The 71,184-nt window shown below is 47.0% G+C and overlaps 4 protein-coding genes across 8 annotated transcripts in view; 1 reads left to right on the top strand and 3 right to left on the bottom strand.

The window, feature by feature from the left end:
- Nucleotides 1–4,254: 4,254 nt before the first annotated feature.
- Nucleotides 4,255–5,607, bottom strand: LOC144153170 (organic cation/carnitine transporter 2-like). Its single transcript, XM_077684819.1, has one exon. It carries the CDS (start codon nucleotides 5,605–5,607, stop codon nucleotides 4,255–4,257), a length of 1,353 nt encoding a protein of 450 aa, XP_077540945.1.
- Nucleotides 5,608–14,553: 8,946 nt separating this feature from the next.
- On the bottom strand, nucleotides 14,554–60,642 carry LOC144152774 (uncharacterized). 2 transcript variants are annotated; one of them, XM_077684216.1, is made up of 5 exons: nucleotides 60,338–60,642; nucleotides 59,009–59,149; nucleotides 35,045–35,147; nucleotides 33,552–33,684; nucleotides 14,554–17,290 (listed from the first exon to the last, which is right to left on the bottom strand). In XM_077684216.1, the coding sequence occupies exons 1-5, from the start codon at nucleotides 60,477–60,479 to the stop codon at nucleotides 17,057–17,059; spliced, it is 753 nt and encodes a 250-aa protein (XP_077540342.1). In that variant the 5' UTR covers nucleotides 60,480–60,642; the 3' UTR covers nucleotides 14,554–17,056. The 2 variants fall into 2 exon arrangements, with proteins under 2 accessions (XP_077540342.1, XP_077540343.1); XM_077684217.1 differs by lacking the exons at nucleotides 59,009–59,149; nucleotides 60,338–60,642 and adding an exon at nucleotides 38,866–39,021 and having other exon boundaries at nucleotides 16,674–17,290.
- On the top strand, nucleotides 18,567–26,780 carry LOC144152775 (uncharacterized). Its single transcript, XM_077684218.1, has 3 exons — nucleotides 18,567–18,775; nucleotides 24,421–24,658; nucleotides 25,994–26,780. The coding sequence occupies exons 1-3, from the start codon at nucleotides 18,772–18,774 to the stop codon at nucleotides 26,265–26,267; spliced, it is 516 nt and encodes a 171-aa protein (XP_077540344.1). The 5' UTR covers nucleotides 18,567–18,771; the 3' UTR covers nucleotides 26,268–26,780.
- Nucleotides 60,643–65,181: 4,539 nt separating the features above from the next.
- LOC144152773 (tetraspanin-33-like) overlaps nucleotides 65,182–71,184 on the bottom strand; it is a 149,145-nt gene continuing 143,142 nt past the window's right edge. For 3 of the 4 annotated variants that reach the window (XM_077684212.1, XM_077684214.1, XM_077684213.1), the window contains 2 exons: nucleotides 68,078–68,234; nucleotides 65,182–65,540 (listed from right to left, as the gene is read on the bottom strand). In XM_077684212.1, the coding sequence (XP_077540338.1) occupies nucleotides 65,198–65,540; nucleotides 68,078–68,234 (500 nt within the window). In that variant the 3' untranslated portion in view covers nucleotides 65,182–65,197. The remainder of the gene's footprint in view (nucleotides 65,541–68,077; nucleotides 68,235–71,184) is intronic. The other variant, XM_077684215.1, reaches the window with a different exon arrangement.

Genomic DNA, 71,184 nt, shown 5'->3' with positions numbered 1-71,184 from the left:
TTTGTGCACAGTATAGGGAACTAAAATGGAAGCGTGCATATGGTTTAACCCAATTAAAAAAAATGCCACGTAGGAATGACCAGCACCCAAATTTCGTAAAAGACTGAGCACTCCCACTCTAGGTCCCTCCAAACTTATGTACATCGCAAAAAAAATCACACCATCTCCACGCCGTGAACGATACCGAGGGACGCAAGCACTGGGGCGCAAGTTGCGTCTATTGTGTGGATTAGTGTTATCGTCCGTGCACGATGATGCACTTAAAGCTTATTAAATGATTTGGGGTGCATCAAGCGCACTGTAAATGACAAACGCCACACGCGAGACAAGTCACGTCCCAGTGCTTCACACCCTCGTTATTGTTCACGGCATGGAGATGGTGCGATTTATTGGCCCGAAATGAAACTAAGTGAAACGACGGCTTGCGTGTTTTGAATGTGACCTCGTGTTTGCGCGTAGCGCCTTCTCGTGTAGATCGCTGTAGTCACTGCGCACGGACAACGGGGAACTTGGTGAGACACCGTCGGACGGCGGACAGACATTGCGAGGTCTTAAGGTGCTTCGCACCTAAAAGGCGACAAGAGCCATGCGATATCGGACAACGTAAAAAAAAAAAACATTCACAAAAATCACCAATATTTCGGACAGATTTTTCTATTAAAAAACAGACAGGTCTAATGCTTACCCTTTTAAGAAGATTAATCCATCCGGTGCACAAGGTTCACCTTAATTGCGTAAGCCTCGAAAAGGGTAAAAACTGCGGAGGGTAATAACTTTCAATAAAAATCATTGACGAGAATCTCAAACCTCCGGGATCTATATCTCTTTAGAATTGTATGCGGACGTAGCGTTTCATTTTCTTTACAAGGGAATCTAATATGTACACATCAATTCAGTATACAGAATTCACCTAAATTAGATTGCAAAGAGTAGCAACTGCCAAACCATATCCAGCGCCGTCAATAAAAAATAAGGTGCCCTTTAGCAAAGTGAACCCGCATTTGATGTAAACATGCTTTCTGCAGTACCTGCCGTAACTGTGGGTCTAACTGTTCATTGTGCTAACCGTTCACGAGGTCCACCTTAAAATCTTCGAAAAGGGTAAAAACAGCGGAGAGTAGTAACGTTAATAAAAATCACTGACAAGCATCCCAGACATTTGGGATCTACATTTCTGTATAGTTGCATGCAGATGTAGCGTTTCCTCTACTTTACAAGCTTATCTACTGTGTACACATCAATCAAGCGTAGAGAATTCACCTAAATTAAGGTAAACTTTGCAAAGAAGCAACTTCCAAACCATATCCAGCGCCGTCAATAAAAAATAAGGTGCCCTTTAGCAAAGTGAACCCGCATTTGATGTAAACATGCTTTCTGCAGTACCTACCGTAACTGTGGGTCTAACTGTTCACTGTGCTAACCGCTCACGAGGTCCACCTTAAAATCTTCGAAAAGGGTAAAAACAGCGGAGAGTAGTAACGTTAATAAAAATCACTGACAAGCATCCCAGACATTTGGGATCTAATTTCTGTATAGTTGCATGCAGATGTAGCGCTACTTTACAAGCTTATCTACTGTGTACACATCAATCAAGCGTAGAGAATTCACCTAAATTAAGGTAAACTTTGCAAAGAAGCAACTGCCAAACCATATCCAGCGCCGTCAATAAAAAAAATAAGGTGCCCTTTAGCAAAGTGAACCCGCATTTGATGTAAACATGCTTTCTGCAGTACCTGCCGTAACTGTGGGTCTAACTGTTCATTGTGCTAACCGTTCACGAGGTCCACCTTAAAATCTTCGAAAAGGGTAAAAACAGCGGAGAGTAGTAACATTAATAAAAATCACTGACAAGCATCCCAGACATTTGGGATCTACATTTCTGTATAGTTGCATGCAGATGTAGCGCTTCCTCTACTTTACAAGCTTATCTACTGTGTACACATCAATCAAGCGTAGAGAATTCACCTAAATTAAGGTAAACTTTGCAAAGAAGCCACTGCCAAACCATATCCAGCGCCGTCAATAAAAAATAAGGTGCCCTTTAGCAAAGTGAACCCGCATTTGATGTAAACATGCTTTCTGCAGTACCTGCCGTAACTGTGGGTCTAACTGTTCATTGTGCTAACCGTTCACGAGGTCCACCTTAAAATCTTCGAAAAGGGTAAAAACAGCGGAGAGTAGTAACGTTAATAAAAATCACTGACAAGCATCCCAGACATTTGGGATCTACATTTCTGTATAGTTGCATGCAGATGTAGCGTTTCCTCTACTTTACAAGCTTATCTACTGTGTACACATCAATCAAGCGTAGAGAATTCACCTAAATTAAGGTAAACTTTGCAAAGAAGCAACTGCCAAACCATATCCAGCGCCGTCAATAAAAAATAAGGTGCCCTTTAGCAAAGTGAACCCGCATTTGATGTAAACATGCTTTCTGCAGTACCTGCCGTAACTGTGGGTCTAACTGTTCATTGTGCTAACCGTTCACGAGGTCCACCTTAAAATCTTCGAAAAGGGTAAAAACAGCGGAGAGTAGTAACATTAATAAAAATCACTGACAAGCATCCCAGACATTTGGGATCTACATTTCTGTATAGTTGCATGCAGATGTAGCGTTTCCTCTACTTTACAAGCTTATCTACTGTGTACACATCAATCAAGCGTAGAGAATTCACCTAAATTAAGGTAAACTTTGCAAAGAAGCCACTGCCAAACCATATCCAGCGCCGTCAATAAAAAATAAGGTGCCCTTTAGCAAAGTGAACCCGCATTTGATGTAAACATGCTTTCTGCAGTACCTGCCGTAACTGTGGGTCTAACTGTTCATTGTGCTAACCGTTCACGAGGTCCACCTTAAAATCTTCGAAAAGGGTAAAAACAGCGGAGAGTAGTAACGTTAATAAAAATCACTGACAAGCATCCCAGACATTTGGGATCTACATTTCTGTATAGTTGCATGCAGATGTAGCGTTTCCTCTACTTTACAAGCTTATCTACTGTGTACACATCAATCAAGCGTAGAGAATTCACCTAAATTAAGGTAAACTTTGCAAAGAAGCCACTGCCAAACCATATCCATCGCCGTCAATAAAAAATAAGGTGCCCTTTAGCAAAGTGAACCCGCATTTGATGTAAACATGCTTTCTGCAGTACCTGCCGTAACTGTGGGTCTAACTGTTCATTGTGCTAACCGTTCACGAGGTCCACCTTAAAATCTTCGAAAAGGGTAAAAACAGCGGAGAGTAGTAACGTTAATAAAAATCACTGACAAGCATCCCAGACATTTGGGATCTACATTTCTGTATAGTTGCATGCAGATGTAGCGTTTCCTCTACTTTACAAGCTTATCTACTGTGTACACATCAATCAAGCGTAGAGAATTCACCTAAATTAAGGTAAACTTTGCAAAGAAGCAACTGCCAAACCATATCCAGCACTGGCAATAAAAAATAGGTGGGCCGTTCGGCAAACCGAACCTGTATTTTGTGTAAACAGACTTTTTCCAGTTTCTGCCGTAAGTGTGTATCTGAATGTTCTTGTTTCCTAATTCACATTATTTCTTAGCCCACCTAAAAGCAGCACCACTGCGTACATTAATACATGACTGATTTTACATATAATTCACTACAGGATCCGCTGCTGTTATGTATTGTTGAGCACTTCGGGGCTCCGCGGTTAGCGAAGACTTCGGAAGCGCTTGACTCCCTTTGTTCTTAACGGCGCTTCTGTTACACCCAGGTCATCCTGGCACCAGCCTTCTCCTCATTTCTCTTCTGTTATGAATGCCTGTGCTCATACACCACGGCACTATTCCTCAATGTGGAGGCCTAATATACTTTCAGGCGTAAAACAGTTCGAAACTACAGCCCAGCTTTCGCTTGTGGGGACAAGGGAGGGCTTTAAGCAAAAATGATGCGTAGTAAGGTGAAGTAAAGATGAAGTAAAAAAAGTGGTAGCGCCAGCTGTATATTACAGTAATTTGCGGTTAACAATCGATGGTTGCGAAACGCATGGTAAATAACAATACGTCCAGGCATCTCTTTCAATAATCAAGACACATTACAGAAGTACGCTCGTTACAGGTGGTGCTCTTTGTCTACAATGCTGTGGGCTTACGACTTTATGGTCAATAAATGGGAGACTTGTGCCGGGTTGCTCTTTAGGTATTTTTGTATACAGACATCTGGGATCACCTCAAGCCACGAGGAGTGTCAAAGTTAAGATAGTCTCCAGGGAGGAAGGTTCAACACGCACTCAAGTCCCTTGCATAGTTGCCTTCGTCTTAGAGGCACAGTCTGAAGGAAGACAGCTGAAGGTGATTGCGACAAGCGCCATTAGCACGGTCGTCACGGGAAGCGCAACTTCTTCTCGTTCAATTGTCGGGGGTGTGAACGCAAACGCATCTACGAAGTCTGCAATCATAGAGAGCTGGATACCCACGCACACGCTCAAGCCGCGCACCTCGACTGGGTACAGGCTCACCGTGACAAACAGCACGAAAACTATGCTAAGCGTTGCCGACGCACGCTGTATGACGAAGAGCACGGCACGAAGGACAGTCTCGCCTCCCTCAATGCCCACAACGAAGAGGAGGGCCGACGATGCGCTGAAGACGATACAAGAGGTGGCGGCTGCATTTATGACTCGACGCCAGCTTCCAAGGAATGGCAGTAGCGTCACGTATGCAGCGCAAACGCATATGTAGCTGCCTATAACGACGGAGTCGCTTGCAGGAATGCCACGGTCCAGAGCATAGTGGCCATGTGCCCAGCCAAGGGTCATCCATATATACGCCAACATAATGGAGCGCTTGCGGAGCTCGCCATAGAGACGGGATTTATCGGCCTGCAGAGAATGTGGCTCCCTCGCCTTTATGCGCAGTTCTTTCCGAACAAGTGCTCTACCGGAGGAAGGTGAAAGGCCGTTCACGGTTGCCACTCTCAGCACCACCAGTTCAGCCTCGTCCTCTTTGTGTGCAGCGACGAGCCATATCGGGGACTCTTCTAGCACGTAGAAGGATCCGACCAGGGCTAGCGCCATCACTGCCAACACGAAGTGCGACGTCAAGGGGTTCAAGCGTAGGAGCTGCACGGTGAAAAAGAAGGGGGGCTCCAGGAGGGCGGATAATGACATGGCCAGCGTGCAGTAGAGTAAGCGCCGGGGTGGCGTCGTCACCTCGTAGAGCAGCACCAGCAGGATCACCTGGTTGTAAGACGACGCCAGCGCCACGGCGCGAGTTATGGTGAACTGCAGGAAGTTGGCTCCAATGCTGCTCGCCACGAGCGCCATGAGGAGACTCGTGAGGGACACAAAGCAGATGGTCTTACGGCCAATGCGGTCGGCCAGAGCGCCGGCTAGGGGCATTTCCACCATCACGGTTGTGATGTGTAGGCCGTCCGATAACGTTTTCAGCCAACGGCGCTCGCACACGAGGTTCCACGCACTGACCATGTTCTCGCCGGACTCGCTCAGATCGAATTCCCATTCCGTGCAGGGTACTACTCTTGCCCGTATGCCTCCGTCTGGCGGTTCGCGAACTGTGCACTGGCTGTAGTTTCCGCTGGGGTCAACAGGAATGGCCAGAGCCTTCCACTCGGCCAGGCTCATATTGGAGAAACGTTCTGGCCGCCGGCACCAGTGGTCCATGACATGCGTGGCCAGGTAGAAGTTCTTTATCTGGATGAAATATACCCCTCCACATAGCATTCCAATCAACAGTACCCTTATCTGGAAAGGACCTTCTACAAATGGGCAAATCTCACGCTCATCGATGTGGTTTTCTTCAGGCTCGTCAGGATCAATTTTCGAGGGAGTTGCGGGAGTTTTTTGACCGTCTTCCTGCCGGGAGATCATCTTCTTCTTCCTCTTCTACTTTCTTACCTAGGTGGTGGTTACGTTGTTCTCGTCCTTCTCGTTACCCCGCAATCTTATTCTAATGATAATTATTCTCAGTATTGTGGACATGATGGTAGTGCGGATTTATTGAATTTGTGGGGATTAGGGCGCCAGGATTGCTCCCTTAGGACACCCCAATTGCAAAGAGCCCGTGTTCTGTGGAGGGCGCAAATTTTCGATGCATGCATTTCAATCTAGATATAAGCGGCCTCTGCCCCTTGGCCCTTAAGAATGCAAGCAGAGTTTCATTACATGCACTTCACGTTGGCCTAGTGTACACTGTCTAAGACGCTGTGCGGCTGACTCCAAGACGGTGTCAGCCGCACAGCTGCGGCGGACCCTGGCTGCGGTGGGCGTCTTATTTGTTGGTGGGAGAGAAATAACGACACAGTTCGCCTGTCAAGATTCCGGTGGGCTTTAGGCATCTCGAGGCTAATCGTATAGCGCAAAAAAAGAAAGTTGGTGACTCTCCAGGGGCCGTCCCGAATTCGCCCCACGATGCTCCCCTCTTTATGGCCTCCACTGTCAAAACTAAGTGTGGAAAGAAACGCGTGCCATCTCTGAATGGCTTCGCTAAAAGCCCCACAATTGTTTAACTTTAGAATGCAACAGATCTGCCTTCCTATTTTTCGAGAGCGTTGAGTGTTGAGTTGTGCAGTTAGCAATAACCTATGACCTATGGTAACGAATATCAAGGTTTAATTGGGTGGAATTCGCACTGAGGCTAGAACTGAACTTGAGCTACACTGGCCGAGGTTGAGCAGTTTCGCGTGGCTCTTGCAGAGCTGTGCCGCGCATGCGCGAGGAGCAGCAACGTCACACGGCGCACAGAACGTTGCTCGTTTTCCCGGAGTCTCTCACACACCCCACGCGCCCAGCGTCTTCGCCGCCCTCCGCTCCGCACATGGGGGCCCGGTCCTCTTGATGATCATGCGAGGGGTGGCCGGGTGTGGAACCGATGGCTCGTGCGGCGCAGCAACACTGGCGTGCGCCTGTGGAACCAGTTTAGCTCTGGGGCAATTGGTAACGCTGCGCCGGAGTCGCTTTATATATATACTGTGAGCATATGGACGTTATTGCCGGACATTATGGCCGAACACATCATCACCATCTTCACTTTCACTGTGGACACCAAGGGGTGTGTTTCCCGGTTAGTCATATCCGTGCACCCATCGTCATTATTATTTGTGAAGGATCATCATCATCCCCTCGCTTCGACTGCGGACGAAGGTAGAGTGTACTAGAAAACTTCTAGTACCCTCTAACGAAGGTCTGGGCTCGGCGACCGAATAAAGGTCTTCCTGCGAAACGCCGTCTCTCAATACATGTGTCACATAATGCGTATACCGTATGTGTGTCATTGACGAAGCAGCAAGCATGATAACCAAGCTAATCTTAGACAACCAGGGAAGCTAAGAATAACCAGCTGAAGCTTAGCTCACGCGACGTATCTCCTGGCATAGCCGAGCTAAGCCACTGCTAATTATTTTTCTGCAGGTTTAAGGAGGAATAAGCCAATGTTCGTGGTAATATACAGGCGTCTGCATATGGCCCACGCCTTTGGACACGGGATCTGAAAACTTTCTGCACGGGACGGGTTTGGCTGCTCAAGCCTCAAGTATACACCATATGATAGTGAAGGAAGGGGGTCATTTTACATCCTCCGGTTGAAAAGCAAATTCCTCTGGGAAATGTCAACAAGGTTGTCTGCCCCCTCCCCCCCCCAAAAAAAAAAAAAAAAACAGTAGGGATTTATGAACCACCTAATCTATAAAATGAAGCAAATTTTTAAGTTGTCTACCAAGTATGTTCAAAGAGATCCGATACGCCGCGCCTCACAGGCTTCTCATAACTGCGACACGATAAATCCTCCCAAAAGGAATACGGGACCACCCACAGGGTCACAGAGTGCGCCGCCTCAGTCCGTAATTTTGTGTGAAGGCGTTTTTGGTGCTGCCACGCACGCGCGTCCATAAATCATTTACGTGACTCCGGAGTCCGGAAGTACGGCAAGTCACACTGAAATTACTACCTATTACCGCTTCCCCCGCCGTGCATACCTTCCTTCCCATACCCAACTCACGCGTTCCCAAGAACTCACATGTCATCTTCTCCAAGCAAACACCATCTCCAATCGCACAAAATTCCAACTTATCCGCCCCTCACTATACCCCTCCCCGGAATGCCCTGCAAGCGCTGCCCTTTCCACCCTTCCTCAGATAGGTCGTCGGGGATGCCCCGAAGGCCGCTTTCCTTAAATTTCCTGGAAAAGCAGTGAAATTCATTCACTAGTTCAATAAATAAATAAATAAATAAAAAACAAAGAAATCACCTTTATGAAATTTTTGTGCTAGTCTGACTTTTTGTTCGCATGTCTTCCCAGTTTGTTCCCCGCTCTTTTCCCACCAACAATAACCTTCACCAACAAACTAACCTTCTTTTACTAACCTCAACTGCTGTCCAATTCACTTTTCCGCTAACCTTAAAGCCAAGGGCTTCCGGAAGCTGGATGGCTCCCTCACTGAGGGCTAGAGGGATACTTTTGCACTCCGTCACAATATCTCGCATGGTTTCTGGCTCCCTGCCGCAACCTGCGCACAATGCTTCCTGTACCGGCTCGCGGATAAGCGTTTTTGTCCGCAAGCAGCCCGCCCGTGCTGCAAAAAACAATGCACTCCCTTTGGTATTATCGGAGAATTTTCCCCTTGGGATCTCCTACTTCCCGATCCTGTAGATATCTAAGGACTTCTTGGCGTCCATCCTCTTTTTCCAGGTCGTTATCTCTGATTCTTTCACTTCATTTTTCATTGCCTTGGTTATTTCTCCGGCACTTCGAGGTTTTATATAGTTTGTCCTGAGCCTTCTGGTTCTTTTCCTTCACCGTGTGTCCACGCTTTTCACGTAAAGATGCCGTAACACTTTGGCCGCTCATCTGTGGTCGTCAATATTTGCAAGTTTCTTCAAAACATAATTTTCTCTGTTTTTCTATCACATCAAAGGAGGCCCATTTTATGTCTTCCTGCACTGCCTCATTTGTTGTTTTACTGTGTGCTCCTAATGCCAATCGACGTACCGCCCTCTGTTTTACTTCTAGCCCTGATTGAATCTCTTATTTGACACACACTACTGCGTTTGAAAAGGTGAGCGCTGGTACCATCACTCCCTTCCAGATTCTTCTGACTACTTCATATCTGTTATATCCCCACAGTGTTCTATGCTTCATGATAGAGGCGTTTCTTTTGCCTTTATTCTTAAATGCTCCTCATGAGTTTTTAGATACGCCTGACCTTCGTTTATCCAAATGCCCGGGTGTTTGCATTCCGTTACCCACGGTATTTCTGCTTGTTGAACGAATACCAATTCGTTACGGGCGTCGTCATTGAAAACCAGAACTCCCGACTTCGCTGTGCTAAACTCTAATCCCAGTTGAACCAGTGGTTTCTTCCCCGCATATATCTGTGAGCTTTTGCAGACACTGTTTGCTAACTGCTAGTAAGTACTATGTCATATGCATTATCAGTCCCAGTATTTGTTGTTCCACTTCCTGCCCTTTGCGGCTATAACACAGACTGAAACCTATTTTACTGCCTTCTAGCTTTCTTTATAGTCTTGCCTTGTACAGCATTAACAGCAATGGCGACATAGGACAACTCTGTCGCCGGCACCCCTTGGGGTATGCAGAGCGAAACGCACGTTTGAGATTGTGGCCTCCGCGATGTTATGTTAGGGTTCACGGTAGGAAAGAGCCAAATGGGTAGCAGACGATCAGAAATCTCGTTCGCTCCTAGTTTACGATGATCACAAATACTTGCATAACAGGTGATACTAATCATAATAAAATATTCCCATTGTTCATCGTCGCAAATAAACGTTGGATTTGTTTCCTCATCTGCTTTCACATTTTGTGACCGTCTGCTAGCTCGTTTGGCTCCTTCGTCTGCTGTCCCATTGAGCTTTTTCCTGCCGTGGAAGCAGCCAAATGAGGTAGCAGACGATGAGAAAACCCGCTTTCACATTTCCTTATCGTCTGCTACCCCAATTCTGTACAGCGTAAAGCACAACAGCCGTCAGTTCATTTTAGCGTTAAATGACTATTAGCCTTTCAAGCGAAAAAAATAATTACGCAGAATTAATACAGGGTGGTGCGACGATAATTGGAACACTTTAAAACTTTTTTTTTTGAGCGAACCGCCGCTCTGTACACACTCAAACATCACACGAAGGTCGAATTCAGTGGTATATTTTGTTTGACACCGGGAACAACGGCAGTAGATACCTGTTTATTCTGAGAAGAAATAAAAACGATCTACCGCCCATGGGGAAATGGCGGCCGATTTGGACGTGCGAGCCAGTGCAAGTTGATCTTGGAACGACGGCGCCACCTGGGGTATGCAGAGCGAAACGGACGGTGTGGATTCACGCTCCTTCCACGGCAGGAAGAAGCCAGAGAGAGAGAGCGACATTTTAAATGGATTGGCAATGGTTGAACGCAAATGTAGTTATCAGGTTCAATTCCTTAATTGAAGTGCAATCTCATTCGAATCGGTTTAGTGATTACCGGTAAGTTCCACTTCTGGAGCTAAAGCTTTCAATTTGAGAGTTGCAGTAAAGCTATATAGTCTGCTTCACTGTCGTATAGCTGGGCACCACAAGGCAAAATGCAAATTTAGTTTAGTAAACAGACTGCGTTGTCCAAATAGCAATGATACCATCTTCAACGCAGACTCCAAACAAATAACCTGGATATGAAAAAAGCAGATGAAGCAGTGGCGACTCACCAGCCATTTTCTCACAGGACTTTATGACGTCACAAGGGCCTGGTTGTGCAATTGGCGGCCGCCGATAGTAAAAAAACATTAGCGTTATTGAGGATGATAGTAATAACTTTATTTTACCCAAAACTTGGTGAAAGGAGGAAGGGGGAGTGGGAGTCTTCCTGAATTATTTCCTCCCGCTCGGATGGCGTCCTGCAGCATGCCCATGGGAGCGAGCCAGTTGGACGACCTTGCACGACCTTGGCCTGTTGGACGACCTTGATCTCTATTTCGTGGTCGGAGCTAAGCGAGAAGGTCTCGCTCTGCACCGCAGTGGTAATGCGTAAGTGTGCTCGTAGAGTTCGTGGCTGAGCATCACAAGTCCAAATCAAGTGAGCAATTGTGACTCGCTGGGTGCACCTCTTGTACTGATCATTATAAAGTTCGGGATATATTATGTGGCTGGATATTTCAAGATTGGGGAATGTATTATAGCCTGTATCTGACGCCCGGCGACTGATTGAGGTCTGTTGTGCGTGGGATGCGCTGCGGGATATTTCTGGCGCCTAGGTGTTGAGTAACGTCACGGTAGGCCACCAGCCTGTCCCTAGCCCCCTGGTACGAGCCAGCAGCATCGTCGGGGAAATCCCCGTAGCTGTAATTTCGGGCCGCCTTGTGTGCTAGAGTGTGATTGTAGTGGGGCTTCTACTTCCGTTTGATCGTACCACTTAAGTGTAACTCTCTTGTTGTAACTCTCTTGTGTAACTCTCTTGTTGTTACGTGACGTGTTGACGTCACGTAACAAGGGGAATTGAAGTTTGAAATCTTTTTAAAGTTTCTTACCTAATTTTGTTTAAAGAAGCGTCTTTTAGGGCTGGATTGAAGTTGAGAGACTTACCAAAACTCTTTCTTTTAAAGTAACCATGGTTGTATTGTGTCTTCATTGCCCCTTTAAAGGAGCCATGAAGACAAAATATAAGTTGGGTTTATTAGAAAGACTGCTTAGTCCTGATAACAATGATACCAATATCATCACAATTTTCGAACAAATAACGGAGATATTAACGAAAACGTGTAAAGCAGTCGCGACCCCCTAGCCAATTTCCCGCAACTTTTCTATGACGTCACGGAACCTTGTTTGTGCGATTGGCGGCCGCCTAACTGACCTGTCGCGACGACACATGACTGGACGTCTGTAATGGGGCCTCTAGTTCCATTTGACCGCATCACTTGAATGCTAACGGGCAGTTAACGCACTGAAAATTATGTTTTATTGTTGGCCCGTGTGACGTCATTCTTGCTCATAACACGTCACTGTGGCGCAAAATTTGAAAGTTTTTAAATACTTCTGGCTTTTTTTTTCGTTAAAAAACATCTTTTGTGGCTGTAATGGAGCTGAGTGAGATACTGAATCCCAGTTCTTTCAAATTAAATGAAGTATTTTCTCTTCATGGCTCCTTTAAGTCCACAAAATCTTTAAGGTGTGTCACCACCTTTGAAATGACTATTTTTAATACAATTATTTTCGTCTGACATTTTGAGAGCATTCTAAACATTCTAGAATCTTCTGCAGAAAGAATCATGTTCTTACCTTGTTTAGTTCAAACGTTATAGCCAATTTTCTAACAGCTGGTGGATAGTTCTGAAAGCGAAACTGAAGCGGTAACAGAAGCTGATAACGGAGTGAATACCAGCAGCGTACATTAAAACGTTTCTGGTATCATTTATTCTGATATGTAAAAGAATATTGAAAGACATTTTTTGCGTCTTTCTTTTTATAAACTTTGCTTTAAATTTCTGTAAGGGGGCGTCACCCCACAAGCGTCCCTGTTGTTTACTTTACGCGCGCTTTATGCTACTGTTGTGAATGTTAGCAGGCGCGTCATTTTTATAGGCATTATTCTTAGCAGAAACAGTAATAACATAGACTGGACGTTTTAATAAAAAGGCATAGACAAGTCCAGGATAAGAGGCGGCAAAAAAAGTTTTATGACAATCGGTACAGGGTAAATGCTCCAATCAAAGACCATGTGGACGTGAATGTATCGGTTAGTGCTGCAAAGCTTGGGAACTTATAGAACAATTGTGAAGTGCCGCTGTGAGAGTCTTTACTGATATGTAATAGGGTTATAGGCATGCGGCCCCTATCATTTGTTTTGGCACAACTGACTTAGGTTGCCTAAGACGTCCACGTGGCCTGCCCATCCTAGCTTTTGGTATATATGGGCCTGTGGGACACTCTAATGATGGAAAAAATTCACGCATCTCCACGAAGTGAATCATGACGAGTGGGCGAAGCACTGGGGATCGTTCTTACTGTGAATACTGTACTCGCGCATGTAAATGAGTGACAACGCGTGTGTACGGTATATACAATTCCAATGCAATCCAACCCAATACAATTCAATTTAATTCAATCCAGTCCAACCCAAATCCAATCCAATCCATTTCAATCCCCTCCAATCCAATCCAATTCAAGGCTTCTCGTGCATGCGCAACACTGTACACGGACGCCAAGCCCCGAAAAGAGCGAGGTCCTAAGGTGCTCCGCCCCCTAAAAGAAGTAGAGCAGATGTTTTGAGGGAAGCGGGCATCGAACCTGGGTATCACACTCCCGTAGCATATTGTACGAGTGACCAGTATCGAGTGAAGCAGGGTAAGCGCCAATCGATGGGTGCGATAAAACCCCCCCTCAAGAAAATACAGGCAGCGACAAAAGCCAAACAAGAACTCGTCGCAGCTAAGGAGAGCCCCAGCTATGAACCTGGTGAAGTTTGACGTTCTAGGGCAAGATTATCTAGTTTAAGCACGGATCGCAAAACTTTATTGTCTTGTTTTTCTCAAAACTTGATTTTTTACACTTTCTTCTTGCGCGAACAGTTGAAACTTCGAAATGAATGAATCTTTTTCAATTAAACTCCGGCAGCTTTTTTTACTATACTGTGCAATGGACTAGGTTTTTTAAAAACGGATGGTAAGTTTTGATGTAATGATGGTTTATTTCAAGGAATGCATACAAAAATGACACGTTTTTCTGTTTTTGGTATTTTCACTATAACTTGATTCGGTATTATCGGATCTTAAAGATTCTAGTTCATTGCACAGCATGGCTAGTTGGATACCTGTGTACCAAACATTGTGCAATTCCTGCTGTCCATTCAAGAGTTACGAATGTACACGTAACGGCCAAGTTTGGGGTATTTTTTGTCACTAACAAGCACCAGTTATGCAATTCTCACTATTTTTAACTTTTAAATATCGTAAAATACAGTCCCTTATAAGGCCCATAGGAAATAAAAATTTACCGGTAGAAATTTTCAAAAAATTTCAGAAAGGTGGTGACATACCGTCAAGGGGCCATGAAGACAAAATACAACATTGTTCTAGTTGAACGGTCTAGACTTTTCTAGCTCACTCGGCACCATTCCAGCAGCGAAAAACGCTTTTATGGCCGAAAAAACACAAGAAGTATTGAACCGCTTTCAAATTTCGCGCCACAGTGCCGTAATACGGGCAGGAGTAACGTGTTGTGAACCGGCACTAAAAGCACTCTTATAGTGTGTTAACGGCGCGTTACTATTCAAGTGACACTAGCAAATGAAAGTACAAGCCTCACTAGTCTCCCAGTCATGTTTTTGGGCGGTGGCTAAGGTCGGCGGCGCTAATCGCACAAACAAAATTCTGTGACGTCATAGAAAAGTTGCCGGAAAATGGCTACTGGCCAGGAAGGCGCCACTGCTGAGTATGCTTTCTTTAATATCTCGGTTATTTGTTTGAAGTTGGCGCTAGAATTGGTATTATCACGACAAAACACCCTTCTACTGAACCAAGCTTGTATTTTGTCTTCATGGTGCCTTACCAATAAAGCCCGTTATTAAGAAATACAATGAAATGAAAGCCATGGTCAAGTTTTACTAACATTTTATTGCCTCACATGGTTTTTCTTTCTTTCCGGAGGGGAATCTTATTAGTTCGGTTCAAGCAAAAAATTTAGCATGTTGGTGGAATCAATGGGGGAAGGGGGGGGTGTATAACTTGCATGTAATTAACAGTGAAAAATGCAGCCGTGTCACGGAAAACGTTTTTGCAAAAAAACGGTGGTGTAAAGCGACTTACCACTTATACTGGTAGTGGTATAAGTGATATAAGTACGGACCGAAATAAAGTTTTATTTTCCTCAAAGAAAATATCCAGCCTCTCTGTTGGCTTTCGGTAGGTCCTCGTCAAGCCACTAATATTTCTTTTTATTTTAAATATTCCTGTTTTTTCTGCTTGCAGCTTTTCAAGGCGCAGAACGCATCTTGTTGATTTCCGAGTTCGGATGGACGCGCAGAGTAAAGTCTCGAAGGCCATAGTGCTAAATAATCAAGGGGACCTTAAAACATCGAGGCGAATCAGTCAAGCCAGCGCACTAACTCAAATCAGCTTTGAATCTTCCCGAGAAAAGACAGGAATAAGCGGTGCAGGCACCGAACAGCGGCAGTCGGCCCCACTAAAGTAGACTCCGCTAACGATTCACGCTTCGCCGCTGTTGCCTTTCGGTGCCATCGAATGGCAACAGCGGCGGAAGCTAAATACATCTTGTGCCTCCTGGTAGGCCGTAGAATGGCGCAACAGATTTCCCAGGAAACTTGCTGGTTAATCCAACCCCGCCCTTTCTCCGAAAATTAGCATGGCTGCATCAGAGGCCCCGTGAGTTTGGACAGTCCGGGCTGACTGTATTCGAACAAAATGAGGGAGAAGTTCAGAAGCACGGGCGAGAAGACTGCCACGGTGAAAGGGTGCGCACATCATGGAGCGCATTACGATGCGGTTGCCAAAGGCCCTGAACGGACGGCAACGGTCCGGGGCAACTGTAGCTGGAGCAGCTGTGTTCACCGAGGCTTCATAGGGAGGCTGATTTTATCGGGGCACATCCACTCCACGTCGCTGAAATCTTGCCTACTTCACCATGTCTCTGTCGTTCTCCCGTTTCGTTTCGAAGGCAGCACTTCGCCGGTCTTCAAAATAGGGTAGCACTCTGCAAACGCCCGCGTTCTTAGGACATCGAGTGTTCTGCCAAGTTCCCTTGTACTTGTCCTTGGTTTGCGTCTACTAACAAATTTAGGACATGGTTTATAACAGGGTTCGACCATGTTACGCGCCATCGAACGCAACTCTATGAACAGCACAATTTGACGACTAAGTGATGTGGTTACGTTACAAGGATTCGAGGTAAAGGCTCTGCGTATTGAAAAATATTGACTTTCTTAAGGTCTACTGGGTTGAGAAACAACGAAGAACACACATCGGAGCCCCAGCCGAAGGCAATGAAAGCGGATGGAGTTACATTCTTTGTTCTAACTCTGAATTCGTCAAATGAGACTCACGCTGGAGAATCTTTTAGAGAGACAGAGAGAAGCTCTTTATTAAAGAAGGAAAGGCAGAGAGGTTGGCCAACATGCGTACGCCGACATGCTACTCTGCAGGAAGGGGAAAAGACAGATGATTAATAAAAAGAGGAGTAGTAGAGGAAAGGAGATAAAAAAAGAGATAGCGTCTAGGACTCACCCAGCGCCTGTAGACGGCAGTCTGCTGTCCGCGCCATTGCTGCTGCTTCGCCTAGCTTTACGTATAGGCTCCACACTGTTCTTTTTTTTTTTCTAGCTTACTTATCTCTTTTATCACCCCCTTTCTCCTCTCTACTCTTTCATCCCCCCTCCTCCCCCTCCCCCCAACATTGGGTTGTATGCAGGTGAGCCCCCAGTTGGGCTCAATAATATCCCCAGTGCATTTACTGTCCTTTTACTTTCATTTACTTTCATTTACTTTCCTTTCCGAATCACCTAGTAGTAGTAGTAGTAGGACGTGAGAGGTAGCGAGGACTGTCCGCATAAGGGTGGCTATAAAGTCTCAGTGACGCTAATATCGCCAAGATAGCCAAATAACGCATCCGCTGAGGACTTTCTGCTGAGATGATGGAGAATGCCACGGTCCGAGTTTCAGGCTCACTATAATTGGTCCAGGGTGAAGACATGTCAGAGACTCGTTTAACCCTTATATTTCACCCATAAGACGCACAAAACACGTCGAGATTGTGAGCAGTTTAGCGCGCAAATCAGTGTTTCCCAAATAACTGGGCGTGCTTATATAACGACCGCAATGCCTTTGCGGTTGCACAACTGCTGTAGAAGTTCACAATGCACGGGAGAGGTGATTTACAGCGTCACAAGACTAGGAAGAACATGAGCGCAGTCAAAGCCGCACTTAATTGTGATCACTCGTATCTATCACAAACCGTTTCTAGCGGATCTCAAATGTCCACCGCTAAGCGACACTTCTGCCAGGAACCCTGCCACAGACTTGGAATGGAAACGGTACATGTTGATGGGCTTGAGCCCAGCCGGGCTGGTGAGCACATTCCTGTATCATGGGACGAAAGGTGGTGCGGTGGGCGCAGAGTTTGCGAATGCTCGCAACATCTGCCACCTCGGCTGGGTACGACGTGGTGACGGGGGGCCGTGTGACGGTCTCGCAGCGGACGCTTGCAAGGCGACCGCCGACAATGGTACGCTGAGCTCTGGAAGCGAGCTTGCTGTCTGCGTTTCCGTCTCCGCCACAGCACCGACTGCCGAGTATTCCGGCGGTGGGACGCCGTAAATCTGCAAAAGTAGTATACGAAAAGAAGATGTAACTATGGATTTAACTACCACAGGAAGTTGCACACTGAGTGGTCCATCGAGTAAAGAATTTTAATGAACCACCATGCACCTGCTTGTCGAGATGCAAGTTTGTTGCTAACATGTTCCCTTAATTGCCTTGGCAGCGAACATTTTCGACGAGGACAAGTCCTGGGTGCCGTGCTCCTTGCCCTTGACAAACAGTCTTGCAGAACCACGAAGCAAAACACGTTTTCGCTAGCGCACATCTGCTCACATTTGACTACGATATATTTGGGCTCTCTCTCTCTCTCTCTCTCTCTCTCTCTCTCTCTCTCTCTCTCTCTCTCTCTCTCTCTCTCTCTCTCTCTCTCTCTCTCTCTCTCTCTCTCTCTCTCTCTCTCTCTCTCTCTCTCTCTCTCTCTCTCTCTCTCTCTCTCTCTCTCTTGCTGAGAGCAGTTCTGAGCCTCTCCAGACAGCCCGTATTTTATTTGCCCACAGAACGTCCACGGCGGGAGCAGCTCTGGGCTGCTTGGAGCTGCTCATTACTGCTCTGAGCAGGCAAAAAAAAAGAAAAGGTAGAGAGAGAGACCAAATGTAACTTTGCTAACTGGTGTAGCCCATCATGACGGAGCCGAGATGTATACGAAATTATGAGTCGACATTTCAAGCGTTGACACACAACCGTAGTCCCATTCCCGTGAAAAATTATTTTATTCAAGTGCCCAGATTGTGATTTCAGTTTCAAGCCTAACTTAATAGAGACTAACTGAACGTAACTATACAGCTACCCTTGTAGGTGAAATACAGTGCACTATATATACGCTTTGGCCAGGGCTTCGTTTTTGCGGCGTAGTCAATAGGCTTACAAACCTGAAGAAAATGTTAAAATGGGTATAGTGCGACTAACGAAAACGGGAAGCGAATCCGACAATCATGCCGTGGGATACAGGCACGTCGGCATAAACATGAAATCAACACGGTGAAAGACAGTTACTCGTTTTAGCCGTGATTGCTACCTGTCTTTCATTCTACCCGCCTTCGCGCTGTGTTGATGAATATGCACAGGGTACGAGATAATGCGTTGCGAATGTTGCGTTTTACATCCATCGAAACAATTGCCCTTTTCTTTCTAGCCTTCCGCTGAAGCCGAACACAAACGCAAGAAGCGAAAAATTTTCCATCCGCACCGCGCACGACAAGTCTATTGCCTCGACTGACCAATAGAAGGCCGGTGCAAGCTTGCAGCTACATAAAAGCTGCGGCTGTTCGCCCATCATTCAAAACGATTCGCGACAGCAGACAACAGCAGGCCGGAGCTTGCGTGCATCCTTGCATTGTGCGACTAAGTTTAGAGCGGCGCGACGCGTAACAATATGCTGCCTCGACTGAGGGTGCTCCGGCTGGGCATTGGAGCGGTCGCCTTGGACGCGAAGGGCGCGTCACTGCTGCTAATGTTACTCTTGGATACTGCCTAGATTAGCATGGGTGAGTGAAACCTCGGTTCGTTCATCAATCATTAGTTGTGCATTCACCTGCTAGGCTTGAAAGGAAGCTTCAATATTGAGCACACACCGCGAAAACCCGACCTATACACTCCGATGGTTGGAGTCACGTTTTCATGTGATAGCACTGCTGCGCTGATCATCTTACGGGATTTCTCTTTGACTGTAAGCGACGTCATGGAAGAAGTGGAGAGCTGGTTTGTCCTCCTCCGCAAGCGTCGGAGCATGCGCGGAAGGGACGGAGGGATAGCGGTAATTTCCTCCCGTCAACTAAACCCCAGAAACCAATTATCCACACAGTTCTTCATCTTCCGAGTCCGCTGCAACGAATAAGAACTGGGAGTTGCGAACTATTTCCATGAATACAGACGCAGCTGTCAAAGAGCGCGACGTATGCTTTTATAGTAGTATTGCTGATTTTTTTTTTGCCACCACACGAATTACTTTACAGGGCTAAAATGGACGGGCTTGGGTTCCAGGTTGTTTAACGTCACCTTGGTTTACACCGAAAAACTCAGAGTACGCCTAAGCATTTCTTATACGTTGTGAATTCGGAATCAGTGTTATTAACGGCAACGCCACTTGAGTGCTTATTCGGGAGTGAATGTTGGTGTTACAGCCAGTGGGGAATTGGCGTATAGGCGGTGATCCTCACACGGCAAGTGTCATCATCACTGGCCCGTCCCACTAAGGGGTATGTGAGAATTTTGCTTCGTTTTGCTGACGTTGCAGCCAAATGGCGAATCGACCGGGATCTTATACCGACAGCTGTCAGCGTCGTTGGCCAATCTCCTTGAGTGGGTGTGAGAGAATCGCGGATGGGTGAGTTGACGTCGCAGTCAAACGGGGATTGGTAAAACGGCGGTGAGCCTTCTGACGGCAGCTACCATCAACGTCACCAGCCAATGACTCCTTCAGTAGTTGTGTTGATGTCTCAGGCAATGGGATTTTTGGGACCACCGCAGGAACGTCGACTACGCAGACGCGAGATTTTCGCAGAGCGGGTCATGTAAGGCTGTTGCAATAATTTCGCGATTCGCCGTTTTCATTGAATTTCATACTTGTTCTTAGCGCAACCTTTCCTGAACGCGGCTTGCCCTTTAGGTCATTTCAGGTGTCGTTTTGGGGACAACTATTACCTTAGTCAGCAGTTTGTATATATACAACAGCGAGTGGGCTGGTGGGTCTGTAATTCTTAAACTCTTCAACATCATCCTTCTTGTAGAATAAATTGAGGTTGACATTGTTACAGAGTATACTTTCGAAGTTATCTTTGAGTCAGAATAATTTTGCAAGCTTTTTCAGTACAGTATTTCCTCCATCCTATACATCCGAGGTTATTCCGTTTTTTTTTCTATAGGTTTCCATCTATGCACATCCTAGAGCACCTTTTCAGATAGGTTATGGCTACGGTTTGAACATCTCAAACCAAGGTAGGCCACCCAGTACTGTTTCCCGGTCTACCATTAACAAATCTGCACATAACATTTCCACTATTTGTGCCAACATGGTTTGTTGCTATGTTGGATAGCAACTTTCATCTCCGAGTGCATACGTTCTGTCTGTGCCAATAGTAAACTTCTTCGTTCCCCTTAAGCTTCCTCTTGTTGCAATGTTTCTTTAAAATATTTGCCACATTGTGTACAAGAATGTCAGTAACTTCGCTTGCGTTAATCTAATTTTACAAACCCGCCTATTTTATTTGCTCCGTCGTTCTTCACACATTTATGCCCCTGGCGGCTAATCGCTGAAGCCTTTCGTTTCTTAAAGGAGTAGTGACGCGAAATTTCATAGCTCAGAGAAGTATGTGAAAAGCTTCCTTTGTGTATGGAGATACCCGCTCGGAAGTTTAAGCCGTAACCGTTCAGTAGAACATATTTTAAATCAATTTTTAAGCTTGCGCACACGAGAAAGCTCATCGGCGCCATCGAGCAAGCTCATGATGTCATCTGCGCTTCCACCAAAACGACCGACGTCTGGGCTCCCGTGACGTATCGAGGCGGCCGCGGTGCTGTTGGCGCGAGCTTTTCCGCCTTGTACATCACGTCACAGTTTTTGTCACTGACGTCACGTGCGACTACGGCCGGTCGGGCTGTTCTGGCGCACGCAAAGACCGGAATCGGCTGGGGTGCGACGACACAGTGACGTCAAATGCGCCTTCCCGTCATGGCGGCTGACTTCGCTTCACCGAAACCGAAATTTATTTATGCTGCGTTCGACAATCTATTGTGCCATTCTATGATTAGTGAGCTTGTAGGCATCTGCAGCCGCGAAAGAAAACGTAACACAAAAATTTCATGTCAATAGTCCTTCAAGATTGTTTACCACATTACCTTTCTGGTTTTTCTTCCTCCTACAGCTAACGCTGAGTCTTAGATTGTCATAGTTTGTAGTTCAGTGCGCGTGCGCTATCTTAACCCTCAGCGGTTTGGTTCCCCTCTGTTTACTAGTTTTGTCTTTTCCCTTTATGCTGCTCACCACCCTGCCATTACAGCTATTTACCTGATCATGCGCCTCACACAGAGAATGAAGTCGAATTGATTTTTTTGGCACCGTTGGGGTTTTTCATGTCAGTATCCTATTTCTGTTTTTGAAAAAGGGGGCATCCAGTACCCTGGGTTATTTATCTCTGCAAATGCTAGCACTGCTTCGCCTCGGCTATTCCGACTATAATCCTGGGGTACAACTCAATTGCCTCTGCGCCGCATCACCGCAGCCGGCTGTTCCTCCGTGAGGCGCACAGTGCGCTACTACGAGAATTTTAAACGTAACGCGAGTCGTCTCCGCGATTTTTCGTACTTAACCTGCTTATAAATTACTGCACCAAACTACAAGCAAACTAAGTGAGATAAAGTAGACGATGTCACGCATTAAGAGTACTGACACGAAATATTGTGTAACGTATTTTTCGCCGCAATAGGTGCCTACGCGCCCACTAATCATACAATGGCACATTAAATTGCCGAACGCAGCATAAATAATTACTTACAGCTCCGTTTATTCGTGTCAGTGACGGGCGCAGACTGGTGTCGGTGAATCGAATACCACGGCGTCTGCTCTGCTGGCATTTATCTCTGGGCGCGAGTGTTTTTCGAACCTTCGAATTGCATCCAGAACACTGTAGATCGAAGAAGATTATTCTAGGCAGGTGCCGTTAGTTCGAAACACTCTCCTTATCAAAGCAGATAACACGTGGGGCATAAAGAATGGAACACGCGCTTCACTTGGCCCACGGATAACACAGATAACACAGCCCGGTGCAGCCGGTCGGCAAAAACAAACATAAATAAACCAAACCCAATGTATGGTTCGCGGCAATATTACCCGCAGGGGGCGGGTGGGTGCGAAGCATGAGGTACTGGGGCTATTGCGTACATAATTAATAGCCAAAGTTAATTGCATTTTTTTAACTCTGATTAGACATTTTTTGGTTCAACTCATCATCATCATCATAATCATAATCAGCCCACTAAATTCACTGCAGGACGAAGACCTCTCCCATCTACCTCCAACAGCTCCTGTCCCGTGCCGCTCGAGTCCATTCTTTGCTCCGAATCTCCTTATTTCGTCCCTACATCGAGTTATTGGCCTTCCCATTCCTCCAGATCCGCCCCTCAGTATCCACTCTGTGAATCTATTTGTCCACAGGTCGTCGGTTCGTCTCACTACGTGACCAGCACAAGCTCATTTCTTTTTCTTTATTTGAACTATGATATCTTTCACTCTAGTTCATTTTCTGATCCAAGTAGGTTGTTTTCTCTTCCTTCTCCTACCATTCTTCTTTCTATAGCCCGCTGAGCCGATCTAAGTTTGCTTTCAAGTTGTTTAGTAAGGCGCTAAGTTTCCCTCCATATGGCACCACCAGAAGGACGCATTGGTTCAATATTCTCCTTTCCAGTGATAGAGGTAGCTTACTTTTCATTATTTGGGAGTGTTTGCTGAGTGCACCCCAGCCCATACCTGTTCTGCGCCGGATTTATTTCTCGTGGTTGCCATCAGCACAGACGACCTGACCGAGGTAGTCATAATCATCTATTGGTTCGAGCGTATCGTTACGGATCTACTGGTTCGAGCGTTCCGTTACACATGCTGAACAGGGCGCTTTAAACACGTTTATTCGTCATTACTTTATATTTATTTATATTTATTTTTAGCCCCGTGGCCTTGTTTTATGAACTAAGCTCCTGAAACATATTTTGCAGGTGTTCTACCGACTCTCTTAGCCAACAAGACTGTCATCTGTAAACCTAAAATAGCTCAAGTATTCCCCATCTGTCCGTAATCCCGTGTTTTCCAAGTCAAGGTTCCTGAATACCACCTCCAGACAAGCTGTGAACAGTTTAGGCGAGATGGTATCACCCTGTCGTACGCCCTTACGAATCGGGCATTTGTCGCTTGGCTTGTGGAGGATTATGCTGCTCGTACATGCTTATGTCGTCTAGGAGAAATATTTAGATCTCCTCTATTCCCTGGTCTTTCAATGCTTCCAGCACTGCTGCGGTACTCACTGAATCAAACGCTTTTTCGTAGTCTATAAATGCCATGTAGAGGGGTTTATTATACTCTGCGGAATTTAATATCACTTGATTGACGACGTGGATGTGATCCATTGTTGAGTATCCTTTCCTAAACCCAACCTGCTCTCTGGGTTGATTATAATCTAAAATGCTACTTATTCGGTTAACTATTCCCTTGGTAAGCAGCTTGTCTACAGCTGAGAGTAGGCTGATGGGTCTGTAGTTGTTAAGGTCTTTGGTGCCCCATTCTTCTGAATCAAAATTATGGTGACGTCCTTCCAGGCTATGTGCACTTTTAGAGTATTTAGAACTCACTAACTCAGTGAGCCCTTTGCTGCATCCGCCAGTCAAGCTGCCAAGAGAGAGAGAGAGAGAGAAGAAGACTTAATTGAGCGTTCCAGAGCCGTTTAGGCGCTTGATGGGGTGGTGCCCTCTTCTCGAGCCCCAGGTACTCCTGTCTTCTGGTGATCAACGCCATCTGTTCTTCTAGGGCGGGGCTGGACAGCAAGGTCTCCCATCGCGCTCAGGGTTGATGTGAGGGGAGGGGTAAACTTGGGAAAATTGCACTCTCCTATTATGTGCTGGAGTGTGCCCAGTTGTCTGCAGTTGGGACATTCTTTCTCATATCTATCCGGGTAGAACTTGTTTCGGAGGTAAGGGTGGGGGAACGACCCGGCTTGGATCTGTCTGTATATGACTTGCTGCGCTCCGCTTAGAGAATGGTGTGGTTCAGGATATTGCTTCCTCCCGTCTTTATAGGGATTGACTATGTCCCTGTAGCTCGTTATGGGTAGCTGTTCCTGCCCCTCTGCCCGGCTGATTAGTTCTCGGGCCTGTTGGTGCGCAAATTCATTGCCCTCAACCGAAGAGTGGGCTGGCACCCATATTAGCTCTATTTTGTGGCTTGCCAAGGGTGACGAACTAGAATGCCAGTGGTTTAGAACTCAGTAACTCAGTGAGCCCTTTGTAGCATTCGTCAGTCAAGCTTCCAAGGATGACGCACTAGAATGCCAGTGGCACGCGTCTAGCATTTCGATAGAGCATACGGCGTCCCGCTACAGAGATTACGCAGAGTCACGTATCTTGGCACGGCATACGCTTCCCGTTGCAGCGTCGTGTCACGCGGGTGACCGGCAACCCCGGCCGGTCCTGGCACTGGCGTTGTTGCTGCTGTGCATGCAAGGTGTGACCGCTACCCCCCCGAGGAGAAGGTTCAACTGGCGGACCTTCATTTACTGCCTGGACACCAAGGCCTCCGTAATGCTCACCCTCGACGGGGCCTGCGCAGCCGTCTTCCTGTACACGAACTACCGGACCATGCTGAAAGCCAACTGCCCAAACTGCGACCTGTGAGTTCGCCTACATCGAAAGTCGAACTACGCGGGGGGAGGGCTCACGCTTATCCGAAGGTGTCTGTGAATGTGGAGTGTTTCGCTAGTTTGGCATTTTTTGTTATTTTTCAATTATCAGCACAACTGCATTGCACCAGAACGCGGTGCTTCATCCTACAACGCTGCTAAACCGCGTATAACGGTACAGAGATTTTAGAGGGGCGTTTGAGAAATTATACAATGTTGTTTAGAAGGGCTTACGAACTAAAAAATTGGCGGATGCCACGCCAAGGTGGGAGTCGACATAACGCAAAGCTGCCATCGTGTTGAAATGAACAGGCGTGTGACATTTTTTTTACTGCTATTGTACTTGGCGTAGTTGCTGAATATTCAGAACGGTGAGCCGTGGTGAGTGCGTCGAGAAATACTAGATTTAATCAGAAACGTGAATACTTTCAATCTACTTGGCGAAGACGTTACCAGCTCCAAGCAAGAGAACGGGATGCATGCAGGAACTGGTGCTTCTCCAGCCCCCTCCTCTCACGCCCCGCACCTGCGAGTCGCTCATAGAGTCCCACGGGCGCCATAATCGGATGGTAGCTAGCGTGTAAGAAAAAATCCAGCATCGCAATATTGCATAAAGCCGAAGCAGCAGCAGCAGCAGCCCCCCCCCCCCCCCCCCTAGCTGTGGTTGAAGAGACAAAGAATGCTTTGCTTTAAAAAGCCGTAATAGGGGGCATATTTCCATTGAGCAATTTGCCGAACATCACCTAACTTTCGGTGCAAGAGCCTGCACGATTTGGTGCCCTTTCGACTGCTCAAAGGTGCCTCCATATTGCTATCATGATGACTTATGTCTGTTTCCGAGTGTTTGTGCTTACGTAAGACTACCCTGCAGTATCTAATTCCTTCAGCCACCATGTCTTCATGCTGCCTAGCTGGTGCGCGAACACGAGGCGGAGGCCTTTGCAGGAAAAAAACCAATCCTTTTGCCGTGCCTTGTGGGTAGCTACGTCTTTGTATGTCGAAATAAATCTCTAGATGCCTAGTTGGAAAGCTATTTCTTTGAATGCGTATTCTTGCAATGGTAAACAAACAGGCCGACGATGAACGTTGAAATTGCGGGGCACGCGAAATTACACTCCAAGCAGTCTGGTACTGCCACGCCCTGCTTTCTCTTCACCTCCCAACCTCCGGCTTAAAACGTTTCCCTCAAAGGCTCTTTCTTTCTAGGAGTTTGCATGTAGATTTTTCTGCCAGAGGTAACTGGCTAATTTCAGGACCTCATCTGTACGCTTTCCTTTCCATCATGGTTACTGCTATACTCATACCCGAACCACCTTGTCCTCGCAGCTACTTCCATTGCCGTGGCATCTACAAGGTCCTGCGGTGGTGCCGAAACTCTCCGAAAACGATGGCTGTTATCGAGACCATCAACAGGTGCCAGGACCAGTCCAAGACTGAACGAACGCCGGCTCAGAAAGCCGAAGAGGCCCAGGCACGGCTGGACGGCAAGAATCGCAAAAATTGCGACAGACTCTACCTCGAGAAAAGGAACTGTAGCTACAACCCGTCCAAGGGTAAATGCATGATCTTCGAGAAGGCGCCAAGCACGAAGAAGGGATAGTACGGGCGCCTTGTGCGAGACGATCGTTTCGGAGTGCTTGTTTAGTCGTCTTTATTGCCGCATATGATTTGAACGTGAAGGAGAACCACCACTTCACGTCAAGTGTGTATTACCAACGTTGGGCGCAAACTTTAGATGTAAAAGAATTAATGGCGAGCACATCGCTTGCCACCACGTAGAATGTCGCTACAGCTATAACAGAACACTCACAGTGCGTTTTTTGTGATACCGGCGAATGAAGTTGTACTGGCGTACCCTGTTCTGCACAGTGAAGTGCGAGTAGGTATAATATTACAGATATAAACGTTATGTTGTTCTAGTCACAGTGTTAGGACTGCAAACATGGACATCTTATGTGGTTTTTATGACGATTAACCATGGCGTTCATAACTGGACTTGTGTAATGCAGTATCCAAAGCAATAGTACGATGACCTCGCTAGTCCCGAGAATATAAAGTATTTGCTTTGCTGTTATCAGCGAAAGCATAACAATAAAGATTTGAGTATTACCCATTCGTTTTCTATAAGTGTTATCGCAACTATGCCTGTACAACAATGGTACGTAGAAAACACTTGCAACGTTCTGAAACAATCTGATACACATCCGCTCGCTGTTGACAAAGCCATTCGTACGTAGAATACTCTACTGCCGCAAAACGTAACAGCTCAGCTCTGTGCGATCAATGGAGGACGCAGCACGCAAGGTTTTTTTTTTGTACGGTTAGTGCTGCTATGTTTCACAATTAATGGGCGCGCAGCACAAGTCCTGTCGGTTAATATCAACGAATCAATTCGAACAAAATATTTGGTGTGTAAAGGAGCCATGAAGACAAAATACAAGTTGGGTTTATTAGAAAGACTGCTTAGTCCCGATAACAATGATACCAATATCATCGCAATCTTCGAGCAAATAACAGAGATATTAAAGAAAACGTGTGAAGCAGTCGCGACCCCCTAGCCAATTTCCCGCAACTTTTCTATGACGTCACGGAACCTTGTTTGCGCGATTGGCGGCCGCCTAACTCACCTGTCACGACGACACATGACTGGACTTCTGTAATGGGGCCTCTAGTTCCATCTGACCGCATCACTTGAATGCTAACGTGCAGTTAACGCACTGAAAATTATGTTTTATTGTTGGCCCATATGACGTCATTCTTGCTCATAACACGTCACTGTGGCGCAAAATTTGAAAGTTTTTAAATACTTGTTGCTTTTTTTCCGTTAAAAAACACCTTTTGTGGTTGTAATGGAGCTGAGTGAGATACTGAATCCTAGTTCTTTCAAATTAAACGAAGTTGTATTTTCTCTTCATGGCTCCTTTAAGGAAAAAAGGAAGAAAAATCTTTTAATACAGAAACTTTTGCAGTACGACCAGTGTTCGTATCGGTGCATCTAAAAAAAAAGAAAAACGGGAACCTGTTTTACCTCGTCTTTGGAGGTGCGGTAACCCGTTTGCTTATAGAAACGGTGGCGAGTAAAACACAGACATCTGTCGGAATTTGAACCCGCCGGGTGCTCTACCGTAGGTCCTCTGTTGGAAATGTATTTAGTGACATCTTCATTGCAGCAAAATGAAAATGTAATGTAAAGTCACTGAGGGCACTGAATTATACCGGTTCTATTAACTATTATTACAATTTTTTAAGGCAATACTCAAAAGATGGTTTCCAGCCACACAAAGGGACAGTCGCACTGCGCATGCGTGGCATTGTGTTTGACCTCAGCTACAGAAACAAGTTGTTTCAACTGATAGAGAGAGGGGTAGCTATAAATATAGAAAGAATAGAAGTGGGGATAAATAGTACCTAATTTCTCAGCCAAAATTTTTTACAGGAATAGCTGCCACTTAAAAACGCAAAAACACACGGAGTGGCTGGTCGCGCAGCTGTTTTTACCAAACGTTAAACGTTTTCACGAGACATCTATCGCCCGATTGTCTGTGTGGCGTTTGGGATACTGAAGCCAGGGGAGGGTTTGTGATGCTTCCAGCCATGAACTGAAAGCCTAGGTTCAGACATTACAGAAATGAAGAGCGTAAGCCCAACTGAAATCTCGAATGCCAATGGAAACATGGGTGCCTGCAGAGTTCCTGACATTTGGCAGAGTACGGCCAGACTAGAGTGAGAGGCGTTTCTGTGTCGCTGTCTTACAAGAGCCACAAATACATGGTCTACGACATGCTTGACAATTTTGCGCTAGTTCTTAACACCGTGAGCCAAGCCCTACAGACGATCACTAAAGCTCCCCCGGTGACGTTGATCTTAGTGCGCGAGAAATGCTTCAAGGAGCTCCCACCGGATCTCTGACTTTTCAAATTGTCTAGTTTACGTTCCGTTTGCGTTGAGCATGACATATTTGTTACTTCGAAATTATTATCTTCTAGTAGAAGAGATGTTACAGGATGTGTTCATGGAAAAAAATGTTCAGATTATTATCTAGTTTTAGTGCAAAGGTGGGACTTGAACAGTTCTACAGTACCAGAACTGTTCAGGAACTGTGGCCAGCAATTCCAGTTAAGAACAGAACTTCCCTACAGAAGGCCAATGTAAGTTCCTTGATCTGCTGTTGACGTCAAGGCAGGGACATGGCTGTTATCAGCGTTAGCTACGGTTTAAAAAAAGAAAGTTACAGCCGTTCCACTCTACGTGAAAACTGTTGGAAATGCAGAGCACTGATTCGCCATAATGGGCTGTAGCGCCGTTATCCGCTCACTGCTACCACCCGACGCATTTCAAATTTCCCGCCTTCGCAGTGCTCGCGCGCCCCCTGCCTGAAACTGCGCCAGCAGGAGTTCTGTTCTTTTTGTGCTTGTTTTCCCTCCCGCATCGCCGCCCGACGTTCACGAATGGCTGCGGCTTCTCGCTGGCGAAGTTCGGCGTCGGCGGCTCGCTTGCGGCGCTTGCGCTCAGCACCCGCAGCACGCCGCCGCGCCGCCTTCTCTTCCCGCGTAGACATTGTCGATGAAGTCGATGGTGAAACGTGCCGTGAACCCCCTGCCGCGGCTATGACGCAACGTGGAGCGGCTATGACGCAACGTGGCGCGGCTATGACGCAACACAATCCAACACAATCCACTTTAATCCAATCCAATCCAATCCAATCCAATCCAAATCCAAACCAATCCAATCCAATCCAAGCCAAGCCAATCCAATCCAATCGAATCCAATCCAATGCCAGACCGACGGGGAGCGATGCGGACTACGGACGCCAACGCGGGTGACATCGTGAGTTACTGAAATGCTCTGCATTTAAAACACGGCCCTAGTTACGAGCCCGGGCACTGAAATACAATAAAAGACGTCATAGCCAAAGGGATGCGTTAAAGAAGCGGTTCCAAAGCATGTTCAGGCACGCCGCTCATTCTGGAATTTTTAGCAAGTCAGCGTACTGTGTATGACGAGCGAAATGTTTCAGTAGGCGGACAGCCCTCTTGTTTCGAGCAAGAAAGGAGGGCTGTGCCAATGTCAACTAGATAAAACATCCGTTGCTTAGAACAAAAAATCAGGTTGCGCGCTTCCGTTCGTCGCTGACCAATGTAGGATCCATGTAATAGCAACTTTCACAAGCGGCGGCCAACGGAACCCGCGGAATCTGCCCCGTTTGTCGCTCGGAGCCTGCTCAAGCATTTTCCCTTAATTCTAAAATTCTAAGACGTCCTTGACTATAGGCCCGCTTGGATTCCTTATGTGTATCGCGTATTGCATGAACTCAAAAAAGTGGCATCTCCAGATATGGTGCGAAATGGGCGCTTTCAGCGTGTAAAAATACTGGTCGACATCGGCTCAGCCATCCAAGATAGAGCTAAAGCAAGGGGTTCAAGATCCGCGGGTAAGTGCATTCCTTGTGCAACGGAGTTCGTCTGTGGCGCGCCTTGTATGCGATGGCTAATAAGTTGGCCATACTGGGCGCTTCCTGGTTGTTAGATTAAAACAGTACAAGCGTGCGCTGAAGAACAATGTTTAAGCGCACTTGCCGGCTCATTGACGCGCGTGCGGCTGTTCACTGCAGACAATGCCTATCGCTAAGCACAAGGGTCAGATCGCAAGAGAGACTATTGAAGCATACGCCATATTAAGAGAATAAGTGCAATGGCGTGATAATTATGTACTAAAAAGAGCGGGACAGTGTAATTACTGATGATATTTCTTTTGGACTTAAGTTCGCCCTGCTGGGGGGGGGGGGGGGGGGGGGTGCATTCATTTTTGTCCGTCCTCCCTTTTCAGTCAATTTCGAGTCTTTGTGAGCCTTGCGCCCTTTATCGCCTCGTTTAGTGTTTTCTGAACAATGAAAAAGATAAGCGATCGGTATTTTTAAGCGGAAAGTGCCGCCTTTCATGTTTTTAGAAAAAGGCGGAAACGAACGTGAACTTCATTGTCTGTAGCGCTGCAAGTAATGACCGTTCCAAAATGGTCGCGGCGGTCGGTCATCCTGAGTTAGAAAAATATTGTTACTTACTTCGACAGCGTGTGTGAGTTAAAAAGTTTGTAGCGAGTTCACTGAGCTCAGCCGCACTGTTTTCGCGCACACTGTCTGAAAAAATACGTGTCTTAGAGAGAATGCGATCGACGTTAGCACAGATATTGCAAATGCGGTGCTTGTTTCGTTAATCGATCGAGGTGAATGGGTAAACCAAAGCACATCGGGGCGTTTGCACTCACGGGCATGTGCCGCTATCGCGGTCAGGGCATCACTGAGAATGAACGATATGGTTACCGTGCGAGGTATAGTTGTTTCGAAAAGCACTAGAATTAAAAAAAAAACGATCTCCTGGACACCATTGTTTGAAAATGATGAACTTTAACAATCCCACTCCTGCGAATAATAAAAAATATATCAGCGCTAGCACGCCCAACTGGCGAGCGCTTTGCTAGCCACACAAAGGAGGAATCAAGCGCGAACAATACGCTTTGTTTTTGTCATGCGCTAGCTGATGTGTTAGGCATGGGCACCGTTATGTCGTACTTATCCGAGAATCGGCGTGAAAACGAGGCTTGCCGCTAACTCTGTGCTGCTAACTGAGATTGTGTCTGCTCTGACGCCGATTTTGGCACCGTAGTTTGACGTCCCTCGGAGCTGGGTACAATACGACAGCAGCAAGGTCTATCGCATACACTAAAAACCAAACCGGAAACGTTCGGTAATTAGGAATAAACTTTCTTAACAATATTCAACCCGTCTTGATTTTCTTTCGTGTGTGCGCGTGTGCACAGAGAATCCTTTAGCGCAACACTGAAGGAAAAAAAAAACAATGGCAGGCTGAAATAAAGTGCCGATACGGTCTATAGATTGTGTTTCATTGCAAGAGTTAGGTTTAATCTCCGATAATAATATAGGCAGGACAGGGGCGTACTAACTACTCTTGATTTCGCATTCACTGTTATTGTAGATATAAAGCTACAAAATGAAACCATACGGCACAGCACGCAGCGCCAAAAACATCATGGTGTCTTATCACATTGTGTGTTTTCATAGATTTGTAATCGCAGTGAATGCGAAATAAAACGTATTTAGCAGTGCCCTTTTCCTGGAGTTGTCGCTGGCGCTTAAACAAAAGTGCTGATACATAAGTTCGACTTTCAAAAACTTATATGGTTCGCTTCAATAAAGCTGCCAAGTTGCCTTCCTACGATTACGGGCGTCAAACGTCGCTTGGAACCAATTTTAAATTGAGAGACCCGGAAACGCTTGGCTCAGCCGCTCTGTGACGGAAGTTCCGCCTGTGGAGGGGTGTGACGTAGAAGAGTTTTTTTTTTTTATTTTTATGTACAGATACTTCAAAGACCCCAATGGGTGGGGTTTTACATGAGGGGTGGTGAAGCGCGAAAGTTGCACAACAACCGAACAACAAACATGAGAAAAAATTACAACAGAACAAGCATATCACGAATACAGAGGGTTTCAAGCAAGCTATTTTCATAAAAAAAAACATACAATGGCAACAAACAAACAAACACCACTAATGATAATCGCATACATGACACAAAAATATACAGTGCAAAAGGTTGTCTATGGCAGCTTTGAACTTTGCCGGGTTTGTTTGTGTGACGACACTTTGTGTGACGACACTTTCTGCCGGTATAACTCGGAGTGGTCTGTCTCTTCCCTCTCAGCGAGCGACACGCATAATGGTCGGAATGAAACCGACAACAACACAAAGTAAACATTTTGGTGGTGTCTTGTCTATTTCGCCTCGCCGGCCGCAACTTTGGGCAGTTTCAGACCGGTTGAATGCGGTGGAAGTAATATTTAATTGAGATAGGGGGAAGGGGCGTCGTGAAAGGTTGCCTCCTGGCATGAACAGAAAATCTGACGTCATGGCCGCCTTAGAGCCCCCGTGCTTGCACCCGGGCTCTCAGCGGGTGAAACCGAAACTGACGCCAAGAATGGCGCTTTAATTCATAATCGGCAGCACGTTGGCCACACTTAACTAGTGCGTTACGTTTTATGGGGTAGTACGGACACATCGGACCCCAAAAACCGAAATACACAAATATGGTGTCACTACTCCTTTGAACCGAAATCTTGCAGTAACAGGCCTAGTAATTCGGAGGTCCAGGGTAGATGCATTATCATCCGCGACAACATTGAGACGACATGGCGTACCGCCGTGTCGTCGCGAATGTCGCGAAAACAAAATTGCTTTGGGACTCACGCCGATATGCTAGCTGAGGGTCTGGCAATCAGAATACGTTACACCAGCTTACCACATGCATAGTGGGAAGCCAAACTTTCTTGCCTGCCTGCTGATTGGTCGCTAATCTGGTAGGTTGACTTTCTCGTTTTACGCATTCAATGGCTCATTAAGGGCAAGGTGACTGCACTTGCTTCTTTAATTACTTTCAAGCAAAAGACCCTGACCTGATGTTCAGATGTTGTTTCTACTCATTTTATGATTCGGGACATACGTGAAGGAAGAACTACCAAGCGCCTCATGCGCACCTACGCACACAATTTTTTCGTCAAAACATTTTGTCCTTTTTCCTGTTTTTGTGCTTAGTGAACATATTTCGGACAAAAAGCAGATGCAGAAGTTTGTCGATTTTATTTTCTCGCAATAAACGTTGACAGCTCAGGAAAAGCAAAAAAAAAAGAATTCAGAAGCGCAGTCCTGCCCTCTTCCGGCACGTTTGTAATTACCTATCAGCACAATTGTCATCGTAAGCGTTAAAAGCGTTTCAAAAATGTGCTTCCGCGAACGGACGAACTCACTTGCCCCAACTGAGTATACATCGGTCAGGAAGGAAAAATTCAAGCGAGGAATGCAATACAGCAGTGGCTCACCATGTTGTCAATCTCTACAATTTCTGTGTAGGATGGCGGCTTTTCCAGCCCTGCGAATTCGGCCGGGACCGTGTAGACATCCGCGGACAGTTCGCGCATCCTTTCGGCCAGCTCTCTGGAACGCTCGCACGTCCTTTCGCAAGAAAAGGCAAACAGACAAAGAGTAAAGCAGGTTGTTTTGAGATGATGTGTAGACACTAATAATGAAGCAAAACGCTTGGGAGCACCATGGTTGGCCCATGCCCTGTACTATGGGAAAATGCGCTCTTGCACCACGCAACTTAGTAAATTTAGACCGAAATCGTGGGCAAGGGATTGTTCGCCCATTCTGTGATCTATAAGTCAAATCACGGCCGGTCTGGACAAGTTCATGCTTGATGGTCCATTGTTGTGCATGCTGTACGCTCCATGCAATTTCTGGAGAAAATGCTGCTCTTGCTTCTCATGGACATCCTTGGATGACCTGACTGCAACTGATAGTCACTGCATGATTATTACCCGATAATCACGGGATTAAATCACTGCTATCATCACGCTGATAAATCCTTCAATTGTTATTTTTTGAGGAAGACGGCCTTGAATGGAACCCAACGCGTTTGCACCCGTTTGTTTCAAAAGGATAGAAGGTCCCTATAAAAATAACAGTATTAGTGCTGAGTACCAGGGAAAATTCTCCCACGATGACCTTACTCACAGCAGCAGTAAATGAGGAATTCCTCCTCGATGGCTTCAAAACAAAACAAAACAAAAAAGCCCTCGGAGAACACTTAAGCGGTTTTTATGAGTTGTGAATGCGAAAGCACTTATGTCCAGTTGAACACCGCCGAGGGCTTCCTTGGGAGTTTTGCCGTGTCGTATTTTCCTCATAAGCCCCAAGAAAGAGTCGTCACTTGCGTCGGAGCCAAACCGAAGTTTAGGAGTTTGCCCCAAAAGAAGGTTATCCTTCTCAAAACAGTCATTCCCCCTCTCCACATGAACATGAATACCGCGGCCCCTCCCGTCTAGAGTAACAATGCCGCGTCGATCACCGGCGGTATACCACAAACGTGAGGAGTGACACAGACGCCGGACGCGCTGGACACTGGATTTCGCATTAATAAATATTTATCGGTTTTATGGGTCGCAGCAGCAACAATAACCCCGGCGTAAACAGGGCTGGAATATGTGCGCGAACATGAAATGTCGCTAACCGTGACCCGCGCGGACTGTTTAAGCAAGTGGACTTCTGTAGCCTTTGTAGCATAAATACCACCTTTTTTTGCATGATACTTCAAGTGACAAAACTGGCTAGAATGACGTTAAAACATTTGTCTTGTAAATTTTCAACGTGAACTGTTTTTTTGGGCTGCTTAGCCTATTTTGTGGAATCTGACTATCTAATCTTTTACGCTGAGCCATGCCACAGGTGCTGGCAGCTGTGGCATGACTGGTATACCTCGCATCGTAGATATCTCACGAGATCATGCTACGAGCAGGGTTAAAAACGAACTCACCTTTTAACAACGCAGGCGACAAAGACTGCGAATACGACCGCCATAAAGACAGCAGCCACTACGAGGGTAACTTGGTAGATCCCAGTGTTGTCGGTTGAGCGACCTGCAAAGTACCGTCATTGAGCGAACGGTGCTCCTTCTCAAGACTCTGGCAAACCACTAACACCTTCCCGGTCTAACAGAAGTTGCAAATTGCACAATGCTTAAAACGCACTGTAGAGAAAAATCTTGAGCCATCACACTCTGTGAAGGTCGATTGCCAGCAAAGCTTTTAGCACACGTCACAGAGGTGACACAAAATTTCAGGTACACGTATGAACAAATGTCACTTTTCTCGAGCATTTACGGCAGTTGATCTTGAAGGGGGTGCCTATTTTATAACTAATCTACACTCTTAACAAAAGTGCTGGCAAAAAGGTAGTAACGGGATGTTTTTACTAAATCCTTGCGAACTTTACTACCCCCAGGACGGTACTATAGGTACTATTTATTACTATTTACTACCCCAGGACGGTCCTGCCACTAAGTATGGAACTTAAACGTTATCGTTTCTAATCTAGACCGTGAACTTAGTAACTGCTGCTTGTTTGATACTAATATTAACTGATAGTAACAAAATTCTATGAATTATGGAAAATAATAATTACAGCACTTTTCCCACTCGATTTCCACTTTTCCCTTTTGATTTTTGCGAGAAGCCTACTGACTCAATCAGTGCACTTTCGGCTGCTGGCTATAAAAGCAAGAAGAGCAGATCTATTTCTAAGGTAACTAAGTTATACTCGCTCTCCTCGTGCGTCCCGTCGGTTTTCTTGCTGTATTTATTCGTTTTCTAAGAGTGATATGTGCGTATTGAATGTGTCTATGTCGAACTGCGCGCTCAGCCGATACACGTTGTCACGCGTAGTTTTTACTAGGTTGTGCCTAACCAGTTATTAAAAGCACTAAATACCCAGTATTATACTGGGACAAGTGACTGGTTAGTTCTTCGTTAGTAAATGCCACGACCTTTTTTTGAAAAGTGCACTAGAAACGCATATCCGAGAGATGAGACGTTCCTTGAGGTCTAAGGCAGGTTTTGATCTTGAGAATAATCCATTATTAACTTATCTACCCAAGACGCATATCCGAGCGGTGGGACGTAGAAGCTTCAGCAGGTCCAACTGTCGTTTTGAACGGCGTGCGACTTTCGTGGTGACAGCGAGCCAACCGCGCACGTTCGTTTTCCAACACCTCGCGCTATAAAACACCTTGCTCTTCGAAGACGCTGGGAACACCCCGAGTTTTTGTTCGCGGACATGTAAAATGCACGGAGGTCTAGCCATATAAGCTTCGCTTAAAATGCGAACGAAGATACAAGACAACCAACCCAAACAAGGCGTTCCAAATCTTGTCCAAACTGCGTATCTTCTGACCCCGCTATGCGGTTGACGAGCGGAACGCATATCCGACCAATTCGCGCCTTCCAAGCAATGGATTTTACGTAAGTAGTGAAGCTATTTTTAAAGAAACTTGGTGTAAAGCGCCCGTGTAGCTATATACATAAAGCCTCATGGAAACATTTAAAAGGCGTTAAGGACTTCACACTTTGACATCGGTCGCCTTATGTTGCTCCTAAAGTTATCTTCCCAACAATGCACTGGTCTATAATTGTGAAGCTGACTTTAAAATGGCCCGGTATAATAACAGAGCGGCTTTTGCATTTACCCGCCATTTCCTACAAAAAGGGAGTTCTGCAAATTTGTTTTTAGATGCGAAGCATTTCATGCTCGGACTGTGTTCCTCCCTCCCTCGTTGCCGTTGTCCGCTCTCTACTGCGCAAGCGCGTCTCTTCAGCCCCGTCAGCGTTTAGGCTCACGTCGGCGCAGTCCACTATAAAAAGAAATCGTTAGGCGGCGCCCGGTTTCGATCCCACGACTCTCTGGCCTCAACGGGAGGTACGTGGCGCTCTTACCACTGCGCTACAAACGGAGACGGGAGCATGTGCTACGAACGCGCCTTATGTCCTTCACTCGTTCAAAGTACGTCAAGAAGCTACTGATACAACGAAGGCACGCGAAGCTGAACGTCAACGGAAACGACGAACTGAAAACTAATGGGAACTTCAGGCGACCCCATGGCTGCTTCGCATACAACTCAGGGTTCCCATACGGGAAGCTGGTGTAATTTTTTGTCTACGTGTGCGTCTCCGTCACGAACGAGGAGCGAGATGAGGAGATGGCTCACAATGCTCCTCCTCCGTGTATTCCTCACGTAAGCGGCTGTATTTGTTTTGAGCTCCCTCTCCCACACTTAAAGGGGTCATGAAGACAAACTAGAAGTTTGGTTCATAAGGAGACAGCTTTTCCCGGATACCAATGATGTCAATCCTATCGCGAACAACGAACAAGGAATCTGGATATTAAGAAAACATAGGAAGCATAGCGACTTCCATGCCACTTTCCAGCGACTTTTTTATGACGTCGCAATCTTGTTTATGACGTCATAAAGACCTAAGCCACCCCAAGAAACATGACTGGGAAATTGTAGAGGGGCCGTTAGTTCCGTTTGACCGTATCACTTGAATGCTAACCTGCAGTTGGCACGCTGATGGGAATGTTTTTAGTGCTGCCCCACAATACGTTCCTCCTGCCGAAATCGCGTCACTGCGGCGCGAAATATGAAAGTTTTTCAATACTTACTGGGGTTTTTTGGTTAGAAAAACGTCTTTCGTGGCTCGAATAGAGTTAAGTGAGTTACTAAAGGCTATTTCTTCGAACTAGACATAGCTGTATCTTGTCTTCGTGGCCCATTTAAAGGACATTATAGCCGGTTGCTGAACGCCCACGCAGTAATGACTCCGGCATTGATAGCCGTGTGTTGCTTAGATAAATGCAGATGCCTAGGGTTTTTTTAGATAATGCTAGCAAAGAGAAAATAAAGACCGCAATAAATTGCGCTCCGGCACTCGATGATGTCCTGCTATTGCACGCTTTGTTACAGCTCGGGAAGTACTCCCGCTTCGGAAAAATTTCCTCGTCATCCTTAATGGTACTACATTTTCTTTAAAAGAAAACTAACTAAACTTGCAAAAGAAAACAAAATAGAGAAGAGACGGGCGATTTTACTATTGTTTTAGTTTCTTTCGGTGGGTTGATTGGCGTGAGTAGCTGGCTAGTTCCGTATACGCTTCAAACTAAAACGTCGTTGACAGAAGCGGTTTGCTGCTCAGCTAACTTTCAATAGGAATTGTAATTTGTGGCCATTTGTATTTCCCGAGAAGAATTTTGCTGTCGTTTAAATATTGCACGTCGGATATTCAAGCATTCCGCTATTGCAATTTCATACACAGCTTCTACTATTCCATTTGTCCGCCCTGTATAGTGAGTATTTCTAAAACGTGGGGCGAATATTTCTAGAACGTGGCGCGCATGCGCAGCAGCGATTTGAAGCCGCACAGACATTTTTCAGTGTGGGTTCGAACGAAATGTAATACTACATTAAACGCACTCGACCTACGTTCTTTACGTTTATTAAATAAGTACAGGCGCCCTCAATATGGTTACAGGCAATGTTACCTTATTCTGCATGAAATACTTCTGTACAAACAGTCGTGACGGAATAAAACCGATTCGAACTCTGAAGAACACAAATACAAGAAAAGACGCGGTAACGGGCGTAATTGTTAGGAAGAAAGCTAGCCCGCGCGATGCCATTTCTTACTGGAAACACCTTTCTGACAAAGGATTGAAAATGGGGCAACAGTTTTAGTTTTGAACGAAGATATGTCAAATAAAATTAAATACCAAATCAATAAATAGGAGCACAGTTGGTGCAATTACCGTCTTCCCACATGGTCACGTTGACGGGGCAGACCCCAAGACACCTAGTCCTTGGCAGGTGAGGAGGCCACTGCATAGTCGGAGCCATTTATCCCGTCTGCGGCAGTCGGCGTGTGGGCTAGTTCGGCGCGCAGTGCAAGCTTTGAGCGGCGTTCAAAGGAAGTTCCTCCGTATTAAAAGTTATCGACAATAATCTTTGCTCTTATCGGATAGGGTACGTGCATAGACCCGGTTACCGCACCTCTGGTGAAAGACGCGTGACTGAACGGCATACTCATGTGAGGAGGAGGGACACTCGATCCGCTCGCGATAACGGCAAGGTAGACCGTTCAAGGAGGTGTCGGGTATCGTCAGGGGTATCGATAAGAGTGACGTAATCTACTGAATATGACGAAAAGCCGAATGGACATAGCGCAAACTCGCCCACTGCTTGCAACTAATCGGTGACTCACGGACTTTCGTCATTCCGTACTAAACGTCCCGATGGTGACGCTTGACGCACCTAGCTCCGATTGTAAAAAAAAAATTAGTTACTGTGCTCGTTAGTATTAATAAAAGTACATTGCGAAGGTATTTGGGCCGAAAATATTTATCACTGGAGCTTCTATAAAATTCCTTAAACGTGCGTAGAAGAACAGTAGCAGAAAGAAAAAAAAAATAGAAAAAAGTATTCGCGTACTGCTCGTTTCACTGCAAATGTCGAAGAGGAAAATCTTTTGCCGCCCCTACTACGTGACTGCCGCACCTTTCTCCCGCCCATATCCCAAGCTGTTATAATACAAACAGAGCTCGTGCTCTGTTTGTATTTAGGGGTGAAAAAACTTTTTGACGTACCATTTTTCTTTGCTACAGCAAAAGCTACGCCCACATCTATTTTTAATTAAAGGAACACTGCTAGTATCAGTTCCGTTATTACGTTTTGCCTGAAATATGCCTAATGTTTTCTTATTGCTGGACAGTGTTTATAAGCATGACGTATGCTACCAGATTTAGTAGTTAGGAAATGTTTTGCCTGTATAAACTGCTCGCTCGAAAATTTTTTTTAACGTTTCGCTGGCAGGCGGAATCGAGGGCCAGACAGACCATACATACATACATACGTACGTACGTACGTACGTACGTACGTACATACATACATACATACATACATACATACATACATACATACATACATAAATACGTACATACATACATACATAAATACGTACATACATACATACATACATACATACATGCGTACGTACATACATGCATACATACATATAGTAATCCCTCGTTATAACGAAGTCAGCGGGACGGCCAAAAATTTCGTTATAAGCAGTGTTTCGATATAGGCGACAACTTGAGAAAAGCTGAAGCATTTTAGCTTTACTTGCGCCATAGCTGTGAGGAAACAAAGCACAATGTATTCAGTGAAGCAAAACTGTATTCAGGTGCAAAAAAGGCAGTGAGCTTTGGCTGTATCAGAGTGGTGAGCTGGGCAAGTTGGTATGGCGTCATTCTGGGAAACAGCGCGAAAAAGACGTGGGCGAAGGGAACGGACAGGACGAGCGCTGTCTCACAACTAGTTTATTCACGGGATCCGTGCGGAAAATAAACGTTTACAACAGAAGATAGAGAGAGAGAGAGAGAGAGAGAGAGAGAGAGAGAGAGAGAGAGAGAGAGAGAGAGAGAGAGAGAGAGAGAGAGAGAGAGAGAGAGAGAGAGAGAGAGAAGAGAAACAAACCATTCAAATGAAACACACTCTCTCGTACCCCCTCCCCCACATCGTCAGCACTCAAAACCTTAACATGAAACTCATGAAGAATGAACAGAGGGCCACACCTGGCTGATAACTGGGATACAAAACATCGGAACATCAAGCGTAACGGAACGTGCTCGCCAAGTACGCACATTCTTTGTCGCCCAGCGCAATCGACGTTTGGCTTACACAATTAGCTCCCAATTTCCTGATGTGAAACGCTTCAATAATTTCCCGGCCTGTCTGCCTGGCGTGTCTAGGAAGAACGGTTGTTTCTTTTAGCAAAGGATAGCAGCCGCATGCGCGGCAGTGGTCTGCCAGCCGGGAGTAGGTGGTCTCTTTTAGCGACCTTCTATAGGCTCGCCTAGGCGAGTGTTGACACATCGACCATTCTGACCTACGTACCGTAATTACCCGATTCTAACGCGCCCCGATTCTAACACGCACCCGATTTCCCTGGCAAAAAAAAAAAAAAAAAAAAAAACAACTTGCACTTCCGATTGTAACGCGCACGGAACTTTATGACCCAGACATCCGAATGCAGGAGAAATGGGCGATTTATTTCCCGGAGTAATCTCACTCATCTCACTCCTCGTCACTTTCCGCTGACCACAACACCTCGTCCTCGGTGCCGCCAAGAGCGTTCGCGATGCCACCCTTCTGGCCCACGCCTCACACGCCCGTCACGCGAGCTTCTCCAGAGCCGCACGCTTCAGCCGACCGCTCGTTTTGAACGCGTGAGAGCCGCTGCTGCCATTGCTGTTATAAAGTGCGCAAGTGGAACGATTTGACGATTTTTGTGAACGCCGATAGAAAAGTCTAGGCGCTTATGCTTCCTGCGTTCGAAAAAGTGTTGCTAAACATGGAGGAAGTCTTCCTCAATTTCGGTTTCGTATCCGATTCTAACGCGCATGCGATTTTTCGGCCTATTTTTCCGGAAAAAAGGTACGCGTTAGAATCGGGTAATTACGGTAGCTCTTGCCACAAGAAAGAGGAAGCCGATAAACTATACCCGTCTTGCACGGAAAAAACCTTGGTCTGCGTTTCACACCACAGCTACCCTCTGTGCGAGTGCCCTCTGCGCGGCTGCGCACTTGAGCACACATCTTGGTAAGCTTATGTGGCGCAGAAAAAACCCCATCAACACCATAGCGCTGCGCTACATTTTCTAGCCCATGGGACAGCCTATGTGCGTATGGAACAGCAAACCGTTCAGGCTTCACTGCAGGGGCCAGAGCGTCGGCCAATCCCGAGACCGGGAGGTGCTTAACCAGTTCTTCACATGTGCGTGAGAGTACATGACGTGGGAAACCTGCGCATTGTAGCCGGTGAACTTGCTGTTGAAAGCTTTCTGAAATGCTGTGCGGGCACGACTTCGTTAGAGCAGCTTTGAGTGATGAAAAAGCTATACCTTGCTTGATTACCTTCGAGTGACTAGAGGTGTAAGGAAGCAGGGGTTTCTTAGCACGTGGCTGATAGCACCAGCACACATGGGGCGGCAGGAAGGTCAGGCTGAAGTCAACAAACTGAAGCACCCCTTATTTGGCTGTTTCAAGCTCTTGCTGGGCGCGATCAACCCCTGCTCCGATTTGGCCACGCCTTGCATGACGCCACGGTAGCCGCACATAAAATAGCCAGTGGGCAGTTTTATACATGCCTGCGGGCGTCACGGAACGCTACGAGGGTTTCGCGCTGTATAGCACCGCAAACGCAATGGCTCGAGTTTGAGGTTGTGTTTGTTGAGCTAAAAAAAACGATTAACCGCTTATTGTGGATACACAGCACAATCATGAAAACTGACCGGTTTTGCACTACGGCTTTGCATGATCACTGGGCATTTTTTTCCCGAGCTGTGCAACCGTTACGTTTGCGACACAAGAGTTTTTTTGACGCCCTGTTGTCGACGACACTGCCGATTCTATGGAACAAGTGTCGGTGTTCGCTCACCATCTCGTCCACGCCATTGACCAATGTCTTGGAACAAAATTCAGTAGCCCTACCACGCATTTGGACCGTTTTTCTAAAGTCGGATGGGGTGAATCGAGCATGACCGGCTCGAGAAAATCGCTGGGGAAACACCAGCTTGCGTTGACCCGCCATGTTGACATCCCGACTCGCCGCGGCGTCGCCGCCGCTCGGCGGTGCCTCTGCTCTCCACTTCGCTCTAAGCGGGTTAACTCTTAATGCGCATCGAGTAATGCGGCCTAAAATGCATGTCTTTCGGTTGGGATCAGAAGAAATTTCGAATAAAGCAATATTTCGAGTAAAGTGAGTCCGTTATAACGAGGGATTACTGTACATGTAAGCATACATGCATATATGCATACATGCATACATGCACAGACAGACAGACAGACAGACAGACAGACAGACAGACAGACAGACAGACAGACAGACAAAGTTTTCGCTTTTAAGTAGTCCAAGAAAGAATATCGTCGTTAAAAATTGCCCTTCTCGCACAAAATGCATGATTGGTGGATTTAACATATTTAATCGTTATGATTTACGTAATGGAGATAGTTCGTTGAACGGAATCTCAAAAATCAAGAGAAAAAAAAAAAGAATGAAGGAAGCTCACACTAACACGCAAGACTTGAAGTTAGCAAAGCGTTACGCAACCTTCACGACGATGACGAAAATTTAAGTCAGCGATTGCAGCCGAGTTGCTTCATCTGCGCTGCCGCAACGACCTTTACTCCATCATTGTTGCTAAAAGTGTGATCTTCTTTCTTTTTTTTGCAATTGGTAATCATTGGACATCACCTTGGAGGGGCGCGTGCTATGACGTGTCCTTCTCGTTCTGAGCAAGTATTTGAACAATGATGGCGAACGCTGGTGTCCTTCTCGTTCCGAGCAAGTGTTGCCACGCTTACGGCGAACGTTTTTTTGCCAATCTTGGACAATCTCCCTAATTGGGTATGCTTGGCTTGGCGAACGTGCGCAGGGGTCGCTGGGCGGTCGTCGCGAGGCACGCACACACGAGCGCTAGGTATTTTCTTGGTTTTGTTAACTGCCGGGCGGTCGCCGCGAGGCCGGCGTTCACCTGCGCGCGCTAGGCAATTTCTCGGTATTTTAAACTGAGGACACGAAACATTACGATTTGCAAAATAGCTTCGCTGTTAAACTAAAATAAAGTCATGAAAGTACAGTTGAACCTCATCAGCTAGCGCCCTGCTAAATGTGTCATTTCAGGCAACTCCTGCCTTTTCTATATCCCCAGCCGTTCGCCGAAGCACTCCATGCATTTTCCTCCGCTTATCTCGAAAGAGTCTCGAGGAGCTCTCAGGGTAACTCGAAATGTCGCCGGCGAAGGTTCGAAACAAACAACTCTGCTCCGAAGTTAGTACACAAAGTTTAGGCTCAGTAGGAGACTGCCCGGAGATTGCATTACGGGTGCATCTGGGATGAAAGATAATTGAGCGAGAAAAGTGTTCAGTTTATAGCCGCAGGCGCGTGATACGATTGATAAGCGCGGTCCAACATTCAAGGACACCTTTGTTTGCCACGTTATCGGTTACAGCCCCTCACCGGCCCCCGCAAGTTGCTCGCACGCTTCTAGCCCCCGGTTCGACATTTTTTGATTGATCGATTGATTATGAGGTCTAACGTGCCGACGCTACACAGGTGATGATGAGGCGTGCTGTAGTGGAGGGCTAAGGATTAATTTTGACCAGCTGGGGATCTTTAACATGTGCCGAAATCTCGCACACACGGGCGTTTTTGCTTTTCGCCTCCATCACAAAAGCGGCCGCCGCGGCCGGGAATTGAACTCGAGTCCTTTTGATTGATTGTAGGGTTTAACGCGCCGACGCAACGCAGGCGATGAGGCGCGCTGTAGTGGAGGGCTCCGGATTAATTTTGACCACCTGGGGATCTTTATTGTGCGCCGAAATCTCGTACACACGGGCGTTTTTGCTTTTCGCCTCCATCACAAAAGCGGCCGCCGCGGCCGGGAATCGAACCCGAGTCCTTTTGATTGATTGTAGGGTTTAACGCGCCGACGCAACGCAGGCGATGAGGCGCGCTGTAGTGGAGGGCTCCGGATTAATTTTGACCACCTGGGGATCTTTATCGTGCGCCGAAATCTCGTACACACGGGCGTTTTTGCTTTTCGCCTCCATCACAAAAGCGGCCGCCGCGGCCGGGAATCGAACCCGAGTCCTTTTGATTGATTGTAGGGTTTAACGCGCCGACGCAACGCAGGCGATGAGGCGCGCTGTAGTGGAGGGCTCCGGATTAATTTTGACCACCTGGGGATCTTTATCGTGCGCCGAAATCTCGTACACACGGGCGTTTTTGCTTTTCGCCCCCATCACAAAAGCGGCCGCCGCGGCCGGGAATCGAACCCGAGTCCTTTTGATTGATTGTAGGGTTTAACGCGCCGACGCAACGCAGGCGATGAGGCGCGCTGTAGTGGAGGGCTCCCGATTAATTTTGACCACCTGGGGATCTTTATCGTGCGCCGAAATCTCGTACACACGGGCGTTTTTGCTTTTCGCCTCCATCACAAAAGCGGCCGCCGCGGCCGGGAATCGAACCCGAGTCCTTTTGATTGATTCTAGGGTTTAACGCGCCGACGCAACGCAGGCGATGAGGCGCGCTGTAGTGGAGGGCTCCGGATTAATTTTGACCACCTGGCGATCTATATCGTGCGCCGAAATCTCGTACACACGGGCGTTTTTGCTTTTCGCCTCCGAGTCCTTTTGCTCAGCAGCGCAACGTTCCGCTTTTCTTTTTCACCCTATATTTTTGCTATATAACCTCTTTCTGTTGATGCTGTCGGTTATCATCAAGTAGTATAGTTCGTAATTTGCTTAAGTTTTGATCAATTAGAACTCGCGTAAACAAAAGGCGCGTCTCTCCAGACGTCTGTTCCACAGGAACGGTCGGTTTTAAACGTGGTTTTAGAAAGCAACTCCTAAAGAAGCCATGAAGACAAAATGCAACTGTGTTCAATTTTAAAGGGACCCTGCAACACTTTTTCCAAACTTTTTTTTTCGAAATTCCAAATGCTTGCAGAACGCAGTCAGCCATCCAGCACTCTTAGATTAGGGGGTCGCATGCCTCAACCCAAACTTACTGCTCTATGCCCCTCAGGTTACGTAGAAACTCGCTCAAAAGATTTTTATATCTTCGCGTTCTTGGACCGCTGGAGTTGCGTCATCACAGCGGCTACTTGCCGGCCTTTTTTCGGTTGCAGCAATGAACGCGTTCGATAACCACGTTAAAAAGAAAGCTACAAAAGAAAAGCAGACATGGAACACGTATCTGCTGCGACAAGCAAATCAAACACTGCCGCTCTGTGCTGGCGAAAAGTACAGCTCTCGCAGTGCTTCCATACGCGATGGAAAGAGTGAAAGTGTTAATCGAAAGTGATTGATTGATTGTAGGGTTTTACGCGCCGACGCAACGCAGGCGATGAGGCGCGCCGTAGTGGAGGGCTCCGGATTAATTTTGACCACCTGGGGATCTTTAACGTGCGCCGAAATCTCGTACACACGGGCGTTTTTGCTTTTCGCCTCCATCAGAAAAGCGGCCGCCGCGGCCGGGAATCGAACCCACGACCTCGTGCTCAGCAGCTAATCGAAAGTGTTGCAGAGTCCCTTTGAAGAGCAGCCTTTGGTAACTCTTAGCTCCACTGCAGCCAGCGAAAGACGTTTTTGTGAACCTAAAAAACTCAAGGAATATTGAAAAAAAATTGCGATTTCTCGCTAAAGGGACGTAATATTGGCAGGAGTGACATAATATGGCCCAGCACTGAAACAGAGTTATCAGTCTGTCAACCTCACGTTAGCACTCAAGTGATACGATGAAACGGAACTAGAGGCCCCACTACTTTCAGCCTGATTTCTTGGCGGTGGTTTAGGTCGGTGGCCCCCAATCACAGACAAGATTGTGTGACGTCACGGAGAAATGGCCGGAAAGTGCCTGGGGCTCACCACTGCCTCACCCGTTTTGTTCAATATCTCGATTGTTTGTTTGAGGTTTGCGGTGAAATCGGTATCGTTGTTATTGGGAGAAAGCAGTCTGTTTAATGAACCAAACGCGTATTTTGTCTTCATGGCCACTGAAAGCGTCGTTTAATGCGCCCTTTTTCGTTGAGCAGGGTCGGCGCAATTGAATAGGTGGCGCAGGGCAGGAAAACAATAGCTGCGGTTTAGCTTTGGTTAACCCTAGTTGATAGCGAATGCTTCACTGCTCTGGCTAGGCCCATTGCCCAGATGTGGTTTCGCAATGATATACAGACATGTTTGCAATGAATTCCCTGCAGCCTATTTCTCCCCACCATCGGGCCTCTGCTCCGTGCCGGGAGGCGCTTGCGGAAGGTGGGCCCTGCGCCGCACGTGGACTCCTTGCCTTCCTTCGTGGCGCGGGCTTATTCGCCGCGAGCTCGACATGTAGGTGGCGACAGCGTCGCGCTGCTAGTGTGGATGCGCCGCTGAGCGGCCCGTAAGAATGCACACTGTGGGCGCGCTTCGTGCCTTTTTCCCGTTGTATGTGCGCACGAAAGGTGAAAACAAGAGTGGTATGCTGTAGTTCGGTTCCTCAACGTTCAATGTATAGCATGGAAGCGGCAGTCAGTTTTCATTATTACGCAAAAAAAAAAAAGCGACGACTCATCGGGAATCTCAGAATGGCCGTAATTGTGACAATGAACTTGTACGTTGTTCATGTGGCTCGTAGCAAGCTCGATCTTTCCAGACTATGGTTTTGAGCCTTCAATAAAAGCCTGAATAGAAACAAATCAGGAAGCCTCGATCTCTGAAATTCAGTTTACAACGGCAATCTCAATCGCTTTCACTGGTAGCATGACGCATTCTTGCATTTGTGGGATGCCCTGAAATGGTAACACTACTTAACTGCCCCAAAATTCTTTCTAATAGCTTACGATATTTTTTGTGTGTTCAAAAGGCATAAAATTACTGAATTTTATCAGCGCAGAGATATAAATGTAACCGCTCTAACGGGTCTTTTAAATGTAATTTTAACGACTCTGAAGGAAGGTTTGATGAATAATGGTTTCGGATCACGGCTTTCGTCCCAAGTGAACTTGCGAATTGAATTGTCAACGCACGCAGTACAATCAACAGCTCATGTTTAGCTAGGTTTTCGCGAAGTGACAAGCAGCTTTACAGTGTGCAAACCAAGCTTCTGGGACCTTACAGTGAGCACAAATTTTCTGTTATGGCTGCTCTGTTGACCATTTGCGTTCCTTTTAAAATCTAACAGGCGCCTGCAACAGCGAGATGTGTTAGCATTCTTGCGTATAAGGTCGCTTACGAACCCTAAAGATGGCAATAAATGAAGTTGCGCTGTTGCAGATGTAATAAAACATTTCATTTTTATTTCTCGTTGCGAATCAGCGCAACGGGTTCCCGGTAACTACTTTGTTTTGTAAACTGAACATCGCCTTTGTCTTGGCATTTAATTCTTGAGGATTGGTTAAAAAATGAAATTCTGTGCATTTAGTTTTTTTTTTCGGGAAGGGGGGGCGGGCGGGGGGGGGGGGGGGGTACTGCCAACGTTGCAAGAGCAGCGAGAAGAGAACGCATGTAACGCGAAAAGCCAAAATATGGTTATCAGTATTACTTACAATCGAAACTACACTAGGCGTCGTGTTCTGTAGCGGTGAAAAAGCAGTACGTATTTTCAAAACTGCTTAACCCCCCTTTGGTCTGGGATTGTCCAGGAATTGTGGCTCGCCTTTTTCAAAATTGTATTGAAAGCAAGCATTGTGGGAAAAAAATAAAAAAACAGCGAGTCATGGCACACACCCCTCACACATGTGGGCAACAACGTGCATTATATTACGCGTTTTCTGCTCTTTCTTTAAACTTAGGTCCACCTTAAGAGGTTAAGACGTGACCATATTAGGCATTTGGTTATATGTGAGACACGTTTCTGGACAAGGTGATTCATGTCGGATTTGAAAATGATATATATGAAAATGACACACGAAATTTCACATGATAGACGCAAACTCACAACTGCTTAATTTTACCGAGAAATCCCCCTGGAATACTCCTGCGCATCCATAGAAACGTATTTTAAACAATACATAAAATTAGCAACTCAGTGTAAACAATGACTGTCCAAAAATGGTATTTATTTTAGAAAAGGTACGGGAAGGTACACGATCACACAGGAGCTTGCGGGTGTAAAATACATGTCCGGTAATGTATGGGCGACAGCGCACGGGTCGTGTGCAGTGTAAATGTTTTTGTTTGTTTCTTCTTTCTATAAGGACACAGCGCAATTTTACAAGGGTGTGGAATTTGCACGCGTATGCACAGGTCTTGTCGATCGCTTCTTACCCGTTTCGCGTACTAAACTGTTATCCTTTAAATAATCACCACGCCACCTTCAAAAAGCACCCTTCGACGTTCCCGAAACGGCAGACGACTGCACTCAACAATAAGAAAAGTGCAATGTGTGGAAGCAATGTTTATAACACGTTTCACACTCAAGCGGTGACCAGGGCGTAGATGTTTCGTGGAATTAAACCAGCGCATTAACCCGCAACGGCCGCTGATTATTGTGTTTCTAGAGGAAACGCGCAAGCAGACGTAACTATGTCATTGCTTACTGCCAAACTAGCACACATATTGGTTGTTTTGTCATGTGCAGCACGCGTCTTGCGCCGCACGCAACGGGAAAAAGCAGACGACGCGAGAGCGCCATCCACACTAGGAGCGGTTCGTCCCGCCGCCGCCAGGGGCCGACTGTGTTCGCGCTCGGGGCGAATAGCTGCGACGGTGGCCTCCTCGCCATCCTCCTCCAAGTTGCCACACGGGTCCGGTGCACGTCTCCTTCCCCTCCTCGTCTATCTTTCCCCTGCCGCGTATCTGTCGCCGCCATCGGGCCGCTGCTCCGTGCAGGGCGCTTGCGGGAGGGGGTGTGGTTCGGCCTGTCGCTTTCAAGGTCAAAACTGGTCACCCCGCGAAGACTGCCCGAGGCAGGGTAGTGTAGCTTTAGCTAAAAAAATTAGTGCCCTTCCACTCTGTGAAGAGGGATAACCTGGGAAGCTGAGAGCACTCAGCGGAGTGCACGAAGCGAAACAGGTTGGCTTTAATTTCCGGTTGAGCTTAATGTCTCGCCGATTAGCTGAATGAATCCTGGACGGGTTCAAGCTTTCTTCTAGCGGATGAACATGGAGCTGTCTGTTTCCCTATCGCGTCGTAGGCATCTGTGTAACACACCAACCCAATCCGCTTGACCACTGAGGACACGGGTCCGGTCACATTGGTCCAGTTGACGTCCACGTTTGAACGTCCCGCTAGCACAGCGGACATGCCATCAGTGAGCGCATGAAACCTAATGCGCGTTTTCATGAATGCGATAGTGGCGCATCGAATTCATGTATAAAAAACCAATGCGCTAGGAATGCGCATCCCAAAAATGCGATCTCAGACAGGGGTTGGTTGAGACGGTCGGTGCACATAGCATTAGCCTCTGTGCCCTAGGAAATGCGATGCGATACTATCGTATGCTGATGTAACTGACCTTCTATAGCTGTGCGTGCACGCCCCCTCCCTCCACTCCCAACTCGTTCACGCATAAACCGGCAACCGGTTATGTGCTCGTAAATAGAAGTGAAAGACACCGTCGAAAATGTCGCTCTAAACACCCTTCAAGCTGAACAAGAAATATTGCCTCACGTCTGTGTTTCAAGCGGGCAAGTTGCTCTTCACCCGGGAGTGATTCGCAGCCACTCAACGATGCGGAATTTTAGGCGACAACGGTCTTCGGATCATTTTTATGCCCATTCGCGCTTCTGCTGATTCTCCGCAAAAATTTGATAACGGCGCTACCGCAATTTCCATCCGTTTGCGCAACTTGTGAAGGAGGCAACAGTGGTGGCGAGGGGAACAATACTTTCGAAAGAGGCGTCAGCGGTGGCGAGTAGGAGCCTCGAAACGACGACGCGGGTAAAGCGGCTTCACCGGAATAAAAACGGGGGGGGGGGGGGGTATAAACACACTGCTTCGCAGTAAGAATTAAAGCAGTACACTCACCGTGAAAGCTGTCGGCATTGCAGGGCAGTGATTCGGCAGTGTTTCTCTTGTGTTATTCCTGTGAGTAAGTTGTGTTTTTTTTTATTTTGCAACGCCGCCTGCATTTCCTGATGCAGGTGGCGTTGTTCCTACTGTCCCTCCAAGAGGGGCTCTGGCGCCCTCTCTTGACTAGTTTCAGTATCAGCGTGGTGTTGATACCAAAAGTAGTCAAGAGAGGGCGCTACAGCCCCTGAAATGGCTCATAAAGAGAGACTGAATTGCATTTTTATTAATCTCATTATTCTTGATTAATATCACTAATTCACGATGTTATCCTTATTTTATATTATTATGTACTTCTTTACGTAATAGAAACGACAGGGTCCGTGGCAATGGCGCAGCGCAAGGATCCCCCCAACACTTTGCATATGAGTAACGTGTGCCTCTGTGGCGCAATGGGATAGACATCGGTAACGCGAGGGATTCAGGTTTGATACCGGCCAGTTCGAAAACTCCTTTTGGAAACCTCTGTTTGGGTGCGTGACACCGTGACCCCGGACGAGCTACGACAACAAGCCGGACCCCGTAAGTGCTCCGCACTTAAAAAGAGCTAACGCGGAGAGCAGCAAGGATGAACGGCGGGGACAGCAAAAGGGAGAGCGAGGAGGAAAGCGGAGGTGGAGATTCTTGTCGAAAGAGTGGGGAGGAAGCACGGAGAAAAGAAAAGCCGGGATGCACTCTACAGCGGGATCAGGTACGAGATGGCGCCACAGTAGCACGTCGCAGTGCAGCCGCCGATGGCTTCATCGATATTGTGGGCGGGGAACGCTGCCCCCCATTATATAATTGTATACCCAACGCTGCCTAAGGGGATGTCTGTGCACCGCGGCTAAGAAGTGGTGACAGAATGGTCTGTAACTGCGCATACATGCATGTCTCTCGACTTTTGTGTCTCAATATATAGCAAAAACTAAGCACCTTAACAGCTGTGCTCAATGAAGAGAAGAAAAACTGGCGGCGTATCTGCTCGCTTCGCTGCAAATGTCGTCAAAAGACGGTAGTCTTGTGCCACTGACGCCATGTGAATGCCTCTGTTCGCTTCCCGACCACCTGTCACGCTTCCCCCTTCCCGTCTCGCTCCTTCAACTGCAAACACAGTGGAGGATATCAATTCAAATTTAGCGCTCTTCACTGCTCGCGCGCCACCAAATGGAACCTTTTATCAATATCGGACTTCTAGGATGCCGCCACGAGCCACGGACGCGAGCGATTTTTTTTATCTTTGGGACAGAACGTCGTTTTCGAGATATGTTTCTCATTTTCTCTACGAAAAAGCAAGCATCCACCTATTAAAAGAACACTGCGAATACCAATCACGTATTTATTCTTTGCGTGAAATATGCCCAATGTTTTCTTTTTCCGGAACAATGCTGGCGATCATGAAGTGTGTTTACAGATCCAGTGGTTTGGAAAAATTTTGCCTATATAAACATCTCGTTCCAGTATTCCTTTTAACTTTTGGCAGGAAGGCTCAATTCAGTGACCGACAAACCGACCAAAATTTTCGGGTTGACGTAGCCCAATAAAGACAATAGTCTTTAAAGGCGAACGGAAAGGCTGAGAGGTTAGCCAGGTGTAGGGCCCGGTTTGCCTCCAGGCACTGGGGCAGGGTTGTTCCTCATAGGATAGTAGCGAGGGCAGGTAAAAGGAAAAGATATAAGCGGAAACGAGCGCACTCTGGTCTCCTTTTATCAGCTGCCTCTCATATCGCCTTCAGAGACACAATACGAGCGGTTGGAATCCTTACACAGGAAAGGGCTTAGGCTGTCTCTTGGCGTCCCTCAAGCAGCTGGAAACAAGATCCTCCATGAGGCGCAGTCAACACCTCTCAGTGTTCAGGCGTCTCAACATTTGCTTATGCAAGTGTTGCGCCTCGGAGAAACAAGTGTTGGCTTAGCATTACTGCGGCATCTACGATTAAGGGTAGAGTCTCGTGCTCATGCAACCCTAAACACTGTTGGAGTGCTGTGTCCCAAATGGCCTGGGAAAAGGGCTACTTTAGACCCGCCTTGGTCCCGCGAGAGTGCGGATATTTGTCCATTGACCATCCCTCATATGCGCTCGAAGCGTTGTACACCTATTTCTGAAGCACGATCGCTGGTGCACTGCTGGAGCATTTGTAACGGGAATACGGGGACTCTCTGCAAATATACACTGATGGATCGGTTGACGCAAAAAGTGGGGTGTGCGCGGTGGCTTTCGTGGGCTGCCAGGGTGACGCCTTTGGTTTCATCTACAGCGAGTGAGTGTGTTGCCATAGAAGCTGCGTTGCGCCAACTGTCATCGTTTGAAAGGCAAAAAGTCACAATATTCAGGGATTCAAAGTCAGCCCTTCACCTGTTGCAGCGGGGTATACCTATTGAAAAGACCTGTCAGCGATCCCTGGTTCTACTAAAGCGGCTTAAGCATGAAGGCTTCACCGTGCAATTCCAGTGGATCCCGTAGCACGTCGGTGTAGCGGGAAACGAACGTGCTGACAGCTTAGCCAAGGACGCCTTATTTTCTACAAGGACGGTGCAAACGCGGTGCGATTTCCAACGCATACAGAAACAGGCCGTTCGCGAGCACTTTAGGCAGTTGTGGCGACCAGTACATCAACCAGTCGTGACGAAACGCCTGAAAAAGCCGGAGCCTGTCTGCTCCACCGAGTAAGAACAGACTCAGCCCGTACACCAGCTTGGCTACATAAAATCAACATTGTTTTATACCCTTTATGCCCCTCGTTCAGTGTGACTGGCGACATTGATCACTTCATTATGAACTGCTCCAAAACCAACCCCGAGCGGACGAACTTTTTTCGTGATCTCCAGAAGTTAGGAGTGGCCCATGCTACATCGGAGGATATTATTTTTCCTAGGGACCACTGGATTGTGCGAAGAGAGGTGTCTCATCTCCTAGTCTGATTCTTGCAGTCCACAGGACTAAGTGAGGTGTGGTGACATTGTGTGTCTGTTATTTTAGGACTAAGTGAGGTGTGATGACTTTGAGAGTTTTTATAGGGTATTGGGGACGATTAGGCGGAACAATTGCGGGCAGCTATGCAAGGCTAAGTCCGCCTTATTCAACAATACTTACTTACTTAAAAACTTTAGTCCCTCTTTAGGCATTCCACTTTTTGTGCAAACTTGTGTCGTTAAAGAAACCTGGAAGGGATGTTGTCGCCTTTTGTGAAGCCGATGGTAGAGGCTCCACTGTGAAACGCTCGATTGTCGAATCGGCTGAGCTCGGTGGCGAGCACGCTTCCTTCCCAAGCACAAAAAGTCGGGGGGGGGGGGGGGGGGGGGCGAGAAAACATGCTTTATTGTCTCTTCAACCTTACGATTTCGCCGCCCGCCACTGCTCTGTGCGCGTGATACAAGTATGGTGCAGTGCGGGGAAGCTTTCGTGTGTTGCGCTAAAGCCCGCCCTCCTCAGTCAAGTTACGACAAGCCGGAGCGTGTCTGCCACGCGGACTCTCGTTGGTGATGATTCACGCCCGTGGCCGCTGAAAAAGCCAGAACAAACTGGTTCTAGCAGCAACAGACTCCGCTCGCTGAGAATTCTCCTTTCCCCCACTCTGACACAACGCGCATTGGCAATCAAGAGACCGAGGAAAGGTGTTCTCGTGTGTTTGCCCCTTTTTTTGTGTCGTGCGCAAAGCGCTGGAAGATGGTCTAATCATTGGCTCTTTTGTGTATAAATTCCACCCTTGTGAGATCGCTTCGGGATCCCGTAGGGAGCGCTGCTCTGTCCGAGTCGTGCTGTAAGCTCGCCTACAAGGGTGCTGTTCCTGTGTCGTCGCTGTTCATCTGTCGCCATGCAGTAAACCGGTTAAGTTTTGCTCTTGGCTCTTTGTCGTCAACACCGAGGCAGCTTTTCTGCTGGCCGCTCGTCCACCATGCTACCACTACATGACGGAGGCTACGGAGCTCGGCACGGGGACGTCTTGGCCAATGTAACACCCCACAGGCGTCGCAGTAGGCGCTGTTGGCGAGTCCGGTGAGCAAGGAGTAGGTTTTGGTGAAAGCCACTCCCAAACAAAGTCTACAAAGTAACGTAGAGTGAGATTGAGACAGCCCGCAACACATGGAAGATGGCGTTGCAGTACGGAGTCCTGTATGTAGGGGCGGAGATGCATTGATTCCGGTGTACTCCATAAATAATGGCGGTCCTACATGCAACAAAATGAAGTTTCCTTGCGACATGGGTCCTTATGAGCGGATTCAAGATGGTAGATGGTGCGTTCGCTGTCACGGCCTGTCCTGGTAGCTATATCACCCAAAACGTTGACAGTGATTCTACAGTGACTTTGCAGCTAATGTTTTCCGAACTTATGTCGCCAGTTGGCTTGAAGAACCCTTGCGCATGGCTGCTTGCATACTTTGCGGGCGCCTTTGAGACTTTGCATGCTTGTAACTCAGTATCTGCGATGTTTCTTCGGGTATTCTAAGCTCGTAAGCTTGTCCTAGATCCGTGGCGGAGAAAATCTCGTCTCTTTTTACTTTTTAGTGAATCTCGGAAGCCTAGGACATATGGTACGGTGTTTTGGAAGGTGCGTCATTTGGAAGGTGCGTGTGGTGGTAGTCACCACAGAGTAGGATAGTACCGTACATGATAGTGGCTACAGGCGTAGCCTACTCGATGTGCTGACTGGGCTAAACAGTGAGCCGATCAATTCCTATCTTGGCGGGTTCTTTCAAAGTAAATGGCTCCTGATGCGTTTACAAGAACTCTGGCATCGATGTGGGTTGCTGCTTTCGTGCTTCTGCGGGCCACTTGCAGCCATCCAAATTTCCGTAAAAAAACTGACGCATGCTTGCCTACGATGACCTGGATGCTCTTTTTGTTCTTGACGTTGTTGATCCCGTTCATAAAAATTTTTGTCACCCCTGAAACCAGTTGCCGTTCAGCAAACCTCGTTACGACATTTTAATGACCAGCCACAGTACGCTGCGTATACCTCGTCCTTTTGAACTGGACTTCAACAACGGCTCTACAAAGTGGCTGCAAATTTCCTTTCCCGGTCATGTGCGCATGGCGACACCTGCTGCAACTACGGTAATAACTCAATGAAGAGACATTTCATCACGTTTAGCCAAGAACTATATGGCTAAACGCGGTAAAATTATTTTTATTGATGAGAGTGACGGAAGCTGTAGAGTTTACTCCGAAAGTCAAACCCCCTCCTCCCCCGCCCCCCCCCCTTGAACCTTGACGTTCACACGAGCTTCTTCCTTGGGCTTGGTAACGCTTACCTATGAGGTCATATAACTGAATGTGACTGAACGCTGCCGATAAATTTATCAGGTTGAACAAGAGCGTACGTTCTAGCGTTACAAAGACCACTGCCTTGTTTTGCAGAGACCTCGCTAGACAGTCTCACGCGCAGCACAAACTGTAACCAGCCGCAGCCAGCGGGTCAGTGACCTCCACTCCAGACCTGCTTTGATTGCTTTATATTATTAACCTAAAGTGTTGTTAGGTGACCAGGTAAAGATTTTGTGGCGGTGGGCCTGTGGTTCTCAGAGCATCAGGCGGTCAACCAGAAAGGCGAATCGGGGATGAGGTCTGAAAGCAGGTAAATGTCAACTGGAGACATAAATGGCGTTCAGATGGGAAGAGTAACGTTGGAGTATTGGCCGAGAGGCCGTGTATAGAGTGAGGGGTGAATGCTGAGGAGGTTGTAAAGTGGAGAGAAGTTAACCTTTTTCTGGTTTATAGAAATCCCCGCGCTCGGCCATATCACCGAGGTCAACTATACCTGTCTCCAGGCTTCCCATTGGTAAGGCGCGGGAGTCCGCAACCACGCTTTGCATAAAGTCAACAGAAATGCGAGTTTACGAGTCAACTGAGGCTTAACAAGCATGTGTGGACATCGTCGTCGTATTCATCACTTATAGTGCCAATTTTCGCATCCATCAGGCGTATCAAGCTAGGCGCTTTTGCAAGGATAACCTCGCCAGCTTCATTAAGGACCGTTCCCTTTTCCGCAGCCACTCAATCGACCGAGTGCAAGGCGCAATTAAGGCCGAGCGCGACAAGCATACTTTGACGACAGAAGAAAGTTTGAAGAACTGAACGATTGTAGATCTGGTTATTCGAAAGATATAAATTCGCTACTTGCTATGCGACTGTGTCTAAGACGTGAAACTATTTTGGGCTGCGTACTGAACAATGTGAATTCATTTACACCCCTTTTTGTCTATAACACCCTTACGCCCTATCATAGAAATATAAAAAAACACCCTTCGAAAGGGTGTAATTAACGATAAGGCAACTTTGTGTGTTCTTGTGCTTTTGATAGGGTGTAAGCGTATTAATTATAGACAGTGAGTTACACCCTGAAGGGTGTACACCACTTTACAGGCCAGCCTAACAGCATGCCAGACAACAAACCACGCGCGAACCGAAAACCCGCCGTGGTGGCTCCGCGGCTAAGACGTTGCGCTGCTGAGCACGAGATCGCGGGTTCAATCAATCAATCAATCAATCAATCAATCAATCAATCAATCAATCAATCAATCAATCAATCAATCAATCAATCAATCAATCAATCAATCAATCAATCAATCAATCAATCAATCAATCAATCAATCAATCAAACGACAAACACCAACATGCAGCAGCGGACATCCTAAGAACATTTACCTTTAGTCATAACCCTAGCAGTTCGCGTAATTATTTTTACTTATTGTTGTTACTAGGCGAGATGGACGAATCGTGACAATAGGGCGACTTCTCGAACTGCGATGCAGTTTTTTAACCGGTCACGACACGATTAACGACCTCAGCGCCTCGTATATCGCGGCATTCTGAACAATTTTTTGATTCCATTATTTCCTTTTGTTGCGTTTGGTTCTAGGTCAGACAGACGTATTGTAGGAACTGTGTGAGATATCCCAAAAACGGCCCCCGATCAAGATAAGGTTTATTTAACGCGACACGACGCGATTAATGACCCCAACGCGATCGCAATCCGCCGTTCAGGAACAGTTTTGATTGTGTCATCGTCTTTTTGTTCTTGTTGCCGCGCAGCCACGCTGACGTACGCGTCGCGAAATATGGGTGAGATAATCGAAGAATGCCCTCTCATTAAAATAAATAGAAAGGTGATGCTTGGGGCCTAATGAAACTATTTTATTCCTACGGTATCGCATACTGATTACCTGTAGAGTGGCTTAGCATGTGCCTGATATGACACCATAGCCCATCTCAGTTCTGGAAATATTTGAAGTAAGCAGACTTAAGTATCGACTTTTGAAAGAAGTATTTACAACAATGGATAACCGTTGGTCATTAAGGGTAACAGAGTGGATCCCTAGAGAAGGCAAGCGTTGCAGGGGGCGGCAGAAAGTTAGATGGGCAGATGAGATCAAGAAGTTTGTGAAATTGGTCGCAGTCGGCACAGGACCGGGATAATTGGAGATTATTGGGAGAGGCCTTTGCCCTGCAGTGGGCGTAGATAGGCTGGATATGATGATGCTGATGACGACAACAAAAGAAGGCGCAATAAACGGCCCGGTTATGCCTTTTCGTGCCCGTGAACTCACCTTTATTGCTGTTGTTCAGCGCCCAGGACAAGCAAACTAAAATACCAAGAGATGATCAAAGACAATCTGATGTACCCCAAACTAGCGATGGTTCCTCAAGAAAAACGCAGGGGCAAATGTTTATGGATTCGCATCACTTCAAAATACAAAAAAAAATCCTGATAAAAGCGCTTTTAAAAACAGCGGAACTACCCGCCCATGTTAGGAGAGTCAAGATATGAGAGCAAATGCGTCATTGCTTCCTGATTAAAAGGTTCCTGTGCCTCTCTTACCGCTCTCTGATAAGCTTTCGCGTTATCTCTAAACAGGAACTTTGCCTTTAATCGACAATGGAAAACGACGAAGGGCGTTATCCGGCCTCGGCCGTTCCTGGACCGAAACGCCCGCTTCCCGCTCGAAGTAGTCAGGAATTTTTTTTTTCGGACCTTTTTTTTAGCGGTTCATACAGCCGTACAAACGCGTTTGAAATCCCGAAGAAGGGTTTAGCTGCCGCTTGCTTAGTTAAATGTTGCATGTAAAAGTTAGTTGATGTTACGCTCCATTTTTCTGTTTTTAGAGCTTGGAAGAGCTTCTGGCCACAATTACAAATTGCAATCAGTTATTTTGGTTTAGATATCTTTTTTTTTCGATATAGCTGTTGAAGCAAAAGGCCGGATGTCATGAGGTAACTCGTTGGCAGCACGGAATGTGAAAACAATATTTTGGTTAGACGAGTGTGATTAGATAGTAGCGGTGAGTGGGCCGTGTTATCTGTACTATAATATAAAATACCGTAGAAGACAAGATTTTGCTATTTTACATGTGAGCCATATACATACCCATGCGTACGCACATGTAGCTGTTGCCGTTGTATCCGTATCCACGGGGACAGAAGCAAGTTCGCGTGCGGTTACTGCACACGGCGTTGTAAACCATGCAATCCGGGGAACTTTCGCACGAAACCGCTATCCCTGGAAAAACTTGAGACAAAATAAGAAAAGAAAAAGCGAAAAATTAAACGGTCAGCATGAAGACTACTATCAACAACGCTTTTCTGTTGTTGTTGCTAGGTTACTTGACTAGAGGTTGTTTAGCGCAAAAAGACGAACACAAATAAATGGATTAAGAGGTTTAACGCACCGACGCTACACAGCCGATCAGGCGCATCGCAGTGGAGGGCTCCGGATTAATTTTGACCACCTGATAAAGAGACTTATTCACACATCTGGGAAATTACACGTACGTGGGCTGTGTTTATGCGTGGACGCCTTTTCCCTCATTGTGTCCGTTTTTTTGCACTAAGGCATATAGGTTTACCCAAACGAATATTTTCTTACATTACGTAGAATGCATAATTACTGAATATTTTGTTCATATCGTTTCAACTAGGATATGACCCGCCGCGGTGACTCAGTGGCTAAGGCGTTGCGCTGCTGAACACGAGGTCGCGGGTTCGATTCCCGGCCGCGGCGGCAGCTTTTCTGATGGAGGCGGAAAGCAACAATGCCCGTGTGTTCGAGATTTCGACGCACGTTAAATATCCCCAGGTGGTCACAATTAATCCGGAGCCCTCCACTACAGCGCGCCTCATCGCCTGCGTTGCATCGGCACGTTAAACCGTACAATTAATCAACTAGGATATGCTTAGTCTCATAAGACATCGACGTACACATGGAGGTCTAGTTACTCTAAACGGCAGCTCACTACCAACATCAAAATTGATTCAATAATTGTTATCAACATGAAAGTGTCGCTAAAGACTGGATGACGAAATGCGCTAGTGCGTGCCAGGTTGTATTTTCACGTGAAAAAAAAAATTGTCGCGAACAATCGAGGTAATGGTGAGCATATAAGATGTGTAACTAAAAAGTATTGGAAACGGTAGCGTTGGAGGCAACGCAACGCAGTTATACGCGCCAGTATGCGTAGAATTTTGAGTGAAAACGTAATGAATATGAAACACTGAGGCATAGGGCGTTGTGAATCATTTTATGTTTTCGCCATTGCCATTGGCGCTCCCTGTCGCAACATTTCGACGAAGTGAGTGAATTTCTCGGAATTCCGGGAACTCTACCGATGGGCCGTCAAAATGAAAGCGGTAACTTCTTCGTCCCTCGTTAGTAAAAGCAACTAACGGGGAGCGATGTGCGTGACTCGTAAAGGCTTACCTAGTCGACGGATAGTTCTTCCCCGGCTATCAGAGGCCGCCGTCTCCATGTAAGAGCGAGCCCCGCCGACTTGGACGGCTAGGAGCTGCAGAAGAGCGATCCAGGCGTAGAGAATTCCAGCACGGAGTAATCCTTCGGCCATGGCTCATGTCTTGTTTGGTCGTTTGTCCGCACACCACCACCCACTGTTGGCTTACAGCACGGAGAACGAACAGCGTCGCAGCAAGCCTCGCGCACCGTTGAGACGCAGCCCGTATAACGGGCGTCATGTGTCCGCTTTCAACCTTTTGTCTGATAACCTGCCGTGGTGGGGAGTACAAATGCGGACACGTATCTGAACGAGCCGGCCATTGATAAGGCGGAGTGGTGATAAGAGCGGCGGTAGGGAACAGTGCTCACAAAGCGGCGAGTGTGAGGGGAAGATCGCAACGGATACTGCCGCTCTTGATAATGCGGCGGGATTAATATGTCCCGCTGACAACAGCTAACCGATACGAACGGGCGAGATTTATTAAAGCGACCTCCAAGGGGTGTGGCCGTTTGTTTACGTGCTATTTGTATGTGAAAGTGGAGAATTTAACGCAGAAACACGTGCAGCTTCCCGGTTCGTCGCAGTTATTGCTGATGAGCTTACTGTGGAGTCACTTATTGTAACACAGTATTTTCGGGGAGCTAATATAGAGAGAAAAATCTTGCTTTGTGAGCAGTTTCAGGGTCAGCACGTTGCTCTGCGAAGTTCTAGAGGGGTGAAGACCTGCATTTAGATATATACAGGCAGTAACTTGTGGAAGCAAATTACACAGGAACTACCTAGAGTTTTGCGAGGTAGTTTTACAGTGTCTACATGCAACTCAGCTTCTTGCTCTATGCGGAATACCAGTTTTCTGCAATGCCTTTACTAGGATATTGAGCCTTCGGCCTTTTTAGCGAGAAAGCTTGCAATGGGAGGACAAACAATAAATTTTAGATTGCGCATTGCCCCAATAATTTGATTATTTTGATATGCTGATTCAGCCTAGAAAAAAAATTGACCAGAGATGGGAACAGCTTTTGGTTCGTCAGAAGATCTAGACGATTTTCAATTTCAGGGAGGTTTCGTTTTTGCACGCCAGGCCAAACATTTGCCCGGACTAGGGATGCCTTTCACGAGCCTCTGCTCGAAGAATTAAAAATACTCTCTCTCTCTCTCTCTCTCTCTCTCTCTCTCTCTCTCTCTCTCTCTCTCTCTCTCTCTCTCTCTCTCTCTCTCTCTCTCTCTCTCTCTCTCTCTCTGCTTGTATTCAGTGCCGAAGAATAGAATGACAATTTCTTGATCAAACGAGCATTCTGCCACCCTTATTGTGCCATCTATCAACGTAAAGCTTCATTAATACAGGCTTGTGGATGAGCTACACAACCGTCTCCGAAAAGAGTTTAGAACGAAGGAATAGTTTGGGAAGACGTTTGAGCACGGCTGACTCACATACTTGGATCTACGATCTAAATTAGGGCTCGGGGAATGCGGAACACGTACACGAACGACGAAATCCGAAAGCAGTCGGTACTTGTATACACGAGCAATCTCGGAACGTTAAGCCGTTATAAACCAAGCCGTGTTTTATTATGCGCTGTATTTTGCACGCTGCAATGTTAACTTTGACCGTCGCTACTGACTGTGCTAAAACACGCAGGACCGAAACAGAAGAATAAATTAATGCGCACATAACATGGAAGAAAAAAAAAGATTCCCGCTCAAATGGCTGCAGATAGCGAAACCCATAAAATACCCATGACAATGCTATTGACAAATGAATGACACGTGCACTTGAATCGCAATTTGACGACAGCACTTTATTTACGAGCATATTGGTTGGGGCGCTGTCCAAACACGTGAGATACCGAACGAGTTAAACCAAGAAAACACCGTTGCGCTTAATTTGCGATTTAGCATACTTCTGAGTTAATTTTCCGCGACGAAAATTGAAACGACTACAGCTTTATTGTAGCCGACACAGACGGGACTACGTGCCACGTTGGCTTTGCGGAAACTGATGATAGCGCTGGAGTGACCGAGTCACCGAGGAACGGCTGTTTCATGTTATTTGTGAGAATTCTGGGGCGAGTAATTGCCCATGATACCGGCTGAGATAAAAATTGCACACGGTTCTGTAGTCGTCCGAGCGCTCGAACGGCAGACGATTGGTTGCGGGACAGTTGCGATAAAGCACGAGTTACAGCCGTTCTTTGTACCCATCGTCCCCCCTCGTAGGGACCCGTGTATTGACAGCAGGCGAATATTCGAAACGTGTGCAACTCCACCGTGAAAAACCTAGTTACGACAAGTAAATGAAACTCGGCGCAATGATAGAACCGTGTTTGTGGATGGTTTTGTTTTCTTGTCAGCGCCAGGCCTTGAAATGTTATCTTATCCCGTGCTGGAAGCGCGATGCAGCCACTTGTTACTGGGGTGAAGCCGCGGACAGGTGTCGTGTTTGATAGGAAACAGTGCCACTTGCTTGATCGACAATGTCCTAGATCTGACTGGACGATTTTGGAAGGGACTGAATTCCCAGATAAACGCACTCAAATGAAACGCTGCATGCTGCATTCATTTCGCAGACGGTCGGCTATGCACGTCTCATTGTTGACTCTCTTCAACGTCAGTGCTGTTCTTGCATTTTATACCGGAGCTCAATTTTGTTAAAGTTTCATCATCATCATCATCATCATCATCATCATCATCATCACCATCAGCCTAGTTACGGCCACTGCAGGGCAGAGGTCTCTTCCATTAATCTCCAATTATCCCGGTCCTGTGGTGACTGCGACCAATTTATCCCCGCAATCTTCTTGATCTCATCTGCCCATCTAACTTTCTGCCGTCCCATGCCACGCTTGCCTTCTCTATAGGGATCCACTCTGTTACCTTTAATTACCAACGGTTATCTTGCCTTCGCATTACATGCCCTGCCCACGTCCGTTTCTTCTTCTTAATTTCTACTAATACGTCCTTAACACGCGTTTATTCCCTGACCCACTCCGCTCTCTCCTTGTCCCTGAATGTTACACCTATCATTTTCCGTTCCATTGCTCGCTGAGTCGTCCTCAATTTAAGTTGAACCCTCTTAGTGAGCTCCCATCTTTCTGCCCCGTAGGTGAATAATATATTACATGAACTTTGCGTCGTTCATTACTACGGGAAAATACCTACACTAGGTTGAAAGCTAGCTTTAGCAATGAAGTTGGCTTTGCCGTAACGTGTATTTTGTCTAGGACTACAACGACACAAAAAATTCCAACCAACGAATTACTGACAGCTTCTTTGTAAACAAATAAAAATAATAATGGCTATGAAACACTGGATCATAAAAAAATAAGGTGTCACAAAACTAGAGCCGGCATAGCAGTTATAAACACATATTTCTCAGCAGCGCATGCGCAGACATGGCCACCCGATAAAGGCGACTTTTCTTCTATCCAGTGGCCGTGGCTGAGAAAACAGAGCCCAGTAAGTCAATACAGCAAAGAAAAACGGATGTCCGGGAAACGCGGTTCCGTGAGCGTAAATTACTATACGGCGAGACTAGGCGTACTTACTACATGCTATTTTTAGGCAGTATGAAATATCTTATCATGACCTATGTCTAGACACTGGCTCCGATATTTAACAAGGTTGGGAGGTTACCGCCAGCACGATGTCCCGCGAGCAGAGCTTCGGGCCGCGCTCCAGCGTCTCGGGCTGCCTAGCGACACCCTGATGGACGTAATTTTCCCGACGGGCCCCACCTCCATCCGGCGGGAAGCATTCCGACTCCTCCTGGTCTTCCTCGAGGAGACGAACCTCGTACAACGGCTGTAGCCCAATGCCTGCCGGCCAGCCTTACACACTCCTTATCACTTTATTTCTCTCTCTCCCTCTTTCTCTGTCCCCATTTGCTCTCACGTATCCCCTTTCATTCCCCTTCTTCCCTTCCCCCGTACTGGGTTGTATGCTGGTGAACTCCAAATGAGTTTAAAATATCTCCAGCCCACTTTTTTTCGAAAAAACTTCAAAGCGCACAAATAGACGGGGACAAAGAGGAAGGACACACACACGCGCTTGTGTGTGTCCCTCGAAACGTGCGTGTCCCTCCTCGCGTGTGTGTGTGTCCATCCTCTTTGTCCCCGTCTATTTGTGCGCTTTGAAGTTTTTTCGATATCATGCACCAACTAGCCCAACTTGCGGTATTGCTTCAGTCCACTTTTTTTTCCCACTTCCTGCATCAATAAATCACTCGCTCACTATCTAACTTTGCGACTGAAAGCGGCGCTAACTATTGTTGTAAGAGTGGGATGCACTCAAGGCTGGAGTGTTCCTAACGTGCTTAGGCAAGCAGGACCAACAGTTCCGGAGTCAAAACAGGGTGGAAAGGCGCGTGGAATAAAGGGCGTTTCCTTAATAAGGAACTCCTGATAGGAGTGCGAAAGGGAATGCGTTTCTACCCTGCTCTGGCATATACTGGAATGAGGAGATCCAAGGTTGCCACGATTGCGGAGGGCGTTTAGATCTTCCATCCTGCGTATTTGCTGGCTAGCAGTGCGGCGCAAAGCACCAATACCGGAATGTTCCGGTGACAGCGTGGGGTATTTTTTTTTTTTTTTCAGAAGAGTACCTGCTTGCCAGAATACCAACTTGCCATGTGCCGAAGCACCAGCATGCCCGGAGCTTGTAACGGCTCCCTGCAGCTCGCAACGGTCAACATATCCTCGAAGAAATTCGCGACAAAGCATAGTAGCTAAACGTGTATCCAAGGCACGGTCAAGCGCATGAAGCGCAACAACAGTTTGTAGAATCGAATAAAATGTATCAACATAACAGACAGAAAACCAGGATGGTTACAATCAGCGCCTGCGTAGAGCGTTTTCGACGCTCTTGTAAATGTCAAGAATGACGTTGATCTCGTCGATGACCGTGTTGGTGATCATGTCAAGGAAGCCCAGCACGATGACGATCGCGAGACTGCCGCCGCCTATGACCAGCGCGTTCTCCTTGATGAAACGGTTCGCAGCGTCGGCGCAGCTCTCGACGTTCACGAGGTACCATGCCTCGTGGTCGCTCATGTTGAGCACGTTGCGGCCGCAGTAGAAGTTCTCCAGCCCCTCTGAGGACTCGTTCGCCTTGCAGCAGGACGCGGGCACCGAACAGCGTTCGTAGCTCATGTTGATCTCGGAACAGTGGAAGTAGCTGCGTTCAGGGAGGTTTGGGGTCTCTCAGTGCCAAAGGATGGGAAGAGAACGTGTTGCTATTGTCTGCGCACTTGTGTGAGGAACGCATTAATGGAGTACTGACACAAAATTTCAAAGCTGAGATAACTACTTAAAAACCTCCCTTTGTATATAGAGATAACTCCCACGTAGACGTTTTAACCGTAACCACTCAGTATAACATATTTTAAATGAATTTTAATCATTGCAATCCGCACAAAGCTCAGAATGGACTCCATTTCGACATCGGCATCAGTATGACGCAATTCGCTCCTCACCCCAAACTGCCGACGACAGGGATTCCGTGACGTGCTAAAGCTCTGGTTGCTGCTGGTGCTCGCATGTTCGCCTTGTGCATCACGTGACAGTTTTAGGACTGACGTCATGCTGCCCGGGCGCGTGTGACCATGACCGGCCGTGGCGCAACGGGAACAGTTACGCTACGCGGGCACTCCTGCCATGGGCGGCCCCCGCGGTGTTTGTTTCATCGAAACCGTAACTGACATCAATAAACGAGGCTGTAAACCATTATTTACACTTCTATCGACCATCTAATGTGCCATTCTACGATTAGTGGGCTAATAGGCACCCATAACAAAAAAAAAAAAAAAAAACACCACGAAAATTTTGTGTCAGTGCCCCTTTAAATGGACCGTATAGACAAAACATAACATGCTTTAATTTGAAAGAACTAGCCCTTGGTTACTCACTCACCTCTATTCCAGCCGCCAAAGACTCTTTTAAGCAATGGAAAAACACAGGAAATGTCGAAAACCTTTCATATTTACCGCCACACGACGTCAGCAGGTACGCAATGGCGGCAGCAGTGACGCGATACAGTCGAACCTCGTTATAACGAAGTAGTATTGGGACAGCAAATTAGTTCGTTACATCCAATATTCGTTGTAACAGTAGAGCTAAAAATCGGCTCCAACAAATAAAAAAATCTGGATGGCGCAAAAATACTTGACACAAAAGTGCATTTTTATTCTTCGAATTCACTGTAAACAAGGTAACCCTTACCTTTCTGCTTGTTGCATTTCAAACTCAGTGAACCGGAACATGAGCACGTGAAACTACAACAGAACAGCTTGCGTTTTTATTTATTTGATGAAGGATGCGACCTTCGCCTGGTGGCTACTCACAGCACTGAGCAGGATGAAGTTTACCGCAGTGTCCACGAAAAAAAGGGCCTGTGTACTTCTGCAGTTTCGGACGGCGGGTTTTTTTCTTCAGGTATCTTCTCAGACTCCTGGTCAAATATGCCTTCGTTATATCTTCGTTATATCCGATATCACGCGCGGGCCTCACGGTTTCAGTTTCGTTGTAAAAAAATAAGTTCCAATGAAATAAAGCGTGACCAAACCAAAGTTTATATTTAATTCGCTATAGCCGATAATTCGCTATACCAGTGTTCGTTATAACGAGGTTCAACTGTAAAGGGAAACACAGAAAACATGGTTATCAGTGCGTTAACTGCAGGTTAACTGAAGGTTTGTTCATGTGATGCAGTCAAGCGGAACTAGATGTTCTGCTACAGTTAAACCTGGATGTAACGAACCTCTATATAACGAATTCCTGCATTTAACAAAGTTTTCTGATTCCCCATTGCCAGCACCATTGAAACCCATGTGTTTCAACCTCTATGTAACGAAGGCGTTGCGATGGTTAACCTTGATGGAACGAATTCGATACCCTGATGAGCCATATTTTTCGCACTTTTTCGAAAAAAAATCGGCTGCAGAAACGAACTAATTAAGCGAACTTTACCCGCACCGCAAACTACCGCGCGTTTCCGGTGTGAGTGCGACGTCCATTAGGTGCTAGGCCTGTTTGTCGGCACGCAGTCACGCGTCTTCACTGCTATCTGTGCATCCCGCTTGTCGGTGATGAGTTCTGCTTCCAGAAAATGAAAAGTTTGTCCTGAAGATGAGCTCGCAATTTTAAATTCCGTCTCCGCCGGGGAAAAAGAAGACCATCGCCGCCGGGCACAGTATCCCAGCTAGCACCCTGAACAATTTTGGGTGCTGCGGCAAACAGCGTCAATTTCGCGAAAAGGCTCCCATTCAGCATAAATTTGGACCTTCAAACGGGTTAAGGTACCAAAATGCCAAAAGGCAAAAGGGATACTTAAGTTAACGTTCGGACACGGGGGTAAGTGATCTTGCGTCTTTGGAGTGCCATGTAGTGACTAAGTTCGTGGGAAAGCAGCAAGCGCAACTCACACAGTTTTTCTCTGTGAAATAAATTCATGAAGGGTGAGTTTAGCATCAGTGATGTCAAGCATTTTGGTTTATTTTCTGCTCCATTCACGCGAGCCTTAACTCGAAAACTGCATGCAACGAAGACCTGCATGTAACGAAAAATTTTCGAATTTTTTGTCAACTTCTTTATATCCGGGTTTAACTTTGTAATCACCCGTGCATGCTTCTTGGCGGTGGCTTTAAACGGCGGCCACACATCACACAAAAGATTTCCCCGCTCCCCTCGCTACAGCGCATAGCAGTCAACACCCACTCGTTGTGGTTCCAGTCCCTGAAGCCCTCCCGCGTCATCCCGCAGCATTTCAGACCACGCTGCAGGGCGTCCACGACTTGCACCGAGTCCGCCGTGTCGCGGTAGTGGACGACAAGCTTCTCCGACAGTGTCTCCTGGAGCACTTTCTTGGCGCCACCTGGAGGGGATTGGTCCCACGTCAGTGCTCGGGAGATCAGTGAGTGGTTTTTGGAGGAGGGGGCGTTGAAAGTGGAAAAAGACGAGGAGATTCCTGGCCAATCCCCCACGTGGGTATGTGCCATGTCAGCGGCCAGGCTGCGCGCGCCCATCTCCACGTGCGCGGACATCGCCGGTGGGCACAGGTTCAGGGTCGCTTAAGAAGTGCATTCGCACTTAAAAAAATTACGCCCACCTCCCCTCGCGGGAACCCTGGTGTGATGCGACGCTGAGGGGGGTTCAAGCGCAAGCAGAGAGCAACCGTCAACCGAAAGGCCGCCGGAGAGCGGCACACCGGTTATATGCGCAGCGCGCCCGAAGGAGAGGAGACCGCGTAGAGAGAGAGTGCCGCGGCCATGACGCAACACAATCCAACACAATCCACTTTAATCCAATCCAATCAAAATTCAATCCAAGCCAAGTCAAGCCAATCCAAGCCAAGCCAATCCAATCCAATCCCAATCCAATCGAATCCAATCCAATGCCCCTCCGAAAGAGTGTTCGCTATCGGAGAGGAGAGGGGGAGAGTGGCTGCGGACAACAACAACGGACGAACGCAGGAAGGACAGGGCCGCCGACAAGAGATGCTCTCAGCGTCGCATTTAATAAAGTCAGTTTGAATCGCCCTCGACTAGTCCGGGATGACTACCGCGCCGTAACTTCCACATTCACTGATACCTCGGCAAGGACAGCGTACTTGCAGGTTTTTGAACGTCCTACGGCTTTCTGAACGAGAAAAAACACACCCCGGCAAAACCTTTTAAAACTACTAAAACTGAGGACATGCTTCATACATTCACCATTGTTGAGAAAAAAAAATTGGCCGCGTATCTGCTCATCATTTCGTTGCAAATGTCGACAAAAGACGATAGTCTTTATCGACATTTGCCAAGTCAATGCCTCCCTTCTCTTTCCCGCTCACCTCGTAATGCTGTTCCTCTTGCGTCGCGCTCCTCCTCCCGAGGTAAACACGCTAAAGGTTTGCTCAAGTCAATTTAAATTCACCGCGTTCCACTACTCCAGGCCAAGTGCTTCGATGCCAGCGCTGCCGTACGCCGGAGACGCGCGTGAACCGGGGCGTCCTACTTCAACGTTTATAGAACCGCGTTGCCCTAATCCACGTGCGTTCTAAGCAGAACGTGGAACCTATCTAGTGAAACCTTTCGTAACTCTTGCCGCTTGAATTCTTAAAAATACCGCCAGGAGCTACAGCGGCGCAGGCGACAGCAGGCGACAGTATGAATTTTTTTCTGCAGTGGATGTATTATTTTATTTCGCAAAAATCAAGCATCTATGATTTTTTTTATAAAGGGATAATGTAAATATACCTTGTGTATTAATTTTCTGTCTTATATTTGCGTAGTGTCTTGTGCTTGTTGAACAATGTTGACAAGTATGAACATATAAACCGGACTTAGACGCATAGATTTCGCTGTGAGTACATAAGACGATTGCGCAGACATCGTTCCACTTTGGCCGGCTGGCTTAATCGAGTCACAGACAGCCAGAGACACATACAGACATAACAAAATTTCTTGGTTTAAGTAGCCTAAGAAAGACTATCGTCTTTAAAAAGGAAACATCAGGCATGTTTGATGTCAGTCCCGTACTTCCGTTTTGCCTCGAAAGACGTGAAGACTGCACAGATAGATATCTTATGTACCCTTCGAAAAGCAAGACCGAATCAAATCGCACCATGCAAAAAATAATTCACTCTCACCCAGAAGATTCCACTCCCCTCATGAAGTCCCTTCTCGAGAGAGAGAGAGAGAGAGAGAGAGAGAGAGAGAGAGAGAGAGAGAGAGAGAGAGAGAGAGAGAGAGAGAGAGAGAGAGAGAGAGAGAAAAAAAACTTTATTTAAGATACGTAGTTAGCAGGGGGAGGTGACCGGTAGTTGCAGCTTGCCGGTGACCAATGCAGTTCGGTCCGTCAGACTTTTCTGCATCTGCGGGTCGTAGCTACCCAGCGCCGCCTCCCTTTGCTCGGTGGTACGGATGGGTGGGAAAGGATCTTCGTTACACGCCCACATGGAATGAATGATGGTGTCTTTCAAGCCACCTGCGGGGCAGTTGGAGGAATGATACAGGGTGGGGTGAATAAGGGGCAGTTTGGCGCGACAGGGCAACGTGTTTGTTTGGATGATGCGCCATAAGCGTTCTTCAGAGTGAGAGAAAGTAGGATGAGCCGGCGGGAATATGCGGCGGGCGAGGCGGTAATGCTCGCTTATTTCCCGATAGCTAAGCAAGCTGTCTCGCGCTGACCGGGCTCCTGTAAGGGTACGAGGCTTGGGCCTGCTCGGACAGTGAGTGCTCGAGCTGCTTTGTTGGCTGCCTCGTTGCCCCCCAGCCCTGTATGAGCAGGAGTCCAGATCAGCTCCACGGCGCCTGTAAGGGGATTATGAACAAGAATTTGGAGCGCCTGAGGAGAGATGGTACCTCTGTCAAAGTTTTGAATGGCCGTTTTTGAATCACAGATGATGATTGTGGGTGTTGGCCGTTGCGTTAGTGCTATGACGATTAATTGCCGCTTCCTACGCCGTTTCCGGATGACGGGTGCGTATTGTGAGGGAGCTGAGGGGTGAGGAGTTAGGGCTGAATATTGCCGCCAAAGCGTACGCGTCGTGATGCCTGTAGTCTGCCGCGCCTACGTAAAGCGTGCTTGGCTAAATTAGGTATTTCTCAGTCAAGGCCCGTGCTTGCTGTTTCCTGCGTGTTTTGTTGGACATTGCGTGCGGTGTTGCTTGGGAGAGGGCGGATGCAGAGGTGCGCGTGAATGTTTGGGGGAATGGGGGAATGGGAACTTTGGGATCATTATTAGCACAGCTCGGAGATTTAATCTGTGCATGATCTGCGGACCAGTGGGTGTTGTCGATAGGCGTTTAAGTTGATTGAGTTTATGGGCCTCGACTATTT

The sequence above is a fragment of the Haemaphysalis longicornis genome, unplaced genomic scaffold, assembly GCF_048455015.1.
Source record: "Haemaphysalis longicornis isolate Haplotype H1 unplaced genomic scaffold, Haemaphysalis longicornis Haplotype H1 scaffold_9, whole genome shotgun sequence".
Classification (NCBI taxonomy): domain Eukaryota; kingdom Metazoa; phylum Arthropoda; class Arachnida; order Ixodida; family Ixodidae; genus Haemaphysalis; species Haemaphysalis longicornis.
The sequence above is the reverse complement of the archived record's forward strand: the minus strand, read 5'-3'. Positions and strand labels throughout refer to the sequence as shown.

Coding starts and splice junctions, on each gene's coding strand:
- LOC144152775 (XM_077684218.1), top strand. Junction 24,659..25,993: donor AACTGCCCAAACTGCGACCT/GTGAGTTCGCCT, acceptor TTGTCCTCGCAG/CTACTTCCATTGCCGTGGCA.
- LOC144153170 (XM_077684819.1), bottom strand. CDS start 5,607: ATGAGCCTGGCCGAGTGGAAGGCTCTGGCCATTCCTGTTGACCCCAGC.
- LOC144152774 (XM_077684216.1), bottom strand. CDS start 60,479: ATGGCCGAAGGATTACTCCGTGCTGGAATTCTCTACGCCTGGATCGCT. Junction 33,685..35,044: donor GTCGCCTGCGTTGTTAAAAG/GTGAGTTCGTTT, acceptor TTCTTGCGAAAG/GACGTGCGAGCGTTCCAGAG. Junction 17,291..33,551: donor TTGTAGAGATTGACAACATG/GTGAGCCACTGC, acceptor CTACTTTTGCAG/ATTTACGGCGTCCCACCGCC.